This window comes from Protobothrops mucrosquamatus, unplaced genomic scaffold, assembly GCF_001527695.2.
Source record: "Protobothrops mucrosquamatus isolate PMUCROS unplaced genomic scaffold, P.Mucros_1.0 scaffold2649, whole genome shotgun sequence".
NCBI classification, from domain to species: domain Eukaryota; kingdom Metazoa; phylum Chordata; class Lepidosauria; order Squamata; family Viperidae; genus Protobothrops; species Protobothrops mucrosquamatus.
This window is the reverse complement of record NW_015388700.1, coordinates 146,626-200,760: the sequence shown is the minus strand read 5'-3', so window position 1 is coordinate 200,760 and position 54,135 is coordinate 146,626. Positions and strand designations below refer to the sequence as shown.

Here is a 54,135-nt window from a genome sequence, read left to right as displayed (position 1 = left end):
CCCGGTCTCCTAGGGGACCCTTGCGAGGCTGCCATGCTCTTCCTGCCCCTCCCCCTTTCTTTGGCCCTTGCCCTCCCCCACCAGAAACCTCCCCCAACTTTGCTCAGGCTGGTTTCCTCTTGCCTGCAGGCCTGACATGAACCCCCCCTACCCCTCATGGGGAGGGGAGGCCCTGAGGTGGCCCCAGAATCTGGAGAGGATCCTTCCGGCTTAGAGGGTCCTGCCCCCCATTGCTCACCTTCTCTTCTGCCCCTCTCTGGCTTCCTGCTGGGGGGGGCAGGGCTCCCGGGTGGAGAAGGCCACAAGAGAGGACAGAGAAGAGAGCAGGTCCCCCCCCCGGGAGGGCACGCAAGGCCCCCTTCAACTCAAACCCCCTCGCAGAGCAGAACACTGACCGGCTTGCAGGGATGGGGGGAGGAGTGGGGGCAGCTACAGATGCACGTCCAGAATGTGTTTTGAGGGAGGCTTGCTCTGCGATTTGGTTGGATGGTCCTTGGGGTAGCTTGCCTTATGCCACAAAGTACTCTGCGCATGGGCAGGGGACAGCCCAGCAGAAGCATTGTAATCTTCATCAATCCCAAACCAGGATTGGCGTTGCCTAGAGCAGTTGCAGCAGCCAGAGTTGCCGTATTCCTGGTGGGCACCGGCCACGCCCGGCCACAGGAGATCCCCAGGGACCCTGCATGAAGGACTCCCCTGCGCCCCTCGATTCCCTGGGAGCCCCAAGCCATTTCCTGCCTCTGTGTAGCAGATGTGTGCTTAGACTCTGCTGCCTTTATGAATAATTTGTTGCGCAGTTATAAAGCAAATATTTAATTGAACTTTATGCAAAATGTGCTGCCACTGCTGCAGTCCTGCAGCTTCAGAAAGGGAGACGTGCCAGGCACCTGCCAGCGCCCCTACCTGCTTCTGTTCCTGGGAGGTGGGCAGGGGGGATGTTCCAATGGCCTGAAAGACAGCTGGAGGAAGGTTTCGTGGAGGGCACCCATGAGATCACCCAGACATGTCTCGTTCCAAGGCTTTGCTCCAGGAGCCACGCAGAGGCTGCAGCAAGGCACCCCTTCTTCAGCTTCTTCCTTGCTGGAGGGGCTCACCCAGCCAAAAGGGGAGTGCTGGGCCCTCTACACGCCCCCCCCAATTTGGACATCCTGGCATGCTGCAGGGGTCCCACACAGCCCAGAGGATTCCTGCATCTCCACCTGCCACCCTCCTGAGCTGGTCTGTGCAGCAGCCCCCTCTGCCAGAGGCATGCGCACGCACACACACACACACACACACACACACACACACACACACACGGGGAGCTTTTCCTCTCGGAGCCTGTAACGCTGTCATCTCTTGATCTATGGCCTCTGCTTACATCGGAAGAATTAGTGATCCTCCAGTGGCTCTCCGCACCTGGCAGGGAGCCCCCTCCTGGGCCTTTGCTCACAGCTTCCAGCGCACCTGGCCAGTTCGGAAGCCAGAGAGGCAGCTCTGTGTGGTGGTGGGGCTGTGGGAGCTGCCTGTCTGGGGTCCCTCCCAGGTTTCCTCTAAACGGGATGGGAGAAGGGCCCTTGAGAGGTCATCCATCCCCCAATACGCTCACTGCCTTTGTGGACCTGCAGGAAATTCCTCCCTTTCCCTCCCTCCCTCCCTCCCTCGCTGGGCCTTTAGCTTCCTCAAGCCCAGCCCATTCGGTTCTGTAAAGGGGGAGGGGGAGGCTTGGGGGGGGAGATTTTTTTGAATCTCCACCAGCTCTGAGGATACAGCAAGAGTGGCATAGCTGGCGCTTCCGGAGTGCTTTACATGAAGCCGATTTTAAGACTTCACTTGTGAGTCTCTTGGAATCTCAGAATTGGCAATTGGGGGAGGGGACGCTTTGGAGACTTCTGGGGGCCGCAGATATGAACGTAGGATAACGCCCTCCACATCCTTTGTTTTCTTTTTATGGAATATAGTTCCACATTCTGTTGGTGTATTCATGATATGGGCACCCCTTCTGCAGCCCGTCCAGAGCAGGATGCCCGGCGGCCTTGCCCACGTCCACTGCCTTGCGGTGCCAATGCCAGTCAGGCGGTGCCTCTGGGGGGGCCACGGGGAAGGGCACCTTGGGCAGCCCCGGCCAGACGACCGGAGCCCGCGTGGAGCCCGAGCTGGGACCGCCCGCCTCCCGCTCTGCCTCTGCCGCGGCTTGGAGAGGGCGGGCGGGCGGGCGGGGGGCGGCCAAGGGGCCGAGGCAGCGCTCCTTCCGCCGCAGAGCCTCCAGCCGGCCGGGAGGCCCCGAAGCGGCGGCAGGGGCGGGCAGGAGGCGCGCGGCGCGGAGCCGCTTTTNCACGCGCGCCTGGAGGGGCCGCGCCTCGCCTCTTCCCGCTGATTCAGGAGCCGGCGCGAAGATGGCCCCGAAGGGCGGGATGGGGAAGGCGACTCGCCGCGGCCCCGTTTCCTCCCGGCCCGCCTTCCAGGAGCGAGTTTAGGCGGAAGAAGCGAAGGGGTGGCCGGAATAGACCCCTTAGGTGTGCTCTCCGCAGTCCCGTCCCAAGCATGGAGGGTCCCTGGATGCCCCCCCCCGGGGTCTCAGTCGCCGATCCCAGCCCTTGGGCCCCTAGGAGAGGCTCCCAGGGCCTCTGGAGACCCCTCAAGGGGGGACGTGCTGCAAAGCAGGCTTGAACAGGGTGCCAAGGGCAGAGTCTCCAAGGGGCAGAACCCCCCCCCCCCCAGCAGATGGCCATCCATAGGGTGGCTGTGGCAGCCGGCCCTGCTTGCCGGAGCTCCGGGCCAGCTGCGACCTTCTGGGTTCTTGAAACAGACACCAGCAGCGTCTTCTGGGAGCAGAAATAGAGTCGGGTTTGGCAGGACTCCCTGAGCAGGAAACCGCCTCAGCCCCGACCGGTTCCACTGCCGAACAGCCGTCCTTCCTTCTCTCCCTCCCAAGGTTCAACACGAACCTCCTCCCTTACTTTAATTTCAGTCCAGTTTCAGCAGAGGGGGAGGCCCAGCTTCTCTCCCTGTGGGATGCTGCAAGGCCTCCATGGACCCTTCCCCTTTGCAAGCTGACCCTGCCCGGCTCCTTGAGCCCTTCCCCAGGACCGGCTTTCCCTCCCCCTCCTGGCAACTCTTCTGGGAACCCGCCCCAGCTTCTGCGTGTCCCTCTGAAAGTGGGGTGCCCAGAACTGGACTCGGGGCTCACCTCCAGCCCACCCAGCACAATAGACGCACAATCTCCTGGGCAGCCCCAGATTGCTTTGGCCTTTTGAGCTGCAGCATCTCCTGGTTGGCTCAGTCTTGGCTAGTAGTACATTGGCAGCCCTGGATTGGATCCTTCTCACATGCACTGCCACAAAGCCTGGGCCCAATCCTGGGCAGACCCCGCTGGTTTCTCGTTTCCAGAGGCAAGCCGCTCCTCCAGTGCTGCAGATGAATAAGAGCCCCCCCGCCCCCGCCCCCGCCATCTCTTCTTACCATTGGCCAGGTTTTTCTTTTTTAAAATCTATACATTATCTACAGAGAGGTTTTTATATATATATTTAGATATAGATCTCATATTCGTATATTTAAAATACATTTATTGATGTTTTACAAAAAATCTAAATATTAATGTTAAAAGATAAAAACAAAAACAAAAGAAAAAAGTTCAGGAAAAAAGTGAACATGCAAGAAGAAAAAAGAATGATTTTTTCTGAATTTCTTTGGTACAGACATGAGTAAAAAATATAGCAAACTCTAAGATTAACATTTGTCTACATTATTTCCATAATCCCACATAATTCTAATCCTCAAATCCCAGAATCAACTTTTCATTTCTTTCAGTTTCTTGCGAAGAAAAAAAATGGTTTCCAAGTGGAAATAAAATTTGTCAAAGTCTTTCCGTTCATCGGGGCTGCCCAGAGGCCACGGTCTTCCCCGTCTGCCCTTCTTTCACTGTAGGTATTTGTAAGTCCTTGAATCTTTGGACGTATAAAAGTCTCGTGCCATTATCATACACAAAACAAAATTCCATAAAATGTCTCCATTTGTTTGCCATTAAGGTCCAAAAAGGCCTCTTGTTTCATGGGTAGAATCACTTTTAAAATCTGCATCAAAATCTATACTGGAGCCCAAATTTCCCTTCCTTGTTACAGGCCACCAGAGGTGGGATCCACAGGTTTTTCTGATGTGGAACAAAAATCCATTCCCTTGTAATCTAAACTCTGCCTGCCCGCCCCAATTGCAATTACAATTACATGTGAGGGGGGGGAGGGAAAGGGGGGGGCTTGTCTCTCCCAGACCTCTCTTCCCTGGGCTCAACCCACCCAGAGGTCTTTAGGCTAAGGAAGGTCCTGCCTAAAATGTGATGCCCAGAGGCGGCCACCATAGTCCAGGTGTGGCCTTGGCAGCTTAAGTTGTGCAAGTGTGGTGAAGGAATTGGATACGTTAAGTGACAGGAATGGGGGGGGCGAGGCGAGAGACCTTCTTCCAGTCTCTGCTCAGGAGGAAGGCTGGGAGCAGCCCGTGAGGTCCTGGGGCCCAACCCCCAGCCCCCCAGGCCCTGCTCCGCCCCCAATTTCAAGACCCCTGTTCCACCCCAAGGAGGTTTGTGCTCGCCTCCTCCCTGAGCAGCCCCCAATCGATCGGAGAGGGGCAAAGGCAGGTGGAAGGCAGCCTAATGCAGAAGCCAATTCAAGGGAAATGCCCCCCCTGCCCCCCCAGCACTGAGGGATGCCCACCTGCCATTCAGCAGAAGCGTTTCGCCTGACCGATCATGAAGCCAGGAGTTTGTTGGGATGCTGTAAGCTTTGGTGCCCTTCGGAAGGTGGTGTTGAGGCGGGGGGGGGGGCTCCTTGAGGGAAGACAAGCCAGAAGGAGGGCTGGGGAGAGAGGGAGCAGCCCTTCCTTCTCTTTCCTTCCCTTTTTCCTTTCTTTCTCTTTCCTTATATGCCACTTTGCAAGGGATTCTGAGGCGTTTCCTTGTCTTCTCCGGGGGGGGGGGTCTATGCTGGCCGCTGACAGCCAGGCCGCTCCAGAGGAAAAGCACTGACTCTGCCAACTGCAGGAACATTTTTGAGGACTTTGGGGCAGTTCTCCTTCCGGGCAGAGCCCAGCGGCAAGTGGGGGCAGCCTCTGAGCTCCTACCGGCCTCGGCCCTCTCGCCCATGGCCAGGCTGCCCAGAGAGAGGGGTCAGAGATTGGGGGTTCCTGCTCTCCACCCCAGGTCTGGCTGCTGGAAGGACGGGTGGGGCGGAGGGCCCTGTCAGAGCAGGTTGTGGCTGCCTCCCCTGGAGCCCCCCCCCGTCTGCCCTCCCTGCTCTTCCCGCCTTGGGTAGCTGGGGGTGGTTCCTGCCGCCCCAGCCGGTCTTTGAGATGCCCCCTCTGTCTGAGAGATGAGGAGGGCCCCACTTCCTGGGCCCCGGCTGGCAAGGGCAGAAAAGAGCCCGAGGAGCACGAAATACACCGAGAGGCTCCGGGCCCTGCTGTAACTCCAGGCCAAATCTCCCCTTCTTTGGAAGGAGGCCCACCTCCAAAGCGATAAAATTAAAAGAGGCTTTTTTAAAACCAGGAAAAAGAGTGAAAATATTCCTTTTGTTTCTTTAAGTAATCCTACATAAAACATTGTGGCAAAGCAGATAAGAATACAAAGCCGCTGAAAAGAGAGGGGAGCGCCTGAAAAACCACGAAGGTTTAAGGAGCGAAGGGTCCTGGCAGACTCAAGGTGACGGATCCACTATTAGCGCAGAATTAACTCTGATGGAAGGAGATGCCAATATGTGTAAGGCACAGGTTGCTAAGATGTACAGAGCACAAACTGTAAATACGATTCCTGATACTAAACATCAACAAACAGATGCAAAAAAGAAAGAAGAGAAAGAAAGAAAGAAAGAAAGAAAGAAAGAAAGAAAGAAAGAAAAAGAAAGAAAGAAAGAAAGAAAGAAAGAAAGAAAGAAAGAAAGAAAGAAAGAAAGAAAGAAAGAAAGAAAGAAAGAAATTAAACAGCCCAATTTTAAACTGATTTTCCGTAGAGAATGCAGAGCCTCAGAACAGATGTTACTGCCGGGCTAAATTTTACTCCCAGGAAATTCATGCTTCTTCCACTTTCCAGCTTAAACCCCAGGCTGAGAGAAGATGCTAAATCTTTCCTTTCCTCAAAGTCCTTCTAAGCAGGATGTTTAAAAAAAAACACAAAAGACCCTCCAACGAAGGGGGGGCTGGGGGGGATCCACTTGCTGCCTCCTGCCCACCCTTGCGCTTCTGTGGGAATTCTAGGCTTCATTATTAGCATTTTTAAAAGGTGATATTAGCATTTTAGCCTGGAGTCTCGGCCTCTTTTGTAACTCTCCGGTTTTTCAGCCAAGGCCATTTCACGGGCGGCCAAGGCCAGCACAGAGAACACACAGAAAAACGAGCCTTTTCAGCAGCTAAGCAATGGGGGGGCCATCCTGAGCCCCTGAACTGCGCCTGCAAGCCTTAGAAAAGGGAGGGACGTAACCCACGAATTTGCCACTTCTATAGTTTGGTTTGTTGCTTCATGACGCTTCTAACACAAATACCAGACACAGACATACGCACATACAAACACACAGAGACACACCCTTAGTTAAACTCCTTTTGCTTTGCCTGAAGGACTTGTGGTTCGCACTGTCAAAGGGAGGGGGGGCACTTTGCAAAGGTGTGCGGTTTCTCCCTCGGGGACTGGGCCCTCCTCAGTCCCAGGCTATGGGGTGCCGAAGGGGGGGGCTGGCAGGCTATGGAGGGGGCACCCATGGGAGGGGCATCCAGGCAGGGCAGCCTCCCTTCCGCAGCTGGTACCAGCGGCTCCATTTGCCCGTTGCCAGCACTGCCAGGCGGCATAGATGTTCCGGAGCGACACGACAGACGTGTCTCTGCTTGCTCACCCCGTGGGAGTCGCCTTGCCGGCAGCCAGAGCATGTCGTCTCTTGGCGGGAGGTGGCCTGGGCTGCCCCCCTCCTCCCCAGAAAAGAGGCCACGGCCACGGTGTGGCTGCCACCCCACCCAGAAAGGGGTCATGCAGCTGCAGTGGCCACCCCTTCTTGGTGCTTCCCAGCTGGGGTTCGTGCCCCGAGCAGCCGAGTAATTGAGAGTTGATCTGGGCACTCCGGGCAGGAACTGACCGCTGGGCGCCAAAGGCCGGCAGTGTCAGCTCTCCACCAGAGGAAACCCGAGTAGCCTGCGGACAGCGGCAAGATTTACGTAAAGGTCACCGGAAAATTACCATTCAGCTGCCTCTGAAGATGGAGACCCCCTCCCCAATGAAGCCCCCTGGTTGGAGCATGGAGGAACAGGAGGCGGCTGCCCCATTGCCCCTCCCCCCATCCCTTGCAACCCCTCGGCTGCTGCTCTCAGGAAGGCAAAGCGGCTCCTGGGCAGATGAAGGCTGCCTCCCCCCCCCCCAGAGGACTGGTTGAAGGTCAGGGAGGGGTGTTAGAAGGACGCAGGCCACCAGCTCGCCTTCGGGCAAAGCCCCTGGGCCAAGGCAGAAGATGACCAGGACCCAAGCTCAGCCCCCGGCCCCACACGCAGCTGGAATCACACCAACCCCCCTGCCCCGCCGGAAGAAAATGGCCTTGGTCCCTCTGCGCCTCATGGCTGGTTCACACAGCTGCCCTGAACCACAAAGGAGGCAACCCAGGTTGGCCTGGCCTAGCCTTGTGGGAATGGCCCGGCCTGTGGGGGCTGCAGCCCCTCCTCTCAGCCACCATCTGCCCACTCGGCCGAGGGGTGCAATTTCCATCCAGCAGTTTTGGGGGGGGGGAAACCAGGGAGGTCCAAGCAGACTTTGCCAGGGACTTCTTTTGCATGGCCCCCTCGGGCTCTTCATAAACACACCCCACACAGGAACAGCCGAGTCTGGGAAGCTGCTGCAGCCCCTCGTGCCCCAGAACAAGCCCCACTCACTGGGCTTTGGGGGCCGGACTCGGAGGGCCTTCTGGACCTCCCACGTGGGCCCCTCTCGGCTGACTCCAAGGCCCTTGGGCCAGCTGGGGGGGCAGCCAGTGACCCAACTGGATTCTAGGGAACTCTCCAGGCAAGAGCCGGTGTGATGGTGTGGTTAAGATGCTGGCCTAGAAACTAGCAGGCCTTGAGTTCTAGTCCTGCCTTGGGCACAAAGGGTGACCTTCAGCCAGTCCCTCTCTCTCAGCCCCAGAAAGGGGGCAATGGCAAACCGCTTCCAAGCAACCTTGCCAAGAAAACTGCAGGGACTCATCCAGGTGTGCATGTGCTCACGTGTACAAACACACGATCACCAGGCTTCCTGCAGCTACCGTTCGTTTCTTGCACCACAACCACTTTTGGGACACACAAAACCTTTTTGCTTGCCCAGATTCTGAACAAGATCCTGCCCCTGGAAAGAGGCGTTACACACACACACCCCCCCCATGATGCTTGTCCCCAACCCCGCGACAAGCAAGACGGGAGGGGGGACCTGCAGGCGAGAGGCGGGCAGAGGCCCCGCGCCCGGTCCCAGCGCCGAGAGCAGCGCGCGGCCCGAGGGCGTCGGCTACAGCGGCTGCCCTTCAGGTTCGCCCGGCCACCAGCAACGGCAGGCGGGGCGGCTGTGCGGGGCCCGCCCGGAACCACCAAGCGACCCAGCGCCTGGGGCAACGCTGCCCGCCAAGGCTCCCGGCGGCCGAGCGGGGAAGCCGGAGGGGCCCGGTCCAGGCGTCCATCCGCCCCGGGAGCTGGGGAGCCGCTCTGGGCAGAGTCCGCCGGCTCCCGGCTCAGGGCAGCCGCGGCCCTCCGCTCACCGCCCGAGGCTGGGGGTGCCCCAGGGCGGCTCCGAAGCGCTCCGGGCTGGCTCCGGGCCCGACGGCTGACTCGGCCTCGCAGGCTGCAGCGTTTCAAGCTTTCCCCGCTCGCCCCCCCCCCCCGGGGAAGAGTTTGCCTTCCTCACCCTTGAAATTCCCCTCGTTCCAGCTCATCCCGATTCCCCGGTAACCTTAATTCTGCCTGCCAGGATCGTGCCGATTCTTGCTGACCGACGACACGGATGGATTTCCTCAAGGATGACCTGGACGTGGTCCTGCCGCGTCCCCCCCTCTGCGGGTCACCTGTGGATGGGCTAACCTGGGTTTCTGCCCGCTCTTGCGGCAGCGGCGCCGGGCCTGGAGCAGAAGCCAGAGGTGCGCCACTCGCCCCGCTCAGCTCCAGGGGGAGCCACTGGGGGGCGCTCACGGGCCGGGACCGCTCAAGCAGCTCTGACGGTGCCTCGTCCTGCTCGTTGCCGCCTCCTGCATCTTTAATGGGCTTTTAGTACGTGATGGGGGTTTTTAAAAAAAAAATTGTAAGCCGCCAGGAGTCACCTGTGCGTGAGTTGGGTGGCTATGTTAATTTGTGTAATGAATTGAGCCCTGAAAACAAAAGCAAGTGGATACCTTAAAGGCAGCCAAAAAGTCAGAGGGCGGAGGAAGCTTCTCTTTGAAGGATACCGCCACAGGGAGCAACGGCCATGGAGGACGCGGTTTACGATCCAAGGCTCCAGGATTCGACCTCAGGAAGGGAATAGGGCCTCCTCACTCTAGAGGTACATAGAGTCACCACCCTAAGGTGACCCCGCTGGACTATCAGGAGCTGCATTATAGTGATTTATAGGATTGGCACGGCTGTCTCTGCATAAAGAGCCATCACTTTGCTTGGGGTCTCCTGCATTTGTTCTGCTCGTGATCCCTGCAGCCCCGCATGCCGATGGAGGCCCCTTCCCTCCATCCATTGCCACCTGCCCCGACCCCTTCTTTAGGTGGGCATTTGCCCCACCCCCCAACAGGCTGGAGTAGCTGGCAAGAGCAGAAAGGCAAGAGCAGGGGCAGTCTGTTGTGTTCGGCTTGCTTGCAGTCCCTGCCGTGCCCGTCTTCCTCCCCGATCCAGGATCCGCTTCGGGATGCTTAGCAAGGATTGTGGGGACCAAATTCTGTCATCAGAGACTCTGCAAAAGCAAGCCGGGAGAGCTGCTGCACCGAGAGGCCTCCGAGGGGCCGATTCTGCCATCTGACTCCGCAAGAGACAGGAATCACTCAAGACTCATTTGTCGAGAGGGACGACTATAGAAATCAGTTAAAAATAACAGGAAAGGGCAGTGGGACAGCTTGATGCCGGTGGGGGTCAATGCACCAAGGAAAAAGATTCTGGGTGGTTGTTGTCTGCTTTAACCTGCTCCTTGTTGGTGTGCTGGGTCCCCGTGAGAGGGGAGGCTGCCTGGAAACTGGCAGCCCCTGGGCTGTGGGCGCCCTGCTCCTTAGAGACCTCCCCCCAGCCAGCCCAGCAAGGGGCAGCCAGAGAAGCTGAGCAGAAGAGCACGTTGCCTTGCCGCAGTGGGTGTGTGGCAGTTGTCCTGGAAGGGAAGGAGTGGGGAGGTGGTCTCTGTGGAAATCAAGCCCCCGGAAGCAGCCCAGGGCTGTGGCCGCCTCTCGCAAGTGGCCAGACTAGCCCCATATTCAACAGGGGAGGCTTTAAGGACCCATGAGCACTCTTTCTGCAAGAGGAGGAGTGAATTACGCTCACAATCCTGTGCAGATACGATGCCACGCCTGACACCTGCAGGCAGAGGGTCAGAAGTTACTTTAACAAACATGGGAGTGGGGGGGGGATTTACGAATTGTGGGCCAGGTTGGAAGATGGTTGAGGCCAGAGGGAAAAGCAGGGAAAGGGGTGTAATTCTAGAGTGGATTCTGCAAGGACTCCTTACACAATTGAGGATTTGGGTGAAGGAACACAATCCAGAGTTGGGTCAGAGGGCAGCCGAACCAGCCAAGAATTGCAGGGCCCCAGGGAAGTCAGACTGGGGGGAAAAAGAGGATGGAGGGAGGGAGGGAAATAAGAAAGGCTGTTCCAGCAAGTAAGAGCTTCTGAGGGGCTGCCAGAGAGAAAGGACTCCATGGAAAGGGGTCCTTAAGCCCCCATCCCCTTTTCTAAAGTCGCCATGGATACCGTAGGCCCATCACCACAATCTGGTAAAGGCAGCGAGGATATCCTGGTGGCCTGTGACTACTACGCAGCTCGGTGCCCAGAAGCGGCTCCATTAGGGAACTGTGACCGCTAAACGTGTCGCAGAGGAGCTGGTAAAGATTTTCACACAAGAACCTGATGGATTAAGAAACCAATCGGCGATGCTGAAATATCTATATGCAGACTTGGGAATAAAATGGGTGCATACCAGATGACTGCAAGGAATATAAACCCTTCCACTCCAGTCAGAACTGAAGAAGCTTCTTGGATGAGTAGCGAAACATCTTCAAGGAAAAACAAAGTCCACTTGGACTTTGGAAAAAAGCACCGGTGGGACAGTCCTTACAACGCACAAGAGCATACAATGGTCTTACAAAAAGAAGGAACCAAGCCCCAAAGAATATGCTCAGGAAATATGCTGGCTAGGACCCAAAGCACTGGGATACATGGCTGCCCGTCCTACTGTTTGCGTATGGGGGGAGGGGATTCCCCAGGCATCCAAGGATCTGGCCCATTTGAATGACTATACGGAAGACGACCTCCTGGTGTTTTAGACATCGTTAAGGAAGGTTGGTGTGGAAACCTAAAAGGCCCAAACAACCTGACTGAGTATATCCTGACACCATGGAGTAAGCTAAAGGCCCAAGGAGACATTGCCCAGGAACGCTTAGCCACGCCAGGGAAGGCCAGAAGCCCCCATGTGACCAAGGTTTGGGAGTAAAGAACCTGTGGCCATCCTGAAGCTATTCCTGCATTTGCTCCTCTCCCTCTTTTGCGATGCCCTGCGATCTCTGGGCAAAGCAGGGGGGGGAGAGCTGATTCCTGACTCCCTAAACCAGGGCTTTTCAACCTTTTCACCCATTGTACCACTTTTAGGATATGGCAATATCCGAGTACCACCAGTCGCCTAGCAAGGTGTCAAAAACTTGATGACCCCCCTCCCAAAAGGGGAAAAAGTGATGAAGTACAGGTAGTCCTTGATTTACAACAGTTCGCTTAGTGACTGTTTGAAGTTACAATGGCACTGAAAAAAGTGCCCCCAAGCCAGTTGAGCAAGACACCTGCCTGCCCACCCGGCAGCGCTCTTCCTCCTGTCCGAGGTTTCCATTGTTGTGAGCATTTCTGTTGAGGATTGGAAGTGGTGGTGGGGTGGGGGGGTGTTTGGTTTTTATTCCCCCCCCCCCCGTCTGCTGGGTGGTTGCAGCAGGTTTTGGTCAGTTCACATGACCCTGGGACACTGTGACCATCATAAATATGAATCAGTTGCCAAGCATCTGAATGTAAATCACAAGACCCTGCTGCAACATCCCAGCTGATTGGTGCTTCTTCTGGGCTCAGAAACACCAGGATCAATGCCAAGCTCCGGCTGGAGCCTGGCGCTGATCCTGGCGCTTCCGCTGAGCCCTGAGAGCCCTGCAGCTCCAGCCGTCTCTCGCTCAGGCTTGTGCGGTGCTGCCACCGGTTCAGCTCATTCCCCTCCCCCGCTACCACTTTTCTAGGATGGTCGCGTACCACCTGCCAGGTGCCAATGGACCACAGGTGGTACCCGTACCACTGGTTGAAAAGCCTTGCCTAAACGGTTGTGGTGGCCAGGTGGGTGCTTGTCAGTTTGTGTCTTCCATGCATGTCTTTGTGCTCATATAACCCCCCTCACACACACACACACACTGTGCAGGCGTGCATAAGGGGCGCCTCTCAGGAAAGAGGGAGGAAGTGAAGGCTGGAGCCCTGCAGGAGCCATCCTGACAGCCCCAGGACTGCTGTGAGGAGCACCCCAGACCTCCTGTCCCACTGAAGGAGTGGGGTGTGTCCCAGGAGAAGCTGATGTGCTGGACCTCTGGGCCTCGGCCTCCTTTCCACCCTCCCCTCCAGCAGGGTGGGCCACAATAGGAAACGCCAGCAGCTGCCCATGACCATGAAGGGGGGGCTCAGAGGGGCACTGGATGAGGCACAATGGGCATCCCCCCCTCCAAACACATCCTGGGAAGCTCCAACGTGGGCAGGACATGGCCTTCCAAGCTTAACACCCCACTTGAGCAGAACTGAATCAGTTGTTAGGATGTGTGAACCAGGCCGGGAGGGGCAGCCTGGCCGGTCCGGGTTCCCACAATGGCAGCTACGGCTACTTTGCGAAGAGTCACCATAGCCGGTAAACCTGGATGGGTGCAGAACAGCCGCGGCTGCTGGGCGCCACAGAAGTGATGAGTCCCCTTAGTGTATAGCTTTATGAAATATTCCTCAAATAACATCAATTTAAATATTTAATTTAAATATCAATTTGATATTTATCAAATATCAATGGCACTTTGCCGGCGGTCCTGAGCAGAACTGTTGTGGATGAATTGAAAAGAAATTGGTAGGAAGGAATTAAAAAAACTTCCATCACCCCCAAAGAAGTGGAGTTACTGGAGGCTGCGGCTCGTGTCAGGCAGTTCTGCCACTGGGCCTGATCCTGGCTGCCCGGGCACATGCGGAACACTTGGACCAGCCTCGCCCCACAGCAGGAGATGGCGACACTGGTGGCCCTGGAACCCTGGTGGGCTTTTACTGGGGCAAACTGGACACCTGAAGTGACAATGCCCTGACTTCCTGGCAGCCCCCCAGAAGCGCCCAAGAGAGCACCCTGGTTTCCCATCCTCCGCTTTCCGGTCCCCACTTGCCCCTCAGCCATTTGGGTGCCCCAAGGGAGCCCCAGTACAGCAAGCGTGGTTTATTTGGGGAGGAGGGGAAACCCAGCTCTCATTTTGGTGGGCACTGGAACAGATAGTTGCTGTTTAACTTTTTCCACCTGCTCCTCTCCCTCCGTGCTCCTGTGTTGTAGTGCAAATGGTCCACCACACAGTCCTGTCAGCAGTTCCAAGAAGGATCCACTCCCATTTGCACTACTCAGGTGACCCTGAGGACACAGGTAAAACCTCCAAGTGGCCTCAAGGACTCTTATCTAAAAGAAGGCAAATGACCAGCTGTCTGCAAGGAGTATAAATCCTTCCCCACCACCCAGTCAGAGCTGAAGAAGCTTCTTGGATGAGAAGCAAAACGTCTTCAAAGAAAAACAAAGGAAGTCCAGTCACCTCCTGAAAAAGCACCTTTGGGATGCAGCCCTTTGCTCTTTACAAGCCGCCCCCTTGCTCTGCTCTGGGGCTCCTGCATTCTTTTGGCCCCCGTGATCGCTGCAGTGGGCGTGCCCATCGGGGCCCTGCCTTTCACCCACCTCCACCTGCCTTGCCTCCTGACTCAGGTGGGCGCTTTCATCTAGCCCACCCTGAGCGTCCGGCTGACGTTCCAGGGGGGCTCTTCCCTGCACCCAGGCTCGGCCACCTGGCTCCCCTTTCCATTCCCAGAGTCCTCCTCCTCCTTCTCCTCCTCCTGAAGGCTCAGGACCCTCTTGCTGCAGGTGCCCTCCTGGACGGGGGGCGGAGCAACTCCTGCCCCTAGGGGGGCACAGGTGGAAACGGGAGGCCGCCCTCCTCTGGGGCTCTTCTGACCTGCCACACCTCTCCACCGCAGGGCCCAAACCTGAGCAGCCACCCTGGACATCTGCAGGCGCTTCTGAGGGGCCGGGCAGCAAGGTGGGCCCACTGCAGGCGGCTGCAGCCTCCGCAGGCCCCGGCTCTCGGCTTCTGGCCCAGCCAGTCTGGGGCACGAGGCCCTGGCAAGCCCAAAGAGGGTGACCTCTCAGCCCAGGGAGGGGGAGGCAGAAGCAGCCCTGCTACCTGCCCTCCCCCTTCCCCAAGCTGAGCATCTCTGTTCCGCCCTAGGAAGCCCACAATCCACACACACCACAGAGCAGGCGCCCTCCAGCTTGCCAAGGGGGGGGCTCAGCGCAGGGGGGCCTCCTCCTCCTCCTCCTCCTGGGAGTTCGGCAGCAGCAAGAGCTCCAGGTCTGCAGGGGAGCCAGGCGCCTCGGGGTGCTTCGTGCCCTTTGGCCCTGCGTGGGAAGGGAGGGGTGAGCTGCCCTGCGAGGGCCCATAGAAAGAGGGCCTCTCTGCCCCTCCCCTGCCCCCCTCCTTACCCCTGAGGGCCTTCAGGGCCACGTGCAGAGAGATGCCCAGCAGGCAGACGGCAAAGCCCAGCCAGTTCAGCGGAGTCAGCTGGTCTCCCATCAGGTGAGCCGCCAGGAACAGGGTGCAGACCTCCTGGGGGACGAGGCAGCGCATCATCAGCTCACAGCAGACCAGGCCGGCCTGAGCCCCCCCCTCGCCAGAGGCGGTTGGGGGCTGATCCGACGGGCTCAGTCCCACTGCCGGGGGTCCCCCTCACAGCCATAAACAACCCCCGTTAACAGGCAGAGGCGGTCGGCTTGGCCCAACTGGGTTTCTGTTCTTTTTTATTTTACACCATGGTGAATTCTATGCAGTTCCTGGAGTAAGGCAGGCCTTCCGAGGGCCCAGGGGGTGGAACATACGCACATTTTGACTGCTGTGTTGGAAGAAGGAAAAGGCCCAGGACAGGCCAGAGAAGCGCCCCCCTCAAATACCTTGAAGATCCCCGATATGGAGAAGGTGAGGCTGGAGGTCCTGGAGACCAAGAGGAACTCGGAGAAGCCCAGCCCAAAGGCCAGCAGCCCCCCCAGGACCAGCTTCCCCAGCAGATCCACCAGCAGGGGCACCTCCTGGAAACGGAAGAGCTTCTCCGACGCAGACAAGGGCAGACCTGGGGAAACAGGGAGGGAACAGGAAGGGGGCTCGCTTGCAGACCCAGCCCCACGACTGGCTGATCCGGAAGCAAGTCCCAGAGACAGATGGGGGGGGCAGGAGGGGGCAGGCCAGGCCTTCCGCCCAGCAGTCAATCGGGAGGAAGGCAACCAAAGGTTTAGGATGGGGAGACCAGTGCGCTTGGCAGGGCCTGCAGAAGGGATCTGGGCATCTCAGTGGATCACAAGGGACCAAAGCACAAGATCTTGGGCGGGACTCCTGGAAAGCAGCCCTCGTGGGAAGAGCCATGCAGCTGGGGGTGGGGGAGGGGGAGGAGGAGCCGTTGGTCTGGAAAGCTGAAGCCCAGGGGACTTGCACGGGGCGGGGGGCCAGACAAGCTGAGCCCCGAGGACCCTCCCCTTGATGGGCCTCTTTGGGTAAAGGGCCCTCCTGGGCTGAGCAGAACCTGGGGCCACAAGATGGGGCTTCTCCCTTCCGCAACGTGAGCCGTTGGCGGGATCGTCCCGGCACACCCTTGGCGCCCCCTCCTCGAGCAACTTGGGGCAGCCAGAAGTCATCGTCCCCCCCCCCGGGTGCGTCCACTCCCCCCCCCCTCCCCCAGGCGGCTGACCTTCAAACACGGCAAAGAGGGGGAAGAGGCTGAGGAACATGGCCGGCTGCAGGTGGAACATGGTGTCAATGGGGTTCTGGAGTCCTGCAAGGGATGGGAAGGGCAGCGGCCTGTCAGGGGGGAGGAGGGAGGGGGGCCTGGCCTTCCCTCAGCCCCCCCCCCTGCCACGCACTCACCCAGCTCGTCCTTTTGCAGGAGGATCTGGGTCCGAGTCCAGCGGATGCCCCCCAGGAAGGAAGCGCCCAGCACCATGGCGAAGCCCTCGGTGTCGAACTGGGTGGACTTGTAGGTGAACAAGAAGAGCCCCGCGGAGATGAGCAGCACCACCAGCACCAGGGCGGCTCTCTGGCGGGAGAGGGAGCAGCGCCACCTGCTGGTGAGCGGAGAGCCGGGCCGGGAAGAGGCCAGGCGGGGCTGCTGGCACCCCAGCTCAGTGCCCGCCATCTGCCTGCCCGAACCCCGAGACTGGGCGGGGGGGGAGAGGCGGGAGGGGGGATGTCTCACCGGCTCCTCCAGCTTGAAGATCAGCGAGAAGAGGAGGATGAAGAGGACAGCCGAGGACTTGGTCATGGTGTAGCTGCCAGGCGGGAGGAGCGAGGGAGGGAGGGATGAGTGAGGGGCGCCGCTGCAGGCAGCCCCCCCCCCACCGGCCTTTTCCCCACCGCCCCGGCCGCCGCTGAAGGCTACGCCAGCCCCGGCGCCCCAGCCGGCCTCCCCGCCGCCGCCCGGCACTCACAGGGAGACGGTGATGTAGAGGAAGCTCCAGTTGCTCAGCCCCACGTCCAGGGCGGTGGACAGCGCTGCGGGGGGAAAAGCCCCGTGAGAGGAGCCCCCCGAGGCACGTCCGGAGGGGCTTCTGGCGGACCCCCGACCGGCGGCAAACGCTGCGCCCCGCTCGGTCCCGGGAGCCTCCGCCCGCCCCGCCCGAGCGCCCCTGCCCGCCCCCGTCCCTCACCTGTCGGGGCCACCTGGCGCAGGTAGGCGGGCCAGGGCAGGAGGGCGCGCCCCGCGGTGGCCGAGGTGGCGGCGCTGCAGCGGCGGGAGCAGCGCCTGGCCAGCCCCGAGAGCGCGAAGATGACCAGCAGATGCAGCAGCGTCATGAACAGCGGGAAGGCGAAGCTCTGCGCGGAAGGGAGGCCACGCGGTGAGCCGGCGGCCGGCCGAACCGCCCCGCGCCCGCCCCGGAGCCCCGCCCACCTGCATGAGCCACTTGTTGTAGAAGGTGATGCCGATGGAGAAGCCGTAGTAGAGCAGCACCAGCCCCGCCGCCCGCGCGGCAGCCCGCGCCGCCGCCATCGCGCCGGGCGGAAGCGCCCCCGGCCACGCCCCCCCCGTTCCATAGAGGCCTCGCGGCCAGAGCGCCCCGGCCGCCCAGCGCCCCCTGCCGCCCGCGGCGCGAATAAGAGGCCGGAGCCGGGCTGGAGGGAGGGGAAACCAGCTTTAATGGGGGGGGGAGGAAGGGGGGAGCGCGCCAGGTCCAGCCGCCGCCCCGCCACCGCGACCCCCCCCCCGCCCTGCCCTGCCCGGGGAGCCCCGCGGGGGCCGGGCGGAGGCGGCTCAGCCGTAGTGGTAGACGAAGTCGTAGCTGCTGGGCTCGCGGGGGACGGGCGGGGGCTCCTCGGGGATCTGGACGTTCTCCAGGTCCAGCAGGCGCAGCTTCATCTCCATGCTGAGCAGCGTCTCCAGGTCGCTCTTGGTCAGCTCGCTCGCCATGTCCTTCCCCAGCAGGGCGTGGAGCCCGTCGACCCAGATGCAGAACTGGGGGCAGCAAGAGAGGGTCTCAGGCGGGGGGGGGGAGGAGAGGAAAGAGGGAGACTAGCCAAACCCACCCCCCACCCCCCACCCCCCACTCTGCGAAGACCCTCCTGGCAGCCTCTGCCGCTCTCGACCCACTTCCAGCGCTACGGAGCCCCCGGCTGCTTCTAGGCAGAGGCACAGAATCAAAATCACGTGAAGTCTCAGTAGCGCCTTATAAAGCCTTAGTAAGGACCCACCTGGAATACGGCATCCAGTTTTGGTCACCACGTTACAAAAAAGATGATGAGACTTTGGAAAAAGTGCAAAGGGCGACTAAGATGATTAAAGGGGGTCAACCTATTTTCCAAAACACCTGAAGGCAGGACAAGAAACGATGGATGGAAACTAACCAAGGAGGGAAGCAACCTGGAATTAAGGAGAAACTTCCTAACAATGAGGACAATTAACCAGCGGAACAGCCGGCCTCCAGATGTTGTGGGTGCTTCATCACTGGAGGTGTTCAAGAAGAGACTGGACAGCCATTTGTCTGAAACGGTATGGAGTCTCCTGCCTGAGCAGGGGGCTGGACTGGAAGACCTCCGAGGTCCCTTCCAGCTCTATTCTCCGTATCACAGCCCAGGAAGTTTCCTCCCTTCGGAAACCAAAGCCGGGAGGAGAGGGGAGAAAAGTCCCACTCTGCACCCAAGTTGGGAACACGCCCGAGCGCAGGATGGGGCAGAGCTGGCCTGGCCCCCCTGGGAGGGGTCTGCATCTTCTCACAGCTCAACCAGCAACGAGGCAGAGCTGCTGCTGTAAAGGCCAGGGAGCTTTCCCTCAATTAGTGGTTCCCCCACCCCACCCCCGCTTTAGCCCGGTCAGATCCCACGGGGAGCCCGTGTTCCATTCCAGTCACCACCATCCCGACCGGAGCAAGGCCAGAGGAGGAAGGCCGCTGCCGCTACCACCACCACCAAGGCCCGCGAGGGACGGTTGACGGAGCCGGTCTCTTCAGCCCTGGCCTTTCCGAAGGGCCGTCCTGGAGGGAGGGGCGGCTGATGCTCTCCTGCCCCACGGGGCAGAGGCAGAACCAGGGGAGCAGAGCCAGAGGGCAGGAGCTCTCCTCCCTACACCACGCATGCAGGCTGTCAGCCGAGAGGAAGAGGCTGCCCCAAAAGAGGTGGCTTCTCCTGGGACGCTGTGGCGGCTCCCGAGCAGAGCAGGGAGGGGAGACTCAGGGAGGGGACGCAGGCCAGACGACAGAGGCACTTTATTCACCCGGCACACCGCTAACCTGCAGTCTTCATTACGGCCAGGTTGATGATGGTCACCAACCTGCACGTTTTAAAGAGGAGGCCCTACACCCATGGGAGGCTATTAATGCTGGAGAATTCAGACTAGCTCAGTGCGGCAGGACAAGGGGCAGGAGAGGCTGCAGCTGGGAGACAGGAGGAGAAAACCGGCTGGGGAGGGGCAGCAGGCCTCTCCTAGTCTCCACCCCTCCCCCACAATCCGGAAACCCGCAAGAAGCGCATTTGGCCTGCTGGCAGCTCCTGCCCCTCCTCCCGGAACCCAGAACTGCCCCGAGGACCATCCTGGCAGCTGCCACAGGGGCAGTAAGAGCAGCACAACCCACATTGGGCCCCCTGCCCCTCTCCTGGGGTGTCCAAAACGGGGCACTCGCGGCCAGGGGCCAGGAAGTGACCCAGGAGAGTTCAGCGGGAGCAGGGGAGGAGCTGCGTCTTCTGAGAGGGCGCGAGAGGGGCGATGCAGCCCTCTTCCAAATCGGGGGTCCCCAACCCGAGAGATGCAGCTTGGTACCGGGATGCGGCTCATTGGGAACTGGGCCGCGCAAGCAGAAAGCTTGCCCAGAAAGCTCCGTTTGGCTGAAGGCAGCGGGTGGACAGGGAAGAACATCCTCCGCCCTGCAGCCAGCACCGCCGCCGGTTCTCAGAGCCAGAAAGGTTCCCCTTAACTGCCGGTAGCCAAGGGCCCCCCGGGAACCGCTGAGCGAGGAGGGCGCGGGTGGCGGGGGATTTAAGGCGCTGCTTCTGCCGGGAGCGCAGAGACGGCGACTGGCAGGCGTCCAGTCTGAGGGACGGAGTCTGCGGAAGAGGGGCCACCAAGGTGGTGCGAATGCACAGAGCAGGGATTTCTAACACATCTTCAAAAATTTCTACTCTGACTGATCTAAATGGAGGAGGAAACGACGAGGCTCTTTTGGGGGCCCCGTAAGAAACCCCAGTGAAGAGGGGAGGCTTTCCAGGGCCCCTTTCCCGGAATCCAAGTCCGCAATTTGAACAGTCCTCAGGAAAGGACCTTCGCCCCAAAGGTCGGAAAGAGGAGCAGTTCAACAGAGAGGCCAATGATGCGGGGGTGGGGGGTGTCTCCCCTGTTCGGGGGGATGTGTTCGGGCCAAGGCCGGACAGGCACCTATTGGGGGTGCTTTAATTCCTTTCCTCAACAGGGGCAGACTAGATGACCTCCAGAGCCCCTTCCAATGCTAGCCTTCTCAGCGCAGAAGAAAGGCCTCCCTCCCTTCGGGCAGGGAAAGCTGGCTGGGGGGGAGGGGGAGGCAACCCGAGGGCCAGCCCAGCAGGATAGAAGCAGCCCTGGGCTCCCCCACCCGCACCTGCTGCTCACCTCGTATTTGTTGGGTGCGATAAAGTTCAGGGTCTCGTCCGGTTCATAAAGGATGGAGAAAGCCAGTTCCAGGGCCTCCTTGGGGGTGGGGAGAGAAGTCAGGGACCGGGAGGCGGGCCTCTCCCTTCCCCCCCCCCCCGTCCCTGGGCAGAGGCCTTTGGGGGGGCCCGTACCTTGTTCTGCTTCAGCGCCCCCTTCTCCTTCATGTGAGGACACTCTTTCCCGGTGAGAACGGCCTTGATGTCTGCCACGGGGACTAAGGGAAGAGGGGCGGCCATCAGGCCCGGCCCTCCAGAGGCCCACCTGGACAGACACCACCCCCAGGGCCAGAGAGCTGCCCCACCCCCGCCCAGCCCCACCCCCGGCCTACTCTTCTCCTGCAGTGACTCCAGGGTGGCCCCCCCCTGGGCGTTCTCCTCCAGGTCCCCGTAGTGGAGCGTCTTGTGGTTCAGGGCCAGGCGGCAGTACCAGAAGCGCTCTGCAAGGCAGGGAAACGGTCTCGGCAAAGACCCCCCCCCATGAGAGAGCTCCCCCCCCCGTTGCCGCAGGACCCCCGGCTCACCTTGCCTCCTCCGGTTGCCCACTTTGCGGAAGCTGCTTCCCTCGCAGAGGCGGTTCAGGCGCTGCTGCTTAATGAGCGCCAGGATCTCCGGCTGGATCTTCTCCCGCAGCTCCCTGGGGAAGGCCGGCCAGCAGGTGCATCAGAGGGGGGGTGTCCCCTGCCCAGTGCCCCCCCGGCCCCTCCCTGAGCCACTCACACGATGGGCGGGGACTGGAAGTCGTCCTGGCTCATCCGCTCCGACTGACGCAAGCGCAGCACCTCCGAGTAGCCCAGGCCGCGCAGCTTGGTCTGGAACTGGTCCAGGGAGGGGGGCCTGGCGGGCAGGGCCCGGGTGATCTGCTCCCTCACCACCTGCATCACCTGGCGGAGGAGGAGGAGGAGGAGGAGGGCAGCGGCACTGGGGGGCTGCGGAGGGAGGGGAAAGAGGAGGGGGAGGCCACACCCACCTTGTGGAAGTCCTCGGCTGTCGCCCGCATCTCCTTCCAGGTCCGGTTCAGCAGCTGGATGCAGATGGCGAAGAGCTCCTCCAGGGCCTGGTCGTGCGTGAAGAACATGGGGTGGTAGTCGTTCCGGCCCTCGTTGGCTTGGCAGAGACAGGGAGGAAGCGGGCCGTCAGAGCGGCCGGGCAGGCCCACTTTCCCCCAGGCTGAGCTTTGGGAGGGAGGGAGGGAGGGAGATCTAGGGCAAACATTCCCAGACTGCACGGAGGCATCAGCAGAAAAACACCGGGAAGTGCACCTTGTGTACGTGAGAAACTGCACAAAAATGTCACAACGTCCCAGCTGAACACACAGGGATGCTCGTAGCCGCTGAGGCGCCGGGTGGCCAGGCAGAGTTTTTACCTTTCCGACCAGCCTTTGGGAAGTGAACGGCCCCCCACCCCCGCAGCAGCCAGTGGTAGCTCAACCACCATCCTTGCCCCAGTCACGCACCAGGCCACGGCTGCCACGTGAAGCAGCCCTCTGAGGCTCCAACATCCCCGCTGGGCCGCATCCGGTTGGGCCAAGTGGTGCTCAGGGAGAGGCCTCAGCTGGTAGGTCCCTCCAGGGCTCCCCTGCGGGCCGGGCGCCCTCCGGGGCTCAGAGGAGAAGGGGAGCAGCCCCGAGTGGCTCCTCCACGGGGGGGGAGGGGGCTTCCCTGGGTTCCCCACCAGACCCCACTTACGAAGTTCTCCGATCTGCAGGATCTCGCAGAGCATCCTGGTGAGCTCGATGGCGCTGCGCCCAAAGGGGCAGGCGTGCTTGTCCTCCGGGCTGCTGTTCTCCAGGACAATCTGTGGGGCAGGGAGAGAGGCCCACGGTGAGGGGGAGCCAGGTGGCTGCCTGCGCAGGGTCCCCCGTGGGGAGCAGCCGGGCCCCTTACTCGGATGTAGGCATCCTGGTGGTGTCTGGCCAGGTAGAGCATGTTGTCCAAGGCCAACATGCCTGGCGGGGTCTGGAGGAAGTCCAGGGCGGGGTTGGCGGGGCTCTGTGGAAACAAGAGGGTCTCTCTCGGCCCCTGGCCTGGCAGCCCCACCTGCCGGGCTCCCCTCCCTGCACACCGCCAACCGACCGTGAAGCCCAGCATCTTGTAGTCCTTGGTGTAGACGGCCTTGCGCTTCTCCGCTCCCCCGCCAGGGACGCCGCTGCTCTCGGCCTCGGCCTCGAATGCGATCCTGCGCATCTCAAAGAGGACATCCCGCTGGGCCTGCGTGGGACAAGGGGGACGGTGAGTCTGGGCGGTGGCGGCAGCCGGACACCCGCCCTGAAGGCCGCAGGGGGCTACCCTGCCCACTACCTGGTCGTTGGGGTCCATTTTGGTCATCATCCGCTCCTCCCGGAGGTTGAGAGTCAAGACCTGCAGCACGTAGAGCTGGTGGGCCATCTCGGTTTTTATTGGGCGGTTCCCTCGGATGACGTGCTGGGGGGGGAGGGAGCATGAAAAGAGTCAGCAGGAGCAGCCCCCACTGCCTCGCAGCTGTCCACTGGCCCAGACTGCTGCGGCTGGCACACTGCCTGCTAACTGGCAAGGGCGAGCTGCCTTGCAAGGCCCAGTTGAAGGGCAGGCCGATGGACAGCAACGCTAACTAGGGAGGGCATCTTTGACCCCAAGCCTTACCGTCAGGATGGCCGAACGCAGCTGCTTCTGGGCGGAGGCCTCGGCCATCTCCTGCCAGGAAGGTACAAAGGAAATGGCGGGTGGTGGAAGGAAGGGAGACGGAGGGGCCACCTTCTGGACCTCCCCCCACCTGTGCTGCTCCCCACCCCACCAGGGAAGCCATCTGCAAAAACCCCAGGCTTTTCTCAGACCCCACAGCAGGAGTAGCCTCCTGCCCCTGGGGCCCCCTGCTCCTCCGAGGCTTTCCGTGCACCCCAGCACCCTGAAAGAGAAGATTCGGAGCCCGCCGGGCCTCCATTCTCTGCCATAGGGATCGACTTACAGTGCAGGGCAGGTCTAGCGGACTGACAAGCTGGTCCTGGGGGCGGAAAGCAGAAACAGACACAAAAGGAGCAGATGACGGAATCAGCAGACGGGGGGGGGGAGAAACGGGGAGGGGGGGACACAGCCTTTCACAGGACACAGATGGAGGGGGTGCACACGCAGACGCCCAAGCCAGCCCCCACCCCCGAGATGGCTCTGTCCCCCAGGAAAAGAGCAAGGCCTGCCTCCGCTGGCCCTCTCCCCAGTCGACAGGGCATGTTCCCTCTCCCCCACCCGGTCCCTGCCACCTACCTGCCTCTTGTCCTCGGGAGCCTTCAGGAAGAGGGCGTTGATCAACGCTATTGCGTATGTCTGGATCTCCTGGTTGGAGCTGTAGGGAGATCCAGAGAGAGAACTCGTCCGGCTCTGCCAGGGGGAGGGCAAGGGGAAGCCCCAAGCCCTGGGACACTCACACTTGGAGGTGGGAGAGCAGCTGCCCGACCGTGATCTCCTCCGCAATCTTCTGGTAGAGAGCCTGGCTGTTCAGCACCATGCTCTCCAGGATGGCCAGGGAGCGCTGCAGGATGGAGGCGTCCACCGTCGGCTGGCTCACGTACTCTGCGATCTGCCGGCAGAGGGAACCCCCAGTCAGCACCAGCCCGGTTCACCAGGACATGCCCGCTCTCCTCTCCTCCCGGGGGACGGCACCTGCTTGATGAAGCCGATGGAGATGGTGTCCCAGGAGATGAGGCCGTGGTCCATGAGCTCCAAGAAGGCCGTCAGGGTGAAGGCCAGCGTCTCGCCGTAGCTGCAGGGGAAGACACAAACCGTCCACGCTCCCTGGTCTGCAGGCCGCTGCTCGGCTCTTTCTCACCTGGCTGTCAAACCTCAGACAACCCCTTCGGCTCTTCTCTGACAGGGCCCCACTGGTGATGCTCCCGCCAGCCAAAACGGGCGACGGCCACGGAGGAGGTCACCCTTGCTGCCTGGGGGCTTCAGCAGACAAAGCCCTGCCCCTGAGCGCACCCTCCACAGACTGCGACACTGGCTAAAGGCAGTCTATACCCAATGGGGGGGGGGGACAATGCTTCCCACAGGACAGGGCCCCTAGGTGGCCCTCTTCTTCCCTTTCCTTTTCCTGGGCTTTCTAGGAATAGGACAAGCCTTATGACCTGCTGCCATCCTTTCCCCATCCTTAGGAAAGCACTAGGAGGGATTGACTACTTCCGTGCCCCTCCTCCTTGCCTCCCCTGGAGAGCCACTCCTTGACAGCTATGAGGTCTTGGAGCAACCGGAGGCTCATTCCTCCGCTGGGGCGCCCTGGGCAAAGTGTGTGTGCAAAGACGGGGGTGTGGGGTGGGGGAACAAGAGGAGCTCCTACTGAAGAGCAGCCCGGCACTTACTGAGAGAGGAGCTTGGAGCTGCCCTCCACCAGCCGGGTGAGCACCGCGATGCCATCCATGTTGATGAACTCGGTGGCAAAGGTGACGTCTGCCGAGAGCTTGGCAAGTTCCTTCATGGCCTCCAGGCGGCCCTCCAAGCTGGAGGACTGGGTCCGGTCCATCAGTTGGCGGGCGGCCCTGGACTGAAAAGGAGGCATCGGGAGCCCCTCCCCATCTCGCTCGGGAGACAGGGAGCCAGAGCAGGTCCTCAACGCTGCCACTGGCAAAGGGGGGGGGGTGGAGGGAGGAGAAAAAAGAGCCCCACCCCCCAAGCCGCATCCGGAAGGGCTAGCAGCAGCCAGAACCTACTGGAGAAACCGCCAACTGGAGGATGGTCCCATTCTTGATGTCGCCACGAGTCTGTAGGGCACAAAGACAAAAGCTGGCTTAACACCGGTCAAGTGTGTGTGTGTGTGTGTGTAAGAGAGTGAGAGACAGAATGTGTTGGACTCCAGGGTAAGGGAGGATTGCACACCTACCTGTTCCGTTATGTACAGCTGTGCTCCATCGGCATAGCGTAGCGTGTAGTATTCAGGGTTAGGCAGGGACCATCTGCCAGGGGACAAACACAGGAAGGGCGCTTGAGCCTTCCAGCCTGGCTGTTCTTCACCTGAGAGAGAGGGTGCTCCTGGGGCCCCAGCTGAGAAGACGGAGGGGGGGGAGGCTGATCCGGCTGGCGGGCACTCACCCGTCACAGACTTCCTTGATGATGGAGACCAGGGGCCGCTTCTGAAAAGGGCGAGAGTCGTGAGCTAGGAGGCTTCTCTGGGACAACCTCTGCCTGTCCCCACCATCATCCACAGCCACCCTGCCGTGGCTCACTGTCCAGGCCTCACTCCTGCGAACACTTGGGCACCCTTTACTCTCACCTGGTCAAACTCGAGCAACTGGGCGTTGGCCCCGGGCCACTCCACAGCCACCTTAACTATGTCTGGCAGGGGCAGCATCTCTTTAGAGACCCAGCTCTCTCGCTAGAAACGGGGACCCTCTTCCAGACCTGCCACGACAGAAAAGGGTTGGCAGATGGGCGGCTTTTCCACCGCAGGAGCCCCCAGCCCAAACCTCAGGCCCATTGCCAGTTCCAGCCCAGGGGTCAGCCGAGGGCCTGTGCTGGCCGCGCATCTGCTCTCTGGGCCCCACCGGATACTTGTGGCTTCCCACATACAGATGAAGGGGGCACATAGAATGGGGAGGGGGCACGGGTTGGGATACAGTCTGACCAGGGGAGCCCCTTCGGGAAACTCTGGACTCCAGAGGGAGGCAGGTGGGGACCTGAACGGTCCTGTGGTGATCCTGACCCGGAGGGGACGGTGGGGGAAGGGCAGCCTCCGGGATTCTGGGGCGACTAAAGCCACGCAGGGCCAGATCGGGACTGGGGACTTCAGAAGCACCACAAGCAGAGGATTCCCCCCCCCGCCAGAGGACCCCCACCCAGCACGGTGCGTCTGCAGGCGCGGTCAGAGACCCCCCAGTTCATGAGGAGGGGGAGGGGAGGCAAAATAAATCGAGTGAAACTCGGGACAGGCACACAGGCCCCGACCAGGCGGGCTTCACTCGCAGGGCGCCAGACAACGGATGCCCCCCCCCCGGTCAGGGGGGCGGGGGAGGGCGCTGCCGCTCTGGGCAACCGGCCGGCCGTCTGCAGGGGGGGGAGCAGCAGCAGCGGGAGGCCGGGGAGGAGAGCCAGGCGGGGGGGAGGGGGCGGCGGGGCTTTTGCTCAGGGCGGCCTTTCCCCCCCCCCCCGGCCATACGAAGACAGCAACGGGGGAAACGGCGGAGCCCTGAGATGCCCAGGCCGGCTTCTCCTGCCGGGACCCCCGCCTGGGCGAAGGAGGCTCCCTGCTTGCGGACCGGCGACGGCGCTGCAGCCGGAAAGGGGGGAGCGGGGGGGGGTTGGTCCCTCTGCGGGCAACAAGAGCCCCCCCAAGGATCCCCCCCGGCTGAATCTCCATGGAGACCGAGGCGGGGCTCCCCCCCCCCGGGCTCTTCTCCGGGGCCTGGCGCAGCGCCCCCGGCCGGGCCCGGGATGCCCGTAGGCGGCCTTTGGGTCGTCCCGACAGACAGCGCGGCCGGGGCAGCGTCCAAGGGGGCCACGGCCTCCCTTCCGGGGCCCGGACCCTCCCGCGGCGGCGGCGGCGGCGCTTTCACCGGCCGAGCGGAGGCCGCGTCCTCACCTGCCCGGGAACGCGGGGCGGGGGCTGCGGGGCGGGGGCTGCGGGGCGGGGGCTGCGGGGCGGGGGGGGGGCGATGCCCGGCGGCCTCCCACCGCTCGGGGCTCCGCGCTCCTCCTGGGCTCGGCTCGGCCCCGCCCCCTCGGCCTTCCGCTCCTCGGCCCCGCCTCTCCCGCGGATTGGCAGAGGCCGCCGCCGCGGCTCCCCAGCGCCCTCTCCCATTGGCGGATCGGCAAGGCCGTCGCTGTCATGGAAACCGCGGCGTTGCTCTGGCCCGGCGGCCGCCGGGGTGTGTGGGGCCGGGGCCGGAAGTGAGCTTTCTTTCCGGTTCCGGCGGAAGCGGGCGCGCGTTGGCGGTTCGCGAGGCAGCGGGAAGGGAAGGGAAGGGAAGCGGCCGGCGCGAAGGAAGGAGCTGCGACGCCGCCACCATGGTGAGGCTGGGCCCGGCGGGGGGACCTGGGCCGGGGGGGGCGCCTCCCGCCCCGCGCTGACCGCCGCCTCTTCTCCCCGCAGACGGTGGGCAAGAGCAGCAAGATGCTGCAGCACATCGACTACCGCATGCGGTGCATCCTGCAGGACGGGCGCGTCTTCATCGGCACCTTCAAGGCCTTCGACAAGCACATGAACCTCATCCTCTGCGACTGCGACGAGTTCCGCAAGATCAAGTGAGGGGGGGGGGGGGGGGCGGGGGAGGCCGGCGACGGGAGACGGGGAGCGGAGGGGGGGGGTCGAGGAGGGGCCCGGGCGGTAAGCGGCGCCTCTTCCCTCCGTCCTTCCCCCTCGCAGGCCCAAGAACTCCAAGCAGCCCGAGCGGGAGGAGAAGCGCGTGCTGGGCCTGGTGCTGCTCCGCGGCGAGAACCTGGTCTCCATGACGGTGGAGGGGCCGCCCCCCAAGGACGTAAGCCGGGGTGGGGGGGGCGGAGGGGGTGGGAGTTTGTGGGGGGGGAGCAGCAGCGATGCCCGAGCTCCTCCCGGCACCCTTGGGAGGCTTCCGGCCTGGCTGCTTCTGCTCACTGCCCCCTCCTGCTCTGGCCGCCCTGAGGGTGGGCCACCAGGGGACGCAGCGGACTGAACGGGCCTAGTTTGTTAGAGACAAATCACGGAGGATTGTCAGGTGGCGAAGAAAAACTCCACCGGGGAGGAATCGGTCCAGCAAAAGGAGCCTGTGAAGAGCGGCAGAGAAACACTGGTGAAATAACACTCTGGGGATTCGGCTCCCGAGTGCAGCGAGCGAGGGACCCCAGGGTGCTGCTGTGTGGTGATGCTTCGGCTCTTTTCCAGACTGGGATTGCCCGTGTGCCACTGGCTGGGGCAGCAGGAGGACCCGGTGTTGGCAGAGCTGCTGGAAGAGGAGTCCCAGCCGGGGCTCCCATGCCCCAAGCGCCTGCGGGTTTGGCCGGTCCTGTGCGTGGAGTTGGTGGACCATCCCAACAGGTAAGAGCAGAGCCACGTCCAGCTGCATGGAGAACGGAGCGCGGCTTTGGTGCCAGGCGGCTTCCGGCTGATAAGCCCTTTTCACTTTCTCTCCTTGTGGACGTGGACAGAGATGATTTTTTTAGATTTTATTAGATTTATACCCCGCCCTTCTCCTGGCGGACCCAGGGCGGCTTACAGCAAGCTAAAAACAGATAAAGACCTTACAAAACACCATTTTAAAATACTATTAAAAGAAATATTAGTTTTGCCGTTTCATTTAAAATTTTATAAATACCCAATATAAAATCAAATTAAAATCAATCTAAAATACTCCTCAGGCCAGCCCCGCTAGCTGGAATAGCCATGTCTTGAGGGCGCGGCGGAAGGAGGGGAGATCCGGAATGACCCGGATCTCTGGGGGTAGTTCGTTCCATAGGGAGGGGGCTCCAACAGAGAAGGCCCTCCCCCTGGGGGTCGCCAGCCGGCACTGTCTGGCTGACGGCACCCTGAGGAGACCCTTAGCACCTTGAAGCGCACTCGAAAGGCCACCGGTAGCCAGTGCAGTTCGCGCAGCAGCGGCGTTACATGGGAGCGACGAGTAGCTCCCATCACCGCTCGCGCGGCTGCATTCTGGACTAACTGGAGCCTCCGAGTGCTCCTCAAGGGGAGCCCCATGTAGAGAGCGTTGCAGTAGTCCAGGCGGGAGATGAGCGGCGCATCACGTTCAAACTTTTTTCTTTACAGGTAATGACTCCTCAGAGTCGAGGGACGGTTGCTGCCGCCGCCGCTGCCGCCACAGCTAGCATAGCAGGAGCCCCAACTCAATACGCACCAGGCCGTGGGGGCCCTCCCCCGCCCATGGGAAGGGGCACTCCCCCTCCAGGTGAGTTTTGACTAAACCACCCCCTCCTCGCTACCGGAGCTGACGGGACCTATGATGAGTGGCAGTACCTGAGCACCGCTGTGAGGAGCTGTTGTCAAAGCAGGATTACTCTGAGGTCTCTCCTGGGCTAGAAGGCAGGAGGGAAGGGACTGCCAGTTGCTGATGCTTCTGCTCTTCTGCTCTAGGAATGATGGGGCCGCCTCCTGGTATGAGGCCACCCATGGGCCCTCCTATGGGGATGCCACCAGGCCGTGGCTCACCAATGGGGATGCCGCCACCGGGAATGAGGCCGCCACCTCCTGGCATGAGGGGTAAGTACTCTTTTGGGGAAGAAAATTAGAATTCTGAGATAAGCTGCCAAAGTGGTGGTGTTTGACTCAGTATGAAAGGCCATTGCGATAGCTGGGTTAAAAACAAATTGCTCAGTAGCGCTACAATATTCTCACAACTGCAAGTAATTGACACTTGTGACTTTTGTTTTCAGGCCCCCCTCCTCCTGGCATGCGCCCGCCTAGGCCTTGACACCCATGGGACTCACGGGGGCCGATCTTGGTGATCGCAAGATGGCAGGAGTAGAATTAGCTGTGTATGTGTGTGCTCTGTTTTTTGATGTCATGTTGCCCATTTCTAATAAAACTCTGACGTTTCTTCCTGTGGTGTCACTGTTAGGCGTGTATTTGGGGAAAGAAAACACGGACAGGGTTTTGGGACTGAATGTTTTTGGATGCCTTGGCCTTCTGAGGCCCATCCCTTTCCTTGGTAGCAGCTGCCTGCCAAGTAGCAACCAAGGGCACGTGTGCCAAGATAGTGAAGGCCTTGCTTCCATGGTACTTGTTTGAAGTAATGTAGGGCCTCCTGCTTGAGCAGGGGGCTGGATTAGATCAGCAGCTCCCAACCTTTTGGGCACCCGGGACCGGTTCTATGGAGAAAGGTTTTTCCAGGGACCAGAGGGTGTGGTTTCGCCTGCTGCCTGCAGCGTGTGGATGGGGCTTCGCTTGTTTGCGTGGCCCGGTTGCTGGTATGCCGCAGCCCCGGTGCCGGTCCATGGACTGGGGGTTGGGTACCCCTGGACTAGATGATCTCCAAGGTCCCTTCCAGCTCCTGTTAAAAAGGCTAGGAGAAAAGGTCTTTGCCTACATTTGTTGGCAAATACAGGCATGTTCACATTAAGTGAAAACAAATCAATGCTGTTTGGCTCATGATTCGATCATCCGTCATATGTTAATAGTTTGGGTTTGCTTGTTCAGGACCTTTGAATTTGGAAGTCATCACTGGAGATCAGGCCCATATTCCACTAACACCATCAAGGCCTTAAATTAACTGTTACTGACAAACTACTTGATAATTATGTCATATTTTCCATCTGTCTTTTGAAGAAGTGATAGAGACTGAAATAGAAAGGAGAGGTTTACAAGAAGTCGGTCTGTGGCCAGTCACATGCTCTCTGTTCTTGGTGATTTTCCTGCAGACATTTCATGACCTAGCTAGGCATCTTCAGTGCACGTGAAATGTCTGCAAGAAAACCAAGCCCAGAGAGCTCCGAGGACTCCACGGTGTCAAAATAAGCAGACTTTTCATGTTATGGAAGCTCAGCAGTTTCTACTAACCACACACACAATCTGTTGGGGGCTCTCCTTCCGCAGTTCCTTGTATGGACGCAACCACTGGCACAGCTAGACTTTCATCCGAGTAACTGTAGATGTTACTTTGGCGCTTAGAGTTAGGTAATGAACAAAGGCCTTGGCTGAAGCTCTAATTCTTAATGTTTATGTTGGGACAGCTGAGATTTCTTTACAGCTCAGGCTTTAGATGCTGTTGCAGGAAACATAATCCAAGCACAGCGCACTAGCTCTGTGTTCCACCGCACACTCCACACCGACTAGAGCTCACTGCAGAGGGACACATTCTGCATAAACCCTGGGAAATTAAATTGGGCCAAACACCCCCCTCCGCTGATCAAATTCCTCAAAAGCCTATATTGCTTCTAAAAGCCGCAACGCCAGTATTAATAAGCAACTTACATCAGTCACTGAACATTCCACAATTAAGTGTGGATTTATCCTTCCAGTTGTTAACATTAATACTTTGGAGTACTGCCATATTTGAAAAGTTCACAATTCTTGATCAATTCCAAATACTGAAGAAGTAGCCAAGAAGAATCTTTCGCTTCAATACAATCAGGTAAAGAATCCTGTGCATTTCACCCCAACCTTTGGCATGTCAGTAAAGGTTTCTGCCTGACCATGACAGGTGGTTTGTCTGCTTTTGTGTCGTATGGGCTGGTGGGCATACACCTGGTTCTGTAGCTGGGCAGAAGGCCAAACTCCTAGACAATACAGAGGAGACTATTGCTGGGCTGGGGGGGGGGGAGTGAGGAGTAAAGACACCCTGGTCTTCAGGCAGGCAGGCAAACAAACAGACCTCTGCCTAAAGCGACGGCTATAGTGAGGAAAGCCACAGCCTTGATCTTGGGGGCTCGAGCGTTAACGCCCAAAGCACCATTAAGCTGGGAAGGACCTGGGGATTCCCCAAGCAGCTTCTCCTTGGAGGTCCTCCACTTTGCTGGGAGCTGCAAACCACAGTAGGGCTCAGTCGTCCAAGGACAAGGGTAGAGCTCCAGTGCCAGGATAAGGAGGTTGTCCTTCCCCTTAAAAGCGTTTCTAAGCTTCCCCAACCTGCTGGTTTTAGCAGAATACCTCGCTGTTACTAGGAACTGCTTTAGTGAGTAAAGGTTGCCTTTGAGTTCTTGGAATTTTCATAGCCTCCTTTAATAGTTGTTAGGTAAAGCTCACACAAAACCCTCGGGCTCCATAGCAAGGCAGCAACATAGATGAGTCAACAACATAGTTGTTTATTTGGTCTGAGGGTCTTCCTAGGAAGTTCCAGAGAAGCGAGAAAACCGACCACGAGGGAGGCCCTCCTGACCACCCCTCCCAAGGTCCAGTTCTTCAGCCAAGTCCCAAAGCAGCCAGGTGGTTTTTCCTGGGCACTGCTCGGTTCCAACTGCTCGACTGCTGCCGCCGCCAGGAGAGCTGATCTGAAGGGATCTTGAATTCCACAGGGGCTGCCAGGGGGAGGCCTCTGCCACCCGGCCCCCAGGTGCGCTCACTTCCGCCTGTACCTGCATAAAGAACAAGCGAGCAACAATCTCAGAACCAGAAAAGGATCCAGGAAGGATGTCCGTGGAGATTCCCAGTCATCCAGGTCCTGGTTGCCCCAAAGGTGCTTCTTTTTCAGGAGGCAACTGGACTTTCTTGTTTTTCTTTGAAGACGTTTCGCTTCTCATCCCAGAAGCTTCTTCTGCTCTGACTGGATGGTGGGGCAATCCAGGAAGGAAGACTGGGTGTGCTGGAGCCTTACCTGGACTTGGTTTTGAATTTTCCTCCTTTCCTTCTCCCCTGAAGGCCCAGACGCTGGCGGTCTTCAAAGGAAGGCCTGGAGAGGGAAAAAGCGCTGCCCTCAGCGGAACCTCAAAGGAGCAAGGAGGCCTTTTCCCCTCAACCGCCCAGGGGTTTGGGGGGGAGGGGGTGGGGGGGAGAAGATGCTTTCAAGCTTCACTCCTGGTGACCCCCTGGGCACAATTCTCTCGCTCACAGCGCTGGAACCCCTGTTGCTGCCTCCTGGGATTTTGTTTTCAAAATTCCCTCCCTGGACTTCTCTCATGGTCTTCCCCCCCCCCAGACCCTTTCCCGACCCACCAGACTGGGCTTCTGGGCCCAGACACCGGAGGAAAAGCACCATTGGTGTCTTAGAGAGAGCCCCCAAACTGCCCACCAAAGGGAGGGAGCTGCAAGGGCGGAACAGCGATACTCACCCCGCTCGAAACTGCTTCAGGGCTTTCTTGTTCGTGTTGGTGAGCTCCACGTCAAATGCCGAAGTTTTCTTCTTGCGCTGCGTCTTGGGCCCTTTCAGAGGAGAGGAGAGCCGGGAAGGCAGGAGGTTGTAAGCCAGTCATGGAGGAAAGCCCCCTTTCTCCCCCNTGTTACTAGGAACTGCTTTAGTGAGTAAAGGTTGCCTTTGAGTTCTTGGAATTTTCATAGCCTCCTTTAATAGTTGTTAGGTAAAGCTCACACAAAACCCTCGGGCTCCATAGCAAGGCAGCAACATAGATGAGTCAACAACATAGTTGTTTATTTGGTCTGAGGGTCTTCCTAGGAAGTTCCAGAGAAGCGAGAAAACGGACCACGAGGGAGGCCCTCCCGACCACCCCTCCCAAGGTCCAGTTCTTCAGCCAAGTCCCAAAGCAGCCAGGTGGTTTTTCCTGGGCACTGCTCGGTTCCAACTGCTCGACTGCTGCCGCCACCAGGAGAGCTGATCTGAAGGGATCTTGAATTCCACAGGGGCTGCCAGGGGGAGGCCTCTGCCACCCGGCCCCCAGGTGCGCTCACTTCCGCCTGTACCTGCATAAAGAACAAGTGAGCAACAATCTCAGAACCAGAAAAGGATCCAGGAAGGATGTCCGTGGAGATTCCCAGTCATCCAGGTCCTGGTTGCCCCAAAGGTGCTTCTTTTTCAGGAGGCAACTGGACTTTCTCGTTTTTCTTTGAAGACGTTTCGCTTCTCATCCCAGAAGCTTCTTCAGCTCTGACTGGATGGTGGGGCAATCCAGGAAGGAAGACTGGGTGTGCTGGAGCCTTACCTGGACTTGGTTTTGAATTTTCCTCCTTTCCTTCTCCCCTGAAGGCCCAGACGCTGGCGGTCTTCAAAGGAAGGCCTGGAGAGGGAAAAAGTGCTGCCCTCAGCGGAACCTCAAAGGAGCAAGGAGGCCTTTTCCCCTCAACCGCCCAGGGGTTTTGGGGCGAGGGGGTGGGAGAAGATGCTTTCAAGTTAAGCTTCACTCCTGGTGACCCCCTGGGCACAATTCTCTCGCTCACAGCACTGGAACCCCTGTTGCTGCCTCCTGGGATTTTGTTTTCAAAATTCCCTACCTGGACTTCTCTCATGGTCTCCCCCCCCCCCCCCAGACCCTTTCCCGATCCACCAGACTGGGCTTCTGGGCCCAGACACCGGAGGAGAAGCACCGTCGGTGTCCTAGAGAGCGCCCCCAAACTGCCCACTAAAGGGAGGGAGGGAGCTGCAAGGGTGGAACAGCGATACTCGCCCCGCTCGATACTGCTTCAGGGCTTTCTTGTTCGTGTTGGTGAGCTCCACGTCAAATGCCGAAGTTTTCTTCTTGCGCTGCGTCTTGGGCCCTTTCAGAGGAGAGGAGAGCCGAGAAGGCAGGAGGTTGTAAGCCAGTCATGGAGGAAAGCCCCCCTCTCCCCCAGAGGCGCCCCCGCCTCCGCCCCCCCTGGCCTCAGAACAGGGGAAAGAAGCCTCACCAGCCCCCGTTTCTGTCGGCAGCGTTTCCTCCGGCATGGCCCGGGCTCGCTTGGGCCGGCGGCTCCTTTTGGCTAGCCGCTCGGCATACATCTGGGCCTTCAAGATCTCAAACTGGGAACGTTCCTCAGGCTGCCAACAAGAGAGACGCTCGCAAGGCTGGCTGGGGAGGGGCCGGGGGCCCAAGCGCCAGTCCTCCCCCCCCCCATCCTCCTCCAGGCAGGCAGCTGCTCACCGTCGGCTGAGCCTTCTTCTTGGAATCCCTCACAAACGTGGTTCTCTTCTTCTTGCCTCGAAGCGCGAAGTCAAACTCCTGCAGGGCCTTGGCAACTGGGAGGGAAGCGAGGGGGGGGAGGTCAGGGCCAGGCCTGGAGGGATCCAAGCCCTTCCCCGGAGCCAAGCCTTACGCTTCTCGTTCTTCCTCTCCTCCTGGCTCTGGAACCAGCTGCGGGGAGGGCCCCCAGCCCCTGCTGGCTGGGAACCGGCTTCCAACCTCCGCTTGGCAGTGTTGATCTGGAAGGAGAGAGAGCAGACCTGGTCAGAGCCCAAACGCGGCCTTGGCAGACGGAAGGATCTTCCCCAGACCAGGCAGGAGCCGTGGGACCAGATTCGTTTGTCCTTGGCAAGGGGGGGGAGGGGAGGGAAGAAGGGGAGGATGTTACTCATCCCCCAGTGAAGCAGCAGCTGGGACAGCCCCTCCCTCCCACTATGGTAGATCCTGCAGGTGTTGAAATGCAACGCCAAATTCATTCTCTGCCTGGACTCGGGTCACCAAGGTGTGGTTTACTCCACTCTTTGAGAGAGTGAAAGGAGTTTCTCCTAAATTAGCCCCCTGGAAACAGACTAGCAGTTCCCCACCCCCCCTTCTCCACTCCCTCAGTGGGCAGAGAACTCAGCCCAGGAGCCCCTTCCTCCACCGGCCCCCTCCGGCCTGGCGCACCTGGGCCTCCGAGCACTGCAGCGCCCGCTCTTCCCGCTCCAGGCGCAGCACAGCGTACACATCTGGCTCCAGCTTCTCAATTTTCTCCCGGAAGCGCAGAATCACATCTGGGGGACCGAAAGACCACGACTGCCACCGAATCCCTCACAGCAAAGCGAGGGTCTAACCCGCCCCCCTAACCTCACAGCCGTTACCCTGGGGGAGGATCCTGGCCTTCACAGGTGCCTTGGCGGCCTTGACGATCTCCTTCATCATCTTGCGCTCTTCCTCGCCCACCAAGGACACGGAGCGGCCCACGCGCCCTGCCCGAGCTGTGCGCCCCACCCGGTGGACGTAGTGCTTGGTGGTGTTGGGCATGGTGAAGTTGATCACCTGCAAGTAGAGAGGAGGCAGTGAAGAGCACCGGCCCCTGGGAAAAAGAGGCTGGGGGCTGGGAGGAGGAGGGAGGCGGGAAGGACCTTACTGTCTTGACGCCTTCAATGTCAAGGCCTCGGGCGGCTACATCGGTGGCCACCAGGACGTCGATCTGCTCGTCCTTGAACTGCCTGCAGAGAAAGGAGCCCCTGAAAAGTCCGGCCCAGCCCGACCCGGCTCTCCCCGGCCGCCCACTCTCCCTTCCCCCCCCCCGCCTACCGGAGAGCCTCCAAGCGCTGGGCCTGGGAAAGGTTGCCGTGCAGCTCCCCGACACGCAGGCCCATCAGGCCCAGGAGGATGTGCAGGCGGTGGGCCTGCTTCTTGGTCTGGATGAAGAGCATCACGTGGTCAGGGAATGTCCGGGTCAGCAGAGCTGGAGAGCAGAGGGAGACTCATCACGGCCGGCTCCCCCCTCGCCTGAACCCACCACCGGAAGCTGCTCCACCAGCTCCCACCTGCCACAATGGCCTCCCTGTCCCCCTCGCGGCTGGGCCGGATGCGGACGAACTCCTGGCGCAGAAAGGGGGCCACCTCTGTGTTGCTGTTCACAAAGATCCGGACGGGGTTTTTCAAAGAAACCGAAGCCAAATCCTTCACCTGCCAAAGGGGGAGGGGAAGTTCCTCAGCCCGGCCCCACTCAGCCCTCCCCAGGAACAGCGCCCCCCAAAGGCTGCTGCTCCAGATGCGACAGGAACGAGGCCTCCCCTGCTGCTCCAGAGCAGCCCTGCCAGGCGGGGCGAGGGGGTTCTCATCCCCCCCCGGACAGCCACCCCCCCTTCTCCTCCCGCCTGCCCTCCTCCTCCACACCAGGCGCCTGCGGTACCTCGTCCGTCATGGTGGCAGAGAAGAGCATGGTCTGGCGGTGTCGAGCGCACATCCGGATGATCTCCTTCATCTGCTCCTCAAAATATTCATCCAGCATCCTGACGTGCAAGGGGGGAACAAGAGCCAATGACCGGGCCAGCCCTCTCCCTGGCCCACTGTGCAAAGCTCAGGCCACGGGGCTTAGAGGGCCAGAGGAGAGCCGGACCCCCATTCTCGGCCCCGGAGGAATTAAAACCATCCTCTCACCGGTCGGCTTCATCCAGAATGAGGACCTCAATGCTGCCCAGGTGGAAGGAGGGACAGTTGTGCAGATGGTCAATGAGGCGGCCAGGAGTGGCGATGAGAATGTCAGGGCCAGAGCGCAGGGCTGCCTCCTGGGTCTTGAGGTCCAAGCCACCTGCAACAACACAAACAGCGTGCAGCCCAGCCATCCCCAAACAACAAGCAGATCAAGCGAACCGGCTGTGGAAATGCCGAAGGCTGGGCCACTCACCCACTGCCAGGCACACGGTGATGCTGCTGAACTGAGCCAGCTGCTTTGTAACAGAATGCACCTGGATGCCCAGCTCGCGGGTTGGCACCAGCACTAACACCCGACTGACGGGGGCCTGCCGAGGTTTGTAGATCAGGCGCTCCAGGACAGGAAGGATGAAGGCCGCGGTCTTTCCTGGAAGGCAGGCAAAAAAGTTAAGATCCACAGGAGGCCAGCGGTCGTTCCAAGCCCCCACTTCCCACCTCCAGCCAGGCGCAACACACCTGTTCCTGTGGCCGCACACGCACACAAGTCCTTCCCCAACAGTCCTACAGGGATGCAGGCCTTCTGGATCGGGGTAGGCTGCTTGAAGCCCAGGGCAGTTATGGCCTGACAACAGAGACAGCGTTACGCAGGTCAGCGTGCAAACGTCTGGAGCCGTCCCAGTAGAGATCTGGTTACATCACTAAAAAGAGCCTTTACCAAAGTGCTCCCGTTCTTAAGCAGGGCCATCGTACTTAACATTTACCTCTCTTAATTACTTAGTATTCCCCATTTCTATAGGAAGAATGCCCTGTATCAAAGAGGAGGATGTTTAAAAATTAGCCGTTTCACTGAGTTATTCTGCTCTTTTCTTTCTGCAAGGCGCACGTGAGACGATGACCGTCCAGCTCTTTCCTAAAAACTACCAGGCTCTTCATCCCATGGAAGCCACAGAGCTCCACTGAAAGCTTTTCACTTGGGACCCGTCCCTAGAACGTCATTTCACCCCCAAAGCCTTTGAGCGTGGAAAGGCCTTGGGAAGGGCCCAGGACTGCACTCTCTTCCAAGCAGCCATTTGGAACCAGAGAAATCTGCCACTTCTTAAGGCTGCCTGCTCTCTCCGGCCATCTGTGCTGCTTTTCTATGCTGCCAGTGGACTCTCCTGCAGCAAGCACCGTATCCCAACGCCGGATCTTCAGACGCCGCACCTCAGATTTATTTGGGCTTTACCCATACGAGACACCAGGCACCTCAAGCCCACATTTCAAAAGGGTACCTTCAGCAAGGGCCGAGAGAGGTTCATATCTTGGAAGGACAAACTATCGTCATACTGCGAAGCGTCTTCCTGAAAGAACTGTGCGGCCAGAGAAAAACAACAGTGTGAACCCTCCAACCATATTACACAGAAGCAAATCTCTGCTAGTAGCAAAGCCAAGGTCTATTTTAACAATTCTTTGCAAACAAATCACAGTGGTTTGGCATATGCGCAACACTAAAGCTTGATCAACTCACAATGATCAAGCACGTGCACAACAGCTCAAAACCAAGCCAATTTGTGATGTATTAGCAGTGCGTAAACTCATCCCGTTTATCCTCCATTTTTAAGACAAATTTGTGATAGGAAAAAATGGCCGATGGCTCTATCTGAGAGGCTGCACTGAGCAAAGCTGGACTTAACAGACCCTCCAACTTGGTCTGACTTCACCCCACTAACGCTCACCTCCTTTCCACCATGTTTCTGTTTCCACCGCTCCTTCAGCTTTAGCTTATCTACAAAAAAAGCAATTGCTGTGTACTTATGTTACAAAATACAAGAGCAATGGAATTGAGACATTCACCGTATAATTAAATAAACTACAGTAACATTTACGTTTATGAAACAATACCAAGTACTAGCTGGTTGTCTCTGTAGACGTTCAATCCAAATTCAGTTTATGTTAGAGCTTATGCATCATGCGACACGCAAACAAATAATCCATTACGGCTTCGGTATACCGCATAAGGAAAGAAGTTTTCACAATATCTTGAACCACAAATTTCCTAATCGTATGTCATCGTGACCTGGTTCTTTCTACCCCCTGAATATACTTGATCTCTGGCTCTGATTCAGCTTATCAAAAGCAGCGGAATTCCAGCAACAAGGAATGGAAGCTGGTGCCCACCCTGGGAGCCTCTCCCCGGTGGGCCTCCCTCAAGGCCAGCGCTAATTACCAGCTTTGGCGAAGACGCTCTCGTCGGCCGAGGAAGGCTCCGACTGCAGCTCCTCTTCCTCTTCCTCCTCGCTGTCTCCCCCGGCCTTTGCCTCATCTTCCCCGGTGGCCCCTCCGCAATCTCTGCTTGCCGCTCCTTCTTTGGTCACCTTCTCCTGCAGAAGGGCGACGTTCCTCCGGCTCAACCACCCGGGCCAAAGCCCCGCGCCCACCGGGCCGCCTCCTCCTCCTCCCCCCCGGGAAGGGAAGCGCCGCAAGGGAGGCCCGTCCGAGCCGGCGCTGCGAGCGGCTTCTGACCTGAGCTCGGCGCTGCCTCCGCACCGTCGCGATCTTCTCGTCCAAACTGGTGGCGCAGCGCTGCGGGGGGGGGGAGGGAAAGGGGGCCGAGAGGTGAGAGGGGCGCTGCGGCCGACCCCGCTCCCGCTCCCGCTCCCGCCCCGCGTCCCTGGCGCCTACCTTGCGCTTCAGCTGCCCCAGCGCCTCCGCCCAGGCCCCGCCGCCCGGCCCCGCCGCCGCTTCCTTCTCCGAGAACGCGAAGCCCGCTGCGAAGTCTCCTCGGCCCGCCGCCGCCGCCGTCGGCTCCTCCTGCGGGGAAGGCCAGGCGCGGGAGAGAGTCGGTTGGCGGCGCGAATCTCTCACCGCTGCCCGCCCGCCCGGCCGCCCGGCCCGCCCCTCACCTCCGACTCCGAGTCCGTCCGCTCAGGCTCCGGCTCCGGCTCCTCCAGGCTCCGTTTGGCTCCGGCGCCGGCCTCCATCGTGGCTGCGGGGAAGCACGCGACTTCCGGTCCCCCGTCCCTTCGCTCCGGTCGGAAACGCAGGACGCTCCGAAAGGGTTCCCCCCCGCTCACGAGCGCCCCCAGCGGTAGCGCTGGGAAGCGCTCCGGAGCCTCGACGTCCTCGAGAGAAAAACAGCTCCGCAAAAACCCCGGACCGCAGCTCTCTTGAAGGGTCGCCGGAATGCGCGGGGCGGCCTCAGCCCTGCCGGGCGGCCAAGCAACACTTGGAAGGTTTTGCGAGGGGAAAAGGCAGGAGAGCCGGAAGGGCCCCCGGGAAGGAGCAGGAGGTGGGTGGGTGGGCGGCTTATCTCAGGCTTCCGCGCCTGCCGCCTTCCTCGTTTTCCCAGGCTGCAGATAATTCGACCGGAGCCGCAGCGACGCAGCCAGTCGGCAGGTTTTTTGGTTTTTTTTTTTTGAGATTTGTCTGCGACATGAAACCCCACGGTTCACTCCGGAAGGTCCCCACGCAGGAGGACCCCGCTCGGCCCGCAGAGCTCCGAAGGGACCGGAGTTCCTCAGTTACCCCTCTCGGTGCTAAAATGTCCCGGGAAGCGAGTCTCGGGGCTTTCGGCCTTTCCCGTCTCCGCCAAAGAGCCCGGAACTCCGCTCTGATCTGCCCGGCGGGAGAAGCTCGGGGGCGGCTGAACTGCCGAGGCCGGGCGGGCCAAGCGGGCCGGAAGCGCCCCCGCCCGGACCCTCCCGGGAGACGGACCTTTTTCCGCCCCGGAGTGGCCGGCCATGGAGGCGCTGCGGGAGGCGCTGCGGGAGGCGCTGGCGGGGCTGCCGGGCGGCGGCGGCGGCGGCAGGGAGGAGGCGGAGGCCTTCGACCGGGCTCGCTTCTGGGAGGCGCTGGGTGAGGTCGCGGCGGCGGAGGGCGGGCGGGCGTCGGAGGGCAGGGCAGGGGCGGCCTCCGGTTCCCGGCCGGGCCTCCCTGACGCGGGCCTCGCTCTCCTCCCTTCGCAGCCGGAGCCTTCGGGGCCGCCTCGCGGGAAGCCACGCGGCTCAGCCTGGCCGCCGCCGCCGCCCGAGACTCCCAGGTGGGTCGCCCTCCCCCCCCCCACCTCCCGGCTGGCGGCCCAGAGGCGTTGAGGAGGGGGGGGCAGAAGCCTTAGCGCCCCCCCCCGCCTGCGAGGTTGTGGTGCGGCCCCACTTCGTGCTGAGCCTTCGCCCTGGGTGGGAGGCAGCTTTTCCCCTTGACTGGAGCGAGCCTGTCCCCCCCAGTCAGTTCCCCGTTTTAAGCTCAGTTTTAAGCTTGTTCGGGGGGGGGGAGGGAGCAGGAAGCGGAGCATCCTTCGCTGGTGCCCAGAGTAGGGCCCCTCTAGGCCTTGGAGGACCTGGATACCCAGCCTTGTTGGGGATGGCAGCTTAACCTTGGCGGTTGGTTCCTCCTCCCCCCCAGACGTGCGAGAGGCTGAGCGAAGAGGTGCGCGTTGCTGTCCTCGGAGCCGTCTCGGTGTCTCGCCAGCTCCCACCCAGCCAAGGTGAGCAGCAGCAGCAGCAGCAGTGAGCCCCCCCCCCCCGTTACAGCAGCGCAGAGAGCCTTCGGGCCGTGGGCGCTGACGGTGGGCCCTCCATCCCTTCTCTCAAGCTGGGGAGAGGCCCGGCGCTCCTCAGGCAGGGCTGGAGGGGGCTGCTTTCACTCAGAGTTGCTTGTTAGGAGGAGTCTTGCTGCGCTTCGCAAGTCAAGCGCTGCTAGAGCTCCCTTTGCCTCTCCCAGGGAAGACCCTGAACAATGCTGTCCGCTGTGCCACGATCCAGGTGGTGGAGGGGATGATTCAGCTCACGGAGGTTATCCTTCGGACCCCCCAGGAGAGGTGAGCCTTCTCCCGCCAGGGCTGCCCCTCTGCTTTCCCTCCCCAGAAAACTGCCCAGGAGGCCGAGTTGATGGGTGGGGTGGGGGGTCCTCGGCTGAGCCAAGCTCTCTTCTCCTGGCCCCAGCCTTCCAGCTGCATGCTGGCTGCAGGCCCCCGTCACGCCATCCCTCTTGCAGTCTGTCCCAGGAGCAGCTTATCTCCACCGGAGGCGTCTGGGAGGCCTGCGACCGAGTTTCCTGCCTGCCGCCTGGTGAGTGGCGGGAGAGAGGTCCGGGCCAGCAGGCATCCCCTGCTCTGGCCAGAGAATGGGCCCAGGCTGAGCTGGGGCTCCGGCCACACCCTCCCCAGAGTGCTCACCCCGTGTTCTCTCTGGTCAGACAACCTGGCAGCGGTCACGTTGGCCATCTCTTCCTGCCTGGAGCTTGTCAAGGACGCACTGGAGGAAATGGAGCAGGTGGGGAGAGAGGGGGGCTGCTTCGGGCTGCCTGGGGCAAAGGCCCAGCCACTGCCAGAGCTTGGGAGCAAAGAGAGGCCTCCTCCCCTGGCAAGAGGGAGGGGCAGCTATGCACGTGGGGAGCGTTGAGGCGTGCAGGTGCCCCACTGTTCCAGACAGCAGGCAGGGAGTGGGGCTGCTGGGCCTTTTAACGTGAAGACAGTGGGAAGCGGCCACGCGGGAGCAGCGCCTGCGTTTTGTGATAAAACGGGTTGCGGCCTTCTTTGCCAGCCGTTCAGTGAGTGAGCCCCGTGGCGTGTCTTTAAAGACGCAGATGTGCTACTTAGCCCAGAAAACTTCAACTCCAATAAAGAGCGATCAGAACTTGGCTTTGATTTACCCTGAGGTGCCCTTCTGCCTTCCAAAAATGCCCCCCTCGAGGTTTTGTCACTGGCCCCTCCTGTCACCTGGCAGTCGCCTTCAAAGCCCCCAGGGACCATGGGAAGCTGGCATGCTTACTACAAGCGGTTGCAAGCAACTATTTGAACAAATTGGGCTGTAGGTGGAGTGGAATGTAAGCCTTCTCTGGTCTGCCTAGTCCTTCCTACTGCCCAGACCCTTCAGCTGGGGAATCCGATTCTCGCTCTCGGAGTGGATCCTGTTTCCCCTCCTGTCGGTGGTGGTGTCACGGCTTTCCAGCAGGAAAGAATAGATCCCCGAGACCACCCACCCCACAGACCTTCCCACTTGCATTTGATCTCCTCTCGGGGCCTGGCTGATTCCTCCGAGCCTTGGAATTGTGTCCCTCTCTTCACCCTTGTGACCCCTCTTGGTTACTTCAGGATTCCCGGGGTGACACTCCTGCAGCCTTGCGAGGCCATACCGCATCGGAGGTGGTTGAGCCCCGAAGGTGCCCCCCTTGGGTTCCCCCCCCCCTGCCCCAAGGCCCCCCCCCCCCCGTTAGTGACTCTCCTGCAAGGGCTTCCCCCGGCAGCCTTGGTGGCGTGTCTCCCCTCCCTCCCCCAGCTGCCCAGATGCTGCCATTCCCTTGCACTGAAGCACTTTTGTGATGGGTTTGTGTTTGCGTTAGATGCAGGCTGAGGGAGGGGCTTCTCCCGGTGATCTGCTGGAGGATGAAGTGCTGGGCTTGCCGGGAAACTGTGCCCTTGTTTGGACTGACGCCGAGCGGCAGCTGCTGGGCCCCTGCATGGGGCTGGTGAAGGCCACCAAGGCTGGGCTGAAGAAGTTGCTGGGGGCCATGAGAGCCCACGGCGGAGCAGACACGGAGGAGCACGTGGCTCAGCTGGACGCCCTGGCCGAGGCTGCAGCTGAGCTCAGCCCCAGGTGAGAGTCACCGAGGCCCCGCAGAGCGGAGGAGGAGGAGGAGGAGCAGCACTGCCATCCCCCGGCAGGAGTGGGACCCCCGTGGCGAGGAGGGGGCTCCTCCTGCCTCCAAGGAGTTTGCTGAAAGGGCAGGAGGTCGTTGCTGCATCTGCTCCCAACAGTCACCCCTGCGAGACCCAATTTGCCTGAGACTCTCTGCGTTGTGCCGGCCGTGTTTGTGCTGACCCCGGGCTGCTTTTGTGTTCTGTGTTTTAGTGTGGACGAACTGGTGCTCGGCCTCTGCCCGCCCGTGAACCAGCTCACTCTGCGGCTGAATGCAAGTTGGTCCAGGAGGGACTTGGGTGGCGTCCCTTCGGGAGCCCCTTCCTGGCTGCCCAGACCTCTGGGAGGCCCGGTGCGATTCCTCCCCCCTCGACCCTCCCTACAGAGGGCGTCTCAGCTGGGAGGGTCACCCCAGGCTGCTTTGGGGCTGCCTGCAAGGGAAACGGAGCAAGCGTGTCCCACAGTCCTGAGAGTCTGCCTTTGGGGAAGGAGCCAGCGGAGGAGGGGCTCTCCTCCCCATGGGCCTGGGCAGCCAGGATTTGTCAGCGGGGATCCCTGGAGGCAGGCTGTTAATCACAACTGAAGCCCCCGGGGACCCTTGGCGAGGTGCGCTTCCCCTGCAGGGGGGGGGGCCCTCACGGTCGCCAGGCTCCTTGCTCACTTGCTGACCCCTTTTCAGGCTGGGAAACTGGCTTCGGTGCTAATGAGGATGCTGGAAATCACCAGGTGAGGGAAACCGGTTCTGGACTTGCCCTTGGTCTCCAGGGAGCCTCTCTCTCTCTCTCTGTGGGTCATTTGCCTCGAGGCCAGGCTGGCAGGCTTTCCACCCTGGCAGAGGAGACTGAGCTGCCTGCTGGGCTGGGCAGGGCAGGGCAGGGAGCCGAGTCCGTCCCTTCAGGGCTGCCATCTCGTCTCCCGCAGGACGAGCCACGTCTGCCCTCCCTCCGAAGAGAGCTGGGTGCGGTTCCTGGCTGGAGCAGTGGACCACAACCTGGGCAAGATCAAGGACTCCACCCAAGGCCTGCTGGGAGACCCTGGCCCAGCAGGGGAGGGTCTGTGCCTGGGAGACGCCCGGCCGAAGGAGCAGCCGTAGCGCTTTTGTTCCGACTGCGGGCAGTAAAGGACCCTTGGCCTTTGTGCAAGAAGCTCGGAATGCTTGCAGTGTGGTTATTTTTCTAACACAAGCACACACTCACGGCTCCGGTTCCAGAGAGGCTGTGACTTGGCACGGAAGCGGTGACCTAAGTGGCAAAGGCAGGGGTGGGATGGTGAGGGTGGGCAGGGGCGCCTGCAGAGGACCAGGGGGGCTGGGTCTCCAGTTTTCCACCCCATCACTCCCTTCTTCCTAGCTGGCCAGGGGCAGCTACCAGGTGGGGTGGTCAGTTGTGGCTCTGGCCCACCAGAGGACACGGAGTGGCTCCCTGCTGGCCTGCTCCTTGTGGGGGCAGCTCCTCTGGGAAGGCAGCGCCCGGTGGCCGGGGGGGGGGAGCTGGAGGGGACGGTCCAGGGGCGGGTTTGACCTCCTGCGGCCCTGGCAGGGGAGGGTCTGTGTGGCATGGCTGCCTTTGCTCTGGGGGGGGGGGAAATCGCCACAGGAGCCCTCCGCTCAGTCCCTTGAGCTCCACTGCAGGATCGGCCGGCATCTGCTTTGCCCAAAGAAAGAGAGGCGACTGGGGGCAGCTTTTGTCCAGGCTCTCCTTGCTTGGGATTTTATTTCTGTGGCTGTTTTGACATCTGCGTTGTTAACAGGAGCCTTTTGTGTATGAAATCTAAGGTAAAACACAGCCCTTTGCCTTGCTCACCCCACCTTCAGCACCTCAGTGCTGTTCTGCCCCCCCCCGTCCCACTCCCCATCTCCCCTGACTTGGGGGAGGGCCCCCCTCCCTCTTGGGAGAGGATTGTTCCCTTCCCATCACCCACACATCACCCCAAAGCCGAAAGTTCCCCTGAAGGCAGGCACTAAACGTCCAGAAGCTGGGGAGGGGGCCTTCGTTTGCAGCCGGTGCAGTGGGGAGGTCTCTCCCACAGCTTCACATGGACTCTGCCTGGGGGTCTTGGAGAAGCTGCTCCCGAGAAAAGACCCCATCAGTGCAACGGTCAGTTTATTAAGTGCGTTGAAGGGGGGTGGGGGGGCGGTTGAGGTTGCTCCTGTCCTTGTGATGCAGCCCCTCCGTGGCCACGGCTAAGGCAGCCAGCCTGTCCTCCAGGCGCCTTCGGCCACCTGCAGCTGCCGGTGTCCCTTCAGGGGGGGGAAGAGGCTGCTCCGGAGGGTGAGGTGCAGCTGCCGCGGCCCACTCTTGTAGGGGATCAGCTGGAGGGTGAGGCTAGCCTGCTGTCCGGCAGGCAGGAAGCCCAACCTGGGGGGGGGGGGCAAAGGCAGGGGCTCAGTGCCGGCCTCCATCGCTCTAGCAGAGAAGGCCACCTCCCCACCCTGCAGTTCCCCAGCCGGAGGATCGGAAGGGCAGGCCTCCCACACCAGAGCGTTTCCTCCCTCGCTCCGGGGCAGCCGCTGAGGGCCACTCTCGCCCTGTCTGGCTCTCTCCGGGGCCTTTGGAGGCGCAAAACAGGCCCGGCCAGAATCCAGCAGCAGCCAAAGAGCCTCTGGCACCTTCCAGAGGGAGCGCCCCACCCGCCCTCAGGGCCGCCCTCAGTAAGTGCCCCTGGCGACTGGGTGGCCTTGGCTGCTCTCTCTCCCTAACAGCTCCTAGAGGGGCTCGGCAGGCAGTGCGGGGGGGGGGGTTTCCGCGTTTCTGCCCAGCTCTGCCGCACCTTTCCTGGCATCCGAAGGGGGCGTGGAGCTCCCCTCTCATCTGCCGGGACACAGCTAGGCAAGTCCAGACATGGCTGCTCTCACACTGACACAACACGCACATGGGATTGTGCAGTGCGGAAAGGGAAGACCACCCCCACCCGTGCAGCATTGCTAGGGAGACAGTTGCCCCCCCCCATTCCAGGCAGAGCTGCAGCAGCCCCCTCCCCCATCCTAGCCCAGCCCCACTCACTGTATCTGGGCTTGGCCTCGCACCAGGCCAGCACCCTCCACGGTCAGGAGGCCATCACTGATGGCTTCGCCCAGGGGGTTGGCAAACTCCACTCGGAACTGGAAGGGCCGGTCCAGCACCACGGAGGTCAACACCTGCACCGTGGGGGGGGGAAGAGAAGGGGGGTTAGAAAGTCAGGAGCAGCATGGCCCCCCACAGAATTGCTGGGCAGCTCTGCTGGCAGTGGGGGGGTGGGGGGGAGAATAAGTGTGTGGGGAGGTCACCTACGTGAATCAGGATGGGGGGAGTGGCCACCGTGATGGTCTTTTCCGCCAGGGCCTTCTGCCAGGTGGTGTTCTCCTCCCCTATGGCCACCACCCGGATCTGCTTGTCCTCCGGGAGGTGACGGCTGTACTGCCGGTAGGAGATGTGCCAGGGGATGCGCTTTTCTGCGGAAATAAGGTAGGTAGCCGGGGCGAGAGCAGGGCCGCCCCTGGGCCACCCGACCACCTGCAGCCACCCCCCGCCTTACCTTCCTTGGGGCTGAAGGACAGGTACACGGTGTCTTGCCAGAAGGGCACCAGGGGGTGCCCGTTATGCAGCACCGACTGGGCGCTCAGGCTCAGCTTCAGCTCCTTGGAGGCAAACTCCAGGTTGCGGGCCAGGAGGGTGAGGTGGATGTCCTGGCCGATCTCCGGACTCTCCACCAGCTGAAGGTGGAGGTACGTCTGAGCCCCCGTGGGGGGTTCCCGGCGCCGGCCCTCTGGGAGAGCCGGAAGGGCGCTGGTGCTGCTTCTGATGGGGCCGAAGGGCTGGCTGCGCGTGAGGGCCTTCAGGAACACCTGGCGCTCGCCCAGGGAGCCTGTGGAGGGAGAGGAGGCCGCCTGAGGAGGCCGGGAGCAGGGGCTGCCCAGGGCAAAGGGGAGGAGGAGGAGGAAGGGGGGTCCCAAGCAGGGACACCTCCAAAAGGCCAGCAGGCTGACTGAGGGGCCGTAAGCAGCTGCCTCTGGCCCAACCTCATCCTAAACCCTCGATTGAGGGGTCTCCCTCCTGCTCTCTTACGCCTGATTCTGTCCAGAAATTAATCGTGTGCTTTTATGTCACGATGCTGGCAAGCTATAAAAGCCCATCTAGCAGCATCTTGGTCCAGGTTCTACCCCACTGCTTATGGGAGAGGGAGTGTTTGGGGGGGAGGCTGCCAGTGCTGGCATTGCTGTCATGGTAGAGCAGGGCTTGGAGGAATTGTAATAGGCCGGGGGGAGAACAGGCCATCGGGCTGGGAGGAACACGGCCACCCTGGACGGCTCCAGGAAGCCCTGCTGAGTGTTTCAGGGTGGCTGGCAGCTACAGATTCCGTTCATTGATAGAGTGCCCGACTCCTTGACCATCCTGGGCAGCCTACAGGGCAAACTACAAAATGCAAAGGTCTGAAAAAACGCTTGGGGGTCACCTCATTCCCCAAAGCCCCTGGAGGCAGGGCAAGAAGCCACGGATGGAAGATTATTAAAGAGACCCAGCCGAGAACTAGGAGGAAATTCCCACAATAGCGAGAACCGTTAATCCATGGAACAGCTTGCTTCAGGGAGTTGTGGGTGCTCCATCACTGGAGGAGGGTTTCAAGCATTTGAACAGCCATTTGTCCAGAGTGGCCCAGGGTCTCCTGCTCGAGCAGGGGGTCCCCTCCAACTCTGTCACCCACTCCACCCTGAGGCCTGGGCTTAGAGGCTGCTTAAATCGGGGCAGAGAGAGGTTGTGTGAATCTCGAGGGGCCAGAGGTACCTTCCTGGTGCTTGTAGGTGTGGGTGATGTCTTCTCGCTCATCACTTCCCACGGCCTTGGTGCTGATGTAGTTCCCCACGGCGCTTGGGTTCCACTGGAGTTTTTCCCTTCTTGTCCCGGAGAGCAGCCAAACCACCCGGTCTGCATTCACCATGGAGAACACAAAGGGGGTGTCGTAGCGCAGGTGGATATCGCCGTTCCGGATAGCTCTGACGGGTGATGGGCCACAGCGGTACAGCCCTGCCAAGGGGGAGAGAGAGAGGAAGGGTCAAGACGCACGTACACCAGCCTGACCAAGCCCAGTCAGAGAACAGAGCGGAGGCACCCCGGTTACCATTGCTGGACTCCTGCGGTGTGGCATCCAAGACCTGCCAGCCGTCGTACCCAGGGGGCAGATCCCTGCGCACCATCCAGCACTCATTCCAGACATGGAAGTTCCTGCCACACAAGTAGAGAGGGAGGGAGTTGTCACAGGCAGCCGGCAGCCCTCTTGCAAACCCCAACCCTGCTGCTGGAGGGGGGGAGATGAGGGAGGGAATGTTCTCTGCCAGCCAATCCCAGCCAAGCCAGGCATTTGTGGGAGGGGGTCATTCTGGGCACCAGGGAAGGCCACAGCAGCCAGAATGGGCTCCGTGAACTCAGCCTCGGCACAGGCAGCTTCTTCGGAGGTCTCATGTGGAATGGCTCTTGGGCAGCTCTTTTGGGGCTACCAGGAGGGGGCTCGGGAGCTGTGTCAGGCCAGAGGCCCTCTAGCCACCCTCTTTTTGCCATCAGGGCCCCTCCGTGGTTTCCAGGAAGCCCAGGAGGTCTTGCAATCTTGTGGAGGTGGGCTGGGCAGGCAGGGCCCCTCAGGTACTGCAGGGAAGGCAAAGCCACCCACATGAATCCACCCCCATAGTTGTCTCCCCCTCTTTCTATGAATTTATCTACTCTCTTTTCCACCCTGCAAGAAAGAGGTCTCCTCTGAGCCTCCCGCCCTTCTGTTCCTGTGGAGGCCTCACCAGGTCCTTCTCGCAGGGGTAAGAGGGAGGGGGAGGATATCGCCAAGGCTGCTGCTTGCTGCTTTTCCCAAGCCCCTGCAGGGCAGCCCAGCCGCACAGAGGCCAGCCTGGCCCCGGAGCTCCGTCCAAAGCCATGGGGCCAAGGAGCCACCCACCAGATGCTGTCCTTGCTCTCCCGGGGTAGCAGCTGCCCAGTGTTGTCATAGAAGACGTCGATAACCAGGTTGCCATCCTTCTCGTGACCCGAGTCGAAGTTCGTCACCACACGGGTTGGGATCCCGAGGCTGCGCATGACTGGGGAGAGAGGGATTCGGTGCGCCGTTCAGCTCAAAGGGCAGAGCTCCCTCCATCCTCCTAGCCCACTCTGTGTGTCTGCAAGGGGTTCTTCCCTCCCCCCAATTGCTCCCCACAACATATCATCCCCTGGAGCATGTGCAACCATCGTCTGTGGCTGCAGGGATTCCAGGGTTCCCGGAGGGTTGCGGAGGGGCCAGGGGTGCCCAAGTGAAAGGGTTCACACAGCCATGCCAGCCTCAGCCTGTCTTGCACGAGGGATAGCTCTCTTAGCCCAAGAGAAGGTGGGAAGACTCTGAAAAACTGACCCAGGTTAAGAGCTTCTGGGTGAGCACAGCCGGCCTGCGTCCCGGCAGCCAAGGCTGACAGTAGGGAGACAAGGTGAAGATATTTCCTTCCTCCTCCCGGGATTTGTCCAAAGAAATTGGTTAAGGGGCACCAAGGGAGATTGCCCCTGCCCACACACACCATCTGGTGGGGGAGGCGTGGCGTGCTAGCGACTGCCCCCAGCCCTACCTGTGCACATCACAGCTGCAAAGACCCAGCACTGCCCGTACTTGACCGGCTGCCCTCCGGAGCGGTCCCACTGCTTGAGGATGGGGGTGCTGCCGCTCCACTCGCTGGGGCGGGTGCCCCCGGAATAGTCCTCGCCCCAATTGCCCAGGAGGACCCCGGAGTCATCATTGCTGTTGACCTGGAGAGGAGGAAAGAGGTGGGAGCTCGCAGCCCTGAGAGAGAAGGAGGACCCCCTTCTAAGTTGGCACCCGGATGCCCCAGTCAGTGGCCGGGGTGCCCAGGGCACAGCTCTTACCATGGCGCTCAACACCCGGCTGACATAGACCGGGCTGCTGCGCAGGGCAGAGTCCTGCATTGGGTGGTGCTGGAACTGCAGGTTGCTGTCCAGCAGCTTCAGGCAGATGCTGACCGTCTCTTCATCAAACTACAGGAGAGAAATGCAGCTGAGCGGGCCGTGATGGGGCAAGCGTCCAGTAGTTTGGCTGCGTCCAGTAGTTCGGCTGCCACCATTGGCCGACTCTTCCCAAAACTGGCGGGGGGAGGTGAGGAGGGCCCCCCCACTGAACTGCAATGCAATGGCCCGGTGGGAGAAGGGCTCCTAGTACCTGGCCGTAGTTCCAGGGAACTGGGTGGATCCAGTTCCTGTTTCCGTGGAAGATGACGCCGTGCTCGTTCATCACATATTCCTGCCTCTCGGCCTCACTTTCCAGGTAGACGTCGTCTTCTGCGCAGTGGAGGGAGAAGGGTTTTCTCTCCTGCTCCCCCAACTATTTTAGGTTCCCCGAAAGGACCAAATAAGCTTCTCCCTCCTTTTGGGGGGACACCCCCCCCAGTCACAGCCTCTCTCTCTGGAGCCAAAGCTGCCTATGCAGCACACGGGGCCTATCTGGGAGAGAGCTCTGGGGTGCTCTTAGCCTTGAGATCTCCTGGTGGTCTTCCTTCCAAGGACCAATCAGGCACAGGCCTGCTCAGTTCAGTCCAGGCATTGGAGGGCGGCTGTGGCCTTGAAAGGCAGGGGGAGAGGGCCCCGGCAGTGGAGGAAGCGGTCCCAGTACCTGGACACCAGGCATTGAAGAGGAGGAGGAGCTCGCCCAGCTCGTAGGAGGACGACGCGCCCTGGCCGGAGTCAAAGTGGACGTTCAGCTGGTACTGCCCGATCGGGGCCTCTGCAGGAGCCGAGATGGTGACATCTATGGACTGGGGGCCGCTGGGCACTGCGCTTGCTCTCCAGGCCTCCCTGCTGTGCGGCTGGCTCAGACTCACCAGGAAGATGGCCCTCTCCGGCCCTGGCCCTGGGGGGAGGAGAAGGGGCCACCAGTGGAGTCCTCTTCTGTTTCCACTCTGGAGGAGGACGGGCAAGGGAGCGCTCTTGGGCAGGGCTCACACAGCGCCTGGACCCGTCTCTCTCGCTGCTCCTGTGGGCCAAGCTTGCCATGCCATCTGAGGGCAGCCCCCCCTCCCGTCAGGGGAAGTGGGGGGAGCCCAGGAACTGTTAAGCAAAGAGAGACTCAGATGCTCCTCTAAGGTCAGCCCGTTTCACGCTGGGGGAGGGGCCTTTGTGCTCCAGAGGGAAGCCAGCCAGCCAGACCAGCCCGGCTGGATGGGCAGCATTCCGTTGACCGGCTCTGCCTCACGCAGATCAAGGGGGGCCCTCTACCTACACCCAAGGAGTAGCCAATGCCCCCCCTGGCTGGCCTCTGCCCCCCTTTCTTCCTCGGCCCTTGAACTGAGCACCCCCCCTATTCCGAGGTGGCAGCACTGCCACTGCTGCGGTGCCAGGGTCGAAATTGGGAAATTCCTTCCTTGGCCCTAATCTGAGATATTGGCACAGGATGGCTGAGCCAAAGTGACCCATGTCCCCCTCAGCCTCAGGAAAGCGGGGGCAACCTTACAGGCCCCGGGTAAAAGAAAGACCCATGGCAGCCGCCAGAGACCCATGGCAGGTGGGGGCATTCTGGCCATTGCCCAGGGATGGCCACTGCAGGGAGCGGGCAGAGCCCCCCTCCTGCCCAAATTCACAGCCGCCCGAGGAATTCCCCAACCCACAGCTTGATGGGTTTGCCAAGCGGCTGCCCGCAACCAGGACACCTACAATATAAATCAACACCGATGCTTGCCAAATTGGGGATCAGCAAAGGGTGGGGTGGAGGGAGCCAGACAAAGAAACCATATTTGTACAAGAGGGTTTATTTGTACCACGAGAGAAGCTCTGAAGAGGTTCCTGATCGGGTAAGGAAACATCTGCCAGCAAAGCTGAGAGGGCAGCCGGACTCCGCCGCTCACCCTGAGCTAACAGAAACTCCCTCCGGCCGGATGGGGCTCACTCGGCGATTCTGGGAGACGCATCTGGGTGACAGGCGACCCCAGTGTGTCCGAGGGAGGACTCTTTGGGGCTGCTGTTGGCCAGTGAGTCCATTGAGCGTGAACCCCCTTTAGCCCTCGGTGATCTCCCATCCCATCTCCCCCCAAGGGAGCCAGACCAGATCCCTCGGCCAGGTCTTCTGCCGGCAAGGCGTGGGTGGCTGATCCGGCCAGCCCTTCCTCAGAGTTTCGGCTCAAGCGATCCTCTGGTTCTCGCCTTCGGTGCGCAGAGCCGAGTCCTGGCCACGTTCACCAGGTAGTCCCTGCCGCCTGTTCCTGAGCAGGCTTCCTCGCTCCCCCTCCACCGACACGGTCGCACACCTCGCCCCAGAAGCTTTGTGGCAGCTTCTGTGCAGCCTACTCAGCTTGGAGTCGGCTCCGTTTCCCCTGGACCTCCTGGGCAGAGCCCGGCCACCGGTAGGAAGCCTTCGCTCCCTGCTCCTGGGAGAGACTCTGCCCGGGGGCTTAACGTGGGGGGAGGCACTACCCACCAGCTGTCACTCCCAACAACCCCCCCACACACACTTCTGGACCCAGGCGGCCATCAGCAGAAGCAGCCTTTGTGCCACTTGGTCCACGGGGGGGGGGGGCTTTGCAGTGGGGAGGTGGAGGGAGACCCTGTTCCCCAGAAGGAGTGCCCTGCGGTGAGGAGAAGCCCCTCCGGCTGGGTCTCGGTGGGGAAGCAGCAACTCTCTTCGGCTGGAGCGTGGATGCCTGGCCTGGGGTCCCCCCTCTCCCCCCTTACCTGTCTCTGCAACCAGGTGCAGGGAATCAAACCCCGGCTCGTAGTTCCTGGAGTGGAAGTGGAGGGTGAGGGTGAAGGGCTGCCCCCTCCGCACAGCCAGCTGCCCACTGCTCATCTCGGCCGTATGGTGCTCGTGGGTGTTCTCCAGGCCATGCCAGTCCACAAAGGCTAGCTGCAGCTCTGTGGGGGCACAGTGGGGAGTGAGGGGCCCTGGGGCAGAGCTGGGCTCCCTTCCCCTCCGCCTGCACCGAGCCTCCCTACCTCCAGCCATGCTGCTCCTGCTGCTGCCGGGCTCTTCTGGCGGATGCCTGCAGGCGGCATCTGGCAGGAGCCAAGGAGGCTCCAGGCGTGGCACTCTGGGCATGGCCCATTCACCTTCCTGCTCCGTCACCAACTTGCTGGCACAGCAGCTCCCACCCAAGAGCCGCCTGGGCGTGGGCGCAGTTCACACTTGCTGAAAAGGCACGTCAACACACTTTGTGTGTGAGAGAGAGGAAGCCCAGGGACCCAGGGGGGGTGGGGGCACAATTAAGAGTCGCGTGTGCCCTCCCTCCCTCCCTCCCTGTGGGCGGACCAGGCTGGCGAGGAGCCTCTCTGCCAGTCCGGGCCGTGGCTCCCTGTGGCCTTTGGGCCGTGGCCCCTGGAGCGGCCTCAGGAGACGCTTCGGGCCCTTCCT

The 54,135-nt window shown here is 60.7% G+C and overlaps 6 protein-coding genes across 7 annotated transcripts; 2 read left to right on the top strand and 4 right to left on the bottom strand.

Annotated features, from left to right (window-relative positions):
* Positions 1 to 14,732: 14,732 nt before the first annotated feature.
* On the bottom strand, positions 14,733 to 17,475 carry SLC35C2 (solute carrier family 35 member C2). Its single transcript, XM_029285984.1, has 9 exons — positions 17,377 to 17,475; positions 17,135 to 17,300; positions 16,916 to 16,979; positions 16,684 to 16,756; positions 16,356 to 16,524; positions 16,180 to 16,263; positions 15,392 to 15,567; positions 14,927 to 15,050; positions 14,733 to 14,842 (listed from the first exon to the last, which is right to left on the bottom strand). Exons 1-9 carry the CDS (start codon positions 17,473 to 17,475, stop codon positions 14,733 to 14,735), a joined length of 1,065 nt encoding a protein of 354 aa, XP_029141817.1.
* A 261-nt stretch (positions 17,476 to 17,736) lies between these two features.
* Positions 17,737 to 25,907, bottom strand: ELMO2 (engulfment and cell motility 2). 2 transcript variants are annotated; one of them, XM_015825472.1, is made up of 21 exons: positions 25,830 to 25,907; positions 25,649 to 25,689; positions 25,440 to 25,512; positions 25,270 to 25,320; positions 24,922 to 25,103; positions 24,227 to 24,326; positions 23,992 to 24,143; positions 23,831 to 23,909; positions 23,538 to 23,573; positions 23,216 to 23,266; positions 22,895 to 23,017; positions 22,670 to 22,804; positions 22,481 to 22,585; positions 22,283 to 22,391; positions 21,565 to 21,701; positions 21,315 to 21,478; positions 21,119 to 21,231; positions 20,927 to 21,034; positions 20,730 to 20,812; positions 20,557 to 20,634; positions 17,737 to 17,937 (listed from the first exon to the last, which is right to left on the bottom strand). In XM_015825472.1, the coding sequence occupies exons 1-21, from the start codon at positions 25,905 to 25,907 to the stop codon at positions 17,737 to 17,739; spliced, it is 2,199 nt and encodes a 732-aa protein (XP_015680958.1). The 2 variants fall into 2 exon arrangements, with proteins under 2 accessions (XP_015680958.1, XP_015680960.1); XM_015825474.1 differs by lacking the exon at positions 23,538 to 23,573.
* A 1,612-nt stretch (positions 25,908 to 27,519) lies between these two features.
* SNRPB (small nuclear ribonucleoprotein polypeptides B and B1) lies at positions 27,520 to 30,080 on the top strand. Its single transcript, XM_015825471.2, has 7 exons — positions 27,520 to 27,562; positions 27,645 to 27,796; positions 27,918 to 28,029; positions 28,413 to 28,565; positions 29,292 to 29,430; positions 29,616 to 29,741; positions 29,915 to 30,080. Exons 1-7 carry the CDS (start codon positions 27,560 to 27,562, stop codon positions 29,950 to 29,952), a joined length of 723 nt encoding a protein of 240 aa, XP_015680957.1. The 5' UTR covers positions 27,520 to 27,559; the 3' UTR covers positions 29,953 to 30,080.
* Positions 30,081 to 32,244: 2,164 nt separating this feature from the next.
* On the bottom strand, positions 32,245 to 38,481 carry DDX27 (DEAD-box helicase 27). The gene is made up of 16 exons (XM_029285985.1): positions 38,440 to 38,481; positions 37,685 to 37,790; positions 37,422 to 37,595; positions 37,175 to 37,325; positions 36,927 to 37,026; positions 36,559 to 36,700; positions 36,323 to 36,476; positions 36,153 to 36,234; positions 35,884 to 36,061; positions 35,690 to 35,796; positions 35,157 to 35,262; positions 34,985 to 35,079; positions 34,752 to 34,881; positions 33,245 to 33,335; positions 32,791 to 32,865; positions 32,245 to 32,551 (listed from the first exon to the last, which is right to left on the bottom strand). The coding sequence occupies exons 1-16, from the start codon at positions 38,464 to 38,466 to the stop codon at positions 32,536 to 32,538; spliced, it is 1,734 nt and encodes a 577-aa protein (XP_029141818.1). The 5' UTR covers positions 38,467 to 38,481; the 3' UTR covers positions 32,245 to 32,535.
* Positions 38,482 to 40,887: 2,406 nt separating this feature from the next.
* Positions 40,888 to 44,935, top strand: CCNDBP1 (cyclin D1 binding protein 1). Its single transcript, XM_029285983.1, has 10 exons — positions 40,888 to 41,002; positions 41,113 to 41,186; positions 41,543 to 41,630; positions 41,867 to 41,963; positions 42,140 to 42,213; positions 42,341 to 42,417; positions 43,487 to 43,740; positions 43,996 to 44,056; positions 44,462 to 44,508; positions 44,704 to 44,935. Exons 1-10 carry the CDS (start codon positions 40,888 to 40,890, stop codon positions 44,873 to 44,875), a joined length of 1,059 nt encoding a protein of 352 aa, XP_029141816.1. The 3' UTR covers positions 44,876 to 44,935.
* A 998-nt stretch (positions 44,936 to 45,933) lies between these two features.
* On the bottom strand, positions 45,934 to 53,823 carry LOC107296120 (protein-glutamine gamma-glutamyltransferase 5-like). Its single transcript, XM_015825465.1, has 13 exons — positions 53,721 to 53,823; positions 53,460 to 53,639; positions 51,409 to 51,645; positions 50,959 to 51,077; positions 50,649 to 50,777; positions 50,354 to 50,531; positions 49,699 to 49,837; positions 48,877 to 48,980; positions 48,543 to 48,782; positions 47,296 to 47,625; positions 47,052 to 47,212; positions 46,785 to 46,918; positions 45,934 to 46,139 (listed from the first exon to the last, which is right to left on the bottom strand). The coding sequence occupies exons 1-13, from the start codon at positions 53,821 to 53,823 to the stop codon at positions 45,965 to 45,967; spliced, it is 2,229 nt and encodes a 742-aa protein (XP_015680951.1). The 3' UTR covers positions 45,934 to 45,964.
* Positions 53,824 to 54,135: the final 312 nt, after the last annotated feature.

Bases quoted from the DNA above. Each gene is read 5' to 3' on its own strand.
- SLC35C2 (XM_029285984.1), bottom strand. From the start codon at position 17,475: ATGGCGGCGGCGCGGGCTGCCGCGCGGGCGGCGGGGCTGGTGCTGCTC. The intron at 16,264-16,355 runs GTGAGTGCGTGG...CATCCCTTGCAG, and splicing joins CCTGCAAAAGGACGAGCTGG to GACTCCAGAACCCCATTGAC. The intron at 15,051-15,391 runs GTATTTGAGGGG...CTCGTCCCCCAG, and splicing joins CCATATCGGGGATCTTCAAG to GAGGTCTGCACCCTGTTCCT.
- ELMO2 (XM_015825472.1), bottom strand. From the start codon at position 25,907: ATGCTGCCCCTGCCAGACATAGTTAAGGTGGCTGTGGAGTGGCCCGGG. The intron at 22,805-22,894 runs GTAGTGGGCAGG...TGTCCCACGCAG, and splicing joins AAATGGACCCCAACGACCAG to GCCCAGCGGGATGTCCTCTT. The intron at 22,392-22,480 runs GTAAGGGGCCCG...CCTGCCCCACAG, and splicing joins ACCAGGATGCCTACATCCGA to ATTGTCCTGGAGAACAGCAG.
- SNRPB (XM_015825471.2), top strand. The intron at 28,030-28,412 runs GTAAGCCGGGGT...GCTCTTTTCCAG, and splicing joins AGGGGCCGCCCCCCAAGGAC to ACTGGGATTGCCCGTGTGCC. The intron at 28,566-29,291 runs GTAAGAGCAGAG...TTTTCTTTACAG, and splicing joins TTGGTGGACCATCCCAACAG to GTAATGACTCCTCAGAGTCG.
- DDX27 (XM_029285985.1), bottom strand. From the start codon at position 38,466: ATGAACCTCTCTCGGCCCTTGCTGAAG. The intron at 37,326-37,421 runs GTGAGTGGCCCA...GTGTTGTTGCAG, and splicing joins CACCGTGTGCCTGGCAGTGG to GTGGCTTGGACCTCAAGACC. The intron at 37,027-37,174 runs GTGAGAGGATGG...CTTGCACGTCAG, and splicing joins ATTCTGGATGAAGCCGACCG to GATGCTGGATGAATATTTTG.
- CCNDBP1 (XM_029285983.1), top strand. From the start codon at position 40,888: ATGGAGGCGCTGCGGGAGGCGCTGCGGGAGGCGCTGGCGGGGCTGCCG. The intron at 43,741-43,995 runs GTGAGAGTCACC...TCTGTGTTTTAG, and splicing joins GCAGCTGAGCTCAGCCCCAG to TGTGGACGAACTGGTGCTCG. The intron at 44,057-44,461 runs GCAAGTTGGTCC...ACCCCTTTTCAG, and splicing joins AGCTCACTCTGCGGCTGAAT to GCTGGGAAACTGGCTTCGGT.
- LOC107296120 (XM_015825465.1), bottom strand. From the start codon at position 53,823: ATGCCCAGAGTGCCACGCCTGGAGCCTCCTTGGCTCCTGCCAGATGCC. The intron at 48,783-48,876 runs GTAACCGGGGTG...CCCCCTTGGCAG, and splicing joins ACCGCAGGAGTCCAGCAATG to GGCTGTACCGCTGTGGCCCA. The intron at 47,626-48,542 runs GTACCTCTGGCC...CTCCCTCCACAG, and splicing joins CACCTACAAGCACCAGGAAG to GCTCCCTGGGCGAGCGCCAG.